The 72,089-nt window shown below is 36.7% G+C and overlaps 6 protein-coding genes across 7 annotated transcripts; 4 read left to right on the plus strand and 2 right to left on the minus strand.

Moving 5' to 3' along the window:
* The first annotated feature begins 3,558 nt into the window (after positions 1-3,558).
* On the plus strand, positions 3,559-9,148 carry LOC104902207 (proline-rich receptor-like protein kinase PERK1). The gene is made up of 8 exons (XM_048635139.2): positions 3,559-4,312; positions 4,783-5,340; positions 5,472-5,558; positions 5,641-5,711; positions 5,944-6,020; positions 6,194-6,341; positions 6,483-6,644; positions 8,501-9,148. Exons 1-8 carry the CDS (start codon positions 3,634-3,636, stop codon positions 8,870-8,872), a joined length of 2,154 nt encoding a protein of 717 aa, XP_048491096.1. The 5' UTR covers positions 3,559-3,633; the 3' UTR covers positions 8,873-9,148.
* A 4,925-nt stretch (positions 9,149-14,073) lies between these two features.
* On the plus strand, positions 14,074-22,384 carry LOC104902208 (proline-rich receptor-like protein kinase PERK1). The gene is made up of 8 exons (XM_010689906.4): positions 14,074-15,909; positions 17,127-17,669; positions 18,088-18,174; positions 18,255-18,325; positions 18,805-18,881; positions 19,178-19,328; positions 19,469-19,630; positions 21,819-22,384. The coding sequence occupies exons 1-8, from the start codon at positions 15,039-15,041 to the stop codon at positions 22,056-22,058; spliced, it is 2,202 nt and encodes a 733-aa protein (XP_010688208.1). The 5' UTR covers positions 14,074-15,038; the 3' UTR covers positions 22,059-22,384.
* A 1,453-nt stretch (positions 22,385-23,837) lies between these two features.
* Positions 23,838-27,419, minus strand: LOC104902209 (protein FAR1-RELATED SEQUENCE 6). Its single transcript, XM_010689908.4, has 2 exons — positions 26,086-27,419; positions 23,838-24,973 (listed from the first exon to the last, which is right to left on the minus strand). The coding sequence occupies exons 1-2, from the start codon at positions 27,417-27,419 to the stop codon at positions 23,962-23,964; spliced, it is 2,346 nt and encodes a 781-aa protein (XP_010688210.1). The 3' UTR covers positions 23,838-23,961.
* An 829-nt stretch (positions 27,420-28,248) lies between these two features.
* On the plus strand, positions 28,249-34,112 carry LOC104902210 (proline-rich receptor-like protein kinase PERK1). The gene is given in 9 exon segments (XM_010689909.4): positions 28,249-30,045; positions 30,625-30,710; positions 30,712-31,216; positions 31,476-31,562; positions 31,645-31,715; positions 31,845-31,921; positions 32,084-32,225; positions 32,825-32,986; positions 33,499-34,112. Coding segments are annotated over 9 exon segments (1,689 nt in total). The 5' UTR covers positions 28,249-29,852; the 3' UTR covers positions 33,865-34,112.
* A 1,514-nt stretch (positions 34,113-35,626) lies between these two features.
* On the plus strand, positions 35,627-39,701 carry LOC104902211 (ras-related protein Rab7A). Its single transcript, XM_010689910.4, has 7 exons — positions 35,627-35,950; positions 36,051-36,077; positions 36,320-36,419; positions 38,186-38,332; positions 38,424-38,504; positions 38,730-38,875; positions 39,340-39,701. The coding sequence occupies exons 1-7, from the start codon at positions 35,898-35,900 to the stop codon at positions 39,407-39,409; spliced, it is 624 nt and encodes a 207-aa protein (XP_010688212.1). The 5' UTR covers positions 35,627-35,897; the 3' UTR covers positions 39,410-39,701.
* A 128-nt stretch (positions 39,702-39,829) lies between these two features.
* LOC104902212 (subtilisin-like protease SBT6.1) lies at positions 39,830-47,690 on the minus strand. 2 transcript variants are annotated; one of them, XM_010689911.4, is made up of 10 exons: positions 46,984-47,690; positions 45,950-46,078; positions 45,670-45,822; positions 44,650-44,766; positions 43,074-43,258; positions 42,635-42,898; positions 41,445-42,513; positions 40,559-41,056; positions 40,412-40,472; positions 39,830-40,131 (listed from the first exon to the last, which is right to left on the minus strand). In XM_010689911.4, exons 1-10 carry the CDS (start codon positions 47,536-47,538, stop codon positions 40,040-40,042), a joined length of 3,123 nt encoding a protein of 1,040 aa, XP_010688213.1. In that variant the 5' UTR covers positions 47,539-47,690; the 3' UTR covers positions 39,830-40,039. The 2 variants fall into 2 exon arrangements, with proteins under 2 accessions (XP_010688213.1, XP_019106996.1); XM_019251451.2 differs by lacking the exon at positions 46,984-47,690 and having other exon boundaries at positions 44,650-44,776.
* Positions 47,691-72,089: the final 24,399 nt, after the last annotated feature.

Consider the following 72,089-nt stretch of genomic DNA (forward strand, 5'->3'; position numbering starts at 1 on the left):
ACTACAACTTTTGACACCAACTTCTTTGGTAGCTAAAAGTTAGAATTTCCACTACTAATAAAAGTAAATGCATGTTCATCATCCATATCAATTATGAGGTACTACCATATTTGGAATCTTTCTTTTAAGGCTGTGCATTGTTGAATACTACTCTGTTATACACTTTTTAGTTTTTAGACCAGTGATTACCAGCCTGTTTTAAGTCATGCTACATGTTTAGTAGTATCAATTACCATGGCATTACAGTGAGGCCTCGTAAACACCTTTGTCCAGGGAAAAACATAATCAAAGTATCAAACCAAGGTTTGCTCTACATGGCAATAATATATATATTTAAACCTTTATAGTGGCCGTGGATGAGAGTATGGTATAGTAGCCTAGTAGGACTGTAGGAGTAATGTCATCGGGACGTTTAAACAAAGGATGGTAAGACTAAGGGCATGGTTGGCGCAAGCTTTTGAGGTAGCTTTTACGGCCCGTTTGGTAGAAGATGTTAATAAATTGCGGTAACGGGAATAAATTTTAAGTGTAATTTTATTAGGGAATCACCCTTAAAATCTCCATGGGGAGACATTTTTTCTCCATGAGCAAGCAATCTCACTCCTTAACTTGTATTTTTGTCTCCAAGGGGAAGCAATTTTCATTACCACTCATTACCACCTTACAAGGTGGTATTGGATGGGAATGAAAATTCAAGAAGGAAAGTGGACACTTTGAGATAAATTAGCATTACCATGGGAATGGACAATGATATTTTTCACAAATTTACACACAAATTCATTCCCATTACCACCATTTATGACCAACAACCAAACGGGCCGTTAGTGTTTTGATTCCGTCAAAACACTAATTAAGAAAAATAAAAGTGTTTGGTTAAGTAGTGGTAGAACCGTAGAGATAATGTTTTGGTAGTGTTTGTCAACAGCTATAATTTGTAGCTTCTGGAGTAGTGTTTAGTGGTCTATGAATTTTATATTAAAGTTTTATTTGAGTTTTTGACTAGTTATTTGTAAACAACTACTTTGACAACTTGTTTTACCGAATATCAACAAGTTATACCGCTACTTTGACATCTAACAGCTAAACATCAACCACTAACCACTAGCTACCATCACAACTAACATCTACTCTCACAACTAAAAGCTACCACCACAACTACCGTTGTCGAACACGCCCTAAGTATTTGTTTGATACTGTTATAATATAAAAGCAGGTTTATGTAAGAAGTTTTTTAAAAAAAATACATATAGTTTTATTTTGTTGATCATAGAAAGAATGGATCCATAAGAATTTTACGTACATTCCTTCACTTTAGAAATAATCAACTTTTTAACAAGTCTAAATTCCCATCCAACCAAACAACACCACTTTTTATTGACTCATGTATATTGAAGTTGAATCATACTTACTGATTTTAGATTTTGATTCATATTTTGGATCCATTTTAAATTTTATCATAATAATTTTGTGTCTTTAATATATATTATTATTCTTTATTATATTGCATTTAATTTATGTCATATTACAAGTCGTAGCGTGTTAATTAACTTAAATATTTTCCTGAATCGAGTTAATCAGTAATATATAACTTTTATTAACTCTTCGAACTCTTGCACGATTTTTTTATCAGGGTAGATAATTGATACGACTTACGAGGACCAATAGTAGCCTAGCAGGGCACACCAATTCGAAGGTTGGGTACAAGGCTAAACAGCCAGAAGTAAATTCCCCAATATATTACTGGAATGAGAATTCAAACCCTAGACAATGTCCTATAATTCGAAATGATACTACACTGAACTAACATCTCTCCCTTACTCTTGCATGGTTTATGAGCACACTTGCATCCCACCTAAGAAGAAACAGCAATAAAATTCTATGAAATTGTATCACTAAACGTAGCATTTGCTACACGTCAATTAGCTAGGGTTCACTACTCACTATGATTATTTACTACTATAAACTACAACTACACTAATTATTAATACATAATTGAATTCGTAATTTTTGTTAGGTGATTATTATATGCATTAAGGCTAAATTTTTTTATTAATTGTGACATGCAGGCTTTTTCTTATTAGATTAGAAGGACCAGATTCTAAACTCTCCTAAATGTAAAAATGAGCTGTTTATAATATATCCAGCTGTGTTGAATGTTCTTTGCTTTGCTTAACTTAATCTCTACTACTAAGCTAGCTAACAAGAAGCCAGCCATAGGCCAACGGAAATATGAAAATACCAATATTTTATGCACCATTTTTGTAACATATAACATGGAATTTTTTGTCTTTCTCACCTAACTTTTGACCTTAATTACTACAATATATAAAAAATAATGCTGCTAGACGTTAGCTAATCATTTATTGTACTCGTAGTTATAGAGCAATATCTTTCTTGTGTCATCATTTTTCGTTTTTTAGTGGAAGAAAGATCAATATCCAATTATCCATGTTGGATGAATGCAAAGTATTAATGGTGTTGATAATATGATGCTTAGAGAAAGGTATAAACTCTAAACAAGTGTTTTTACATTGTTGCTCATTTGGAGAAGTAATAAGAGTTTTTAAAATTTTTTAAAAGTAAGATGAATTACCTTGTAAGGAGTGGGGGAAGCTGGAGATCCTTTCTTACAAGGGATGAGACTTCATCCCAATATTTCTGTGATCGGATGTGATACCAACACCACTAGGCTATCACCTACTGCTCAACAAGAGTTTCTAATTGGTTTATGGCTTATAAGTATCACCGCTTCAAGTATTTATACGATTTTATGATACATGATACTGAAATTCGTATCATAATCAACACCACTAGCTTGGTCTAGTGGTAAGAAAATAACCTTCAAACCTCAAGGTTGGGGGTTCAATTCGCATTAGGGGCACTTTAGAAGAGGGTTTCCCCTTACCATTTCCTCAATCCTAAAGTGTCTGCTCGCAATTCGCAAACCCATGCCGAGTTAACATGCGAGAGGTGCCGGTCTGGCAGGGCCCGTAATCTTACCCTTGAGTTCCCAATGAGGGTGCAAAAAAAATAAAAAAATAAAAAAAATCACCCCTAATACTTCCTCCGTTCCCTAATAAGTAAAACACTTCTTTCTTTTATGTGAGAGCTTTTCTAGGGAAGTATTTCACTTATTATGGAACAGAGGAAGTATAAGTTTTTTACTATTTGGAAAACCTTATTTACAAGGGCAAAGATAAACGTTGATTTAGGTAACTAACAATTCATCTGCTAAAAGATTAGAGAATCTCGTTCCTAAAATATAGAGCAATATACTAAAATACTATAAGATAAGGGCAATAAATCAATTTCTTTTGGATAGAAAATCATTTAGTAGAAGAATTTCTAATTTTCTACTTTACCGCGTCGTTCAATTACCACCAGCAAGAAAAACACCACCACCTACACATAGACCCTAGCATAAAAATATCAAACCAATTTATTTAGCTAGAGTGTAATCTGGAGAAATGCGCGGGCCATTCGTGTAGGTCCCACTCATGTGCCATCACAAAAATTCTCTCTCCTCATATTCTCCAAAATAAAGCAACTTCATCACTCCGCATACAATCTCTCTCTCTCTCTCTCCTCTAAACAAAAAAAAAACTCCACACTTTTTCTCTCTCCTCATCAACAATGTCGTCGCCGGCGCCGGCGACATCTCCTCCGACGACCACCACTCCTCCACCTTCATCCACCGCTGCTCCTCCTCCTACTTCCTCTCCTTCTCCCCCTGCTCCACCACCTTCTACTCCGGCAACTTCTCCTCCTCCGACATCAACTCCGGCGACTTCTCCACCTCCGACAACTACTCCACCTCCTACAACAACTCCGGCGACTTCTCCTCCTCCGACAACAACTCCGGCGTCATCTCCACCTCCGACGACAACTCCGGCGACTTCTCCGCCTTCGACGACATCTCCACCTTCAACTCCGGCGATATCTCCGCCTGCACCTTCCGGTAGTTCTCCACCGTCAACTCCTCTCTCTCCTCCTTCACGACCTTCCGGCGATTCTCCTCCTTCTTCTTCCGGCGGCGGGAGGAGTACTCCTTCTCCTTCTCCTCCAACGCGAGGTTCAGATTCAGGTTCGGGTTCGGGTTCAGGATCGGGTCAAAGTCCGGATACAGGAAGTAATAATGGAGTATCGACGGGGATGGTGGTAGGAATAGCAATAGCAGGAGTAGCGGTGTTGGTGATATTCAGTATAATTTGTGTTTGTTGTTTTCGTAAGAAGAAGAAACGAAGAAATGAGTATGGCGGTGAAGGTTACTATGTTCCTCCTCCACCTCCTCATGCTCCTGTTGGACCTAAAGGTAATTTTAATTTGCATCAATTTTTTCTGTATTTTCTTTGATTTCTTGATCTTAATGTTAGGCATGTATTGAGGGATTGATTCTTGAAAATTTTGGATTTGGATTGTTGAATTAGTAAAGGTGTTTTTTCTTGATCTTTGAAGTATATCTATGTGACACTTTTTTTTTTTAATCTTTTGGTATTTTTTTGTGTATATAGATCTGTGTTTTACAGTATTTCTTTTTTTGGCGGCGTATTGAAGATTTGAAGGTGTTTTTTTTTTTGCTTCATTGAATGATGGTTGGCCTACTTATAAATTGACTTCTGCATGCACCTGCATTGATTGTGAGATATGTCACTTGGTATTCATGGTTGATGATTGGAAGATTAGATCTGGATGAGATTGTTTGATCTCAAGTGCTTCTGTGTTGATGTGTTTGCTCATTTATATTGATTTATATTGATTATGATGTTGGTTTGTTAATTCTAGATGGGCCATACGGTGTTCAAGCACAGCAGTGGCAGCAGAATTATCCGCCACCTGCGCAGCATTATCAGGTGCCAAAGCCCCCTCCTCCACCAGCAGCACAAACGCGGCCACCTAGATCTCCTTCACCCCAGCCCCAACCTCCGCCACCACCTCCTGGACAGTTTATGAGCAGTGGTGGGGGTTCTGGGTCAAGCTTTGGTTCTGAAAACCCGATTCCACCACCTTCACCAGGACTGTCACTTGGGTTTGTGAAGAGCCCATTCTCTTATGACGAGTTGGCAATGGCAACGGATGGGTTCTCGGAAGCTAACCTCTTGGGTCAAGGTGGTTTTGGGTATGTTCACAAGGGTGTCCTTCCAAATGGTAAAGAAGTTGCTGTTAAGTCCCTTAAAGCAGGTAGTGGACAGGGAGAGCGCGAGTTCCAGGCAGAAGTTGAAATTATCAGCCGTGTCCATCACAAACATCTTGTCTCATTGGTTGGATATTGCATCACTGGGTCACATAGGTTGCTGGTTTACGAGTTTGTTCCAAATGGTACCATGGAGTATCATCTTCATGGTTAGTTTATTGCTTTACTGAATGGTTTCATAGTATGTTTACTGAATTTTACGCCTTTTGCTTCTTGTATTGGCAGTTTCCATTGAGTATTTGCATGCATCTGATTAATTTTTGAAAATGCCACTCTGCAGCCAAAGAACAGCCTACAATGGATTGGCCTACACGACTGAGGATTGCTCTTGGAACTGCAAAAGGATTGGCATATCTGCATGAGGACTGTAGGTGTTCTATCAATGTCATTTCCTTACACACCAGTGTTTAAAGTCAACTATATTGATTCTCTACTGCCTATTTCTGTAGGTCATCCGAAGATTATTCATCGAGATATTAAATCTGCCAATATTCTTCTGGATTACAAGTTTGAGGCAAAGGTGAGATTGCATTTTTAAGAGTCAGATACTCAGATTTTCCCATCGGCTTGATTTTCCTCTTGATCAATACTATAATCTGTGGGCATTAGTTTTTTAGTAGTAACAGCTGTTGAGCTAGCTCAATTGTGCCCTTCATGGACACGAGCTTCTGCAATTTAATCACTCTTCAAGCTGATTCATCGAAACTTTTTTCATGACTTGTATAATTATGTTGTTGGTTTCATTTGTTCAGGTTGCAGATTTTGGACTGGCAAAGTTTTCCTCGGAAGTTCAGACTCATATATCCACTCGTGTCATGGGTACTTTTGGGTAAGTGTTCTCTTCTACACGTGCTTCTCATAGAATACTGTTACTTTTTATCAAAAAGAAATTCTTTGAGGAAGGATCTTTGCCTGTATAATTCCAATGTGTTAAGTTAACCTGTTGCTTACTTGAAATTGAAATAATTGCTAAGGGAGTTTCCTTGTGTATGTCATTACCAGTTACCTGGCTCCTGAGTATGCTTCAAGTGGGAAGCTTACAGATAAATCTGATGTTTTCTCCTTTGGAGTCATGCTTCTGGAACTGATTACTGGGCGAAGGCCAGTTGATGCAACACAGGCTTACACGGATGACAGTCTAGTTGATTGGGTAAGCATTTAGTCCATTTGTAGAGCTTCGTTCTAGACTTGTCTCGTTCTTTAAATCATATTGACTGTTACCTTTAATTATCTGGGAAGAAAAATGTTTTGGATCAGAGAAGTAAAAATGCTTTATTTTTGGTCTCTGCAGGCAAGACCTTTGCTGACAAGAGCTCTGGAAGAAAACAACTTTGAGACTCTCGTTGATCAGCATCTGCAAAATAATTTCAACCCCAGTGAAATGGCCCGCATGGTCGCTTGTGCTGCTGCTTGTGTCCGTCATTCAGCACGCCGCCGCCCTAGAATGAGCCAGGTAATAAATTGTTACTCTATATTGCATTGGACTCTAAACTGTTATTCTTCTCTTATTGGGATACTGGCTTTGGAAGATACACCAAAAAGTTGATATGTGAAGTCACATGGTTCTGGAAAAAGCTGTTCACATATTTGTGAATCAAAGCCTGATTTTTTCTAAACAAAAAGCCTTGTTGACTTTGATAAATCTGCTGACTTGGTGGCCTTAAAGGCGAACAACGAATAACAATCCGTAGTGCTTAGGCTTACTGAGTGGCATATTTTATGTAGTAATATAGCATGTCCAACTATAAGATGCACCTGTAAGTGGATTAAAGAGTTGGGATTGTGAAGATTTTAGAAGCCAGGCAAACAAAAGATGACTTGGATGGAGGGAATCAGGAATATATGAAGAAATTGGGTTTGTAGGAGTATACAACAGTAGATAGAAATGGATGGAGGAAGAAAACTTTTGTGGACGTCCACTGGAGATAATTTTTCGGTTAATGTACCAAACTATAACTTTCAAAACATAAAAAATTTCTAGGGGTTGCAAATGCAATGGAAATTAGCGCTGAGCTAAGGAAGGTGATGCAAATTTGGCATATGTGGGTGAGTGTAGGATCACTAATTAGGTGGAGCTGATATATATGTTGCATTTCAGAGAAACCTTTTAGGAAGAAGTATATTTCTCAGTAGAAGGTAAATTGTTGGATCCAGTGTGTCTTCACTTGAATTTCACTTACTGGAACATCTTGGACTTTTTTAGCCCTTATCTGAACTTGTTGAAATGTATTAGTTCTTATCAACCCTTATCTGGACTTATCGGCTGTTATGTAATTTGAACTTGCCCGAACTTATTTTTCAAGAATTAAGTGAAATTTAGTTGAAGAGAACAGAGCCTAATCTAAGCTTACTATACGCAACTACTCTCACACAACATGACTACATGACTACATGACCAACATCTCTTATCAAGCTTCCGGTTTTCCTTTTCCAATGCTTTTTAGCAGTCACTGATATTTATTTAAATTTTCATGTCAATATTACAATATTGACAGAGTTTATAATCTGGTATCACTGGAGAATTAGTAAAGAATAACCTCATGTGTCAATAAAATTTAGCATCAATTGTTTTGGTTATTTTGAAGTGTTTCCAACATCACCAGCTTATCACATGGTAATGTGGTATGTATGGCCTTCACATGCAACTTACTTCTTTGGGTTGGTTGGGTTAATGATTAATTCTTAAAAGAAATGGTTGAGTTGAAATGTCTGTGAATTTAACATGAGTAAGTTTCGAATTAATTTAGACAGCTGCCCTCCACCTTACCAAAAGGGGACAACAACACTTGATTGGTCTCAAGGACAGAAACTTCCTAGTGTATATGTTGATTTGGTGGACTTTGAACATTACGTACTCTCTCTGTATTTAGAGTAAAATTGTTTTATGAAAACTTATTAGAGTAGATGATTATATGGGTTTGAAAGGGAAAGGTTTAAGCAAGTGGGAAACAGAAGTTGACATTATCAGTCTGACTATTCATTCTTGGTCTCTTCATATTGAGTTTCTTGTTGATGCAAGTAATTGGCTTTTTAAACACATAAATACATAATCTCACCTAGATAATATGTACATTTTCAAGGTTTCTTACTCTTAGTTTGCAAAGACTAGAGTGGCAAATAGTTCTCCCCTGGAAAATGTCTTGTTCATGGAAAATCACATTTCATTAAAAATATTTTCCGTCCAACCATATAGAGCGTAAATACACTATCATAAAGATGCAAAAGGAATAACTTCATCTCATGCTTTGCTGCTCTCATAGAAGTGGGGTTTGGTTCTGATTATGAATCTTTACCTGACATACCAAGCAGGTTGTTAGAGCCTTGGAAGGAGAAGTGTCTCTTTCTGACCTAAATGAAGGAATAAGACCAGGACAGAGTTCAATTTACAGCTCCTATGGAAGCTCAGATTATGATACCTCCCAATACAAGGACGACATGAAGAAATTCAGGCAGATGGCCCTTGCGAGCACAGAGTACGGTAGCAGCGAGTATGGTGGAACGACCAGCGAGTATGGTATGTACCCATCTGGTTCGAGTAGTGAAGCCCAAAGTCGTCAAACTACTCGAGAGATGAAAGGAGATAGTAGAGGATTCAGTGAAGGTCAAAGTCGTCAAACAACCCGAGAGACGGAGATGGGAAAGATGAAAGGAGATATTAGAGGTTTCAGTGGAACTTCTTGATTATCAGTGGAAGCTTAGACATTTCTTCATGTAAAGAAGTCCCTGAATCCAGATTGTGAAAAGGGAAATTAATTGTTTCATATATATTAGATTGTGAGTGTCACTATTCTAACACAATTTTTTCTTTCTTTTTTGTTTTTTTGGGCATATTCTTTTTCCTTGCAGTGGAATCATTGTTTCCCACTCCAATGTATTTACTATTGCTTATATAGAGAGGTAACATACTGCAAATTGGGTAATTCTTTTGTATAATAATATTGATTTTGCTGAGGTTTATTATGGATGTGTTTTTTTGCACAAAAGAAAGAGGTTGTTGAGTGTTGGAAATTTACTTCTCATTTGCCAAAGACTTCTATCAGCATGAATTTCTTTCAATTTCTACAACAATTCTTTACTTGGGCCGGAATAAAAGGTTATAATGTAAGTTTGTTGGGCTAATTCTATTTCGAGTAGTTCCTTAGTGGCTCGATATCTACAATACAATGATACAATGTCACAAATATAAAAGATGATTGGTTGAGAAATAGAGAAAAAATTATAGGATACCATAACAAATGTCAGTGATGTTGGTTGATTTATATTCTTTCCCATAGAAATTGATATGACATAATTTCTCAAAAAATAATTAAAAAGTTGAAATGACATAATCTCTCAAAAAATAGTTAAAAAGTTGAGATGACATAAAAACTCAGCTTAAACTCGATTGTGCTTAAATTAAACAAGTTGATTTAAATTTATAATATATTTTCCCAACTGATGCACTGATATTAGATGTCTCGATATGACATGATTACTCATAAGCCATAGCAGCCACACGACTCTTAATTGTGGATGTTGTTTAACTTAGTTGACAAAATCTTGTGGGGTGGTATCAGAGACTTGGGATCGAATCTCGTCTATATTACTGCGCTTAGTCGCTCATTTCCACACACAAAAATACGACTCTAGGTTTCTATTTTTTTTTAAAAAATTGAAACAAACTATTAGATAATATTATATGTAAAGGGATAATATGGTGCAATCATAGAATAAAGATCACCATCACTATTATTTGTTTGATCATCGGAGGAACAATTATTCAACGTCATTCTTTCTTCAATTTCTTCTTTATTTTATTCTTTACTTGGGCCGGAATAAAAGGTTATAACGTAAGTTTGTTGGGCTAATACTATTTCGAGTAGTTCTTTAGTGACTCGATATCTACAATACAATGATACAATGCCACAAATATAAAAGATGATTGGTTGAGAAATAGAGAAAAAATTATAGGATACCATAACAAATGTCAGTGATGTTGGTTGATTTACATTCTTTCCCATAGAAATTGATATGACATAATTTCTCAAAAAATAATTAAAAAGTTGAAATGACATAATCTCTCAAAAAATAGTTAAAAATTGAGATGACATAAAAACTCAGCTTAAACTCGATTGTGCTTAAATTAAACAAGTTGATTTAAATTTATAATATATTTTTCCAACTGATGCACTGATATTAGATGTCTCGATATGACATGATTACTCATAGGCCATAGCAGCCACACGACTCTTAATTGTGGATGTTGTTTAACTTAGTTGACAAAATCTTGTGGGGTGGTATTAGAGACTTGGGATCGAATCTCGTCTATATTACTGCGCTTAGTCGCTCATTTCCACACACAATAATACGACTCTAGGTTTCTATTTTTTAAAAAAAATTTGAAACAAACTATTAGATAATATTATATGTAAAGGGATAATATGGTGCAATCATAGAATAAAGATCACCATCACTATTATTTGTTTGATCATCGGAGGAACAATTATTCAACGTCATTCTTTCTTCAATTTCTTCTTTATTTTATTTTCCACTCGGGTTTTTGTACAAGTAATTTGCAGAATCCATTATCTCAGTAATAGCTTGACTAAAGAGATTCCATGAGTTTATACATATATATATATATATATATATATATATATATATATATATATATATATATATATGGGAAATTTCCACCGATAACCCTGTATTATAGAACAATTGCAATGGTAAACCGTATTTCTTTTGAGTTTCAAAATACCCTATACTTAAACACATTTACTAGCCTAACCCAAGTTAACCCCAAACCACTACCTAATCCACTAAATCCCCACCCCACCACCATCCTTCCACCGGAAACACTATACCCCGTCAGTCCGTCACTCTCTCCCTTCCAATGACTTTTTCTCTCTCCTTGTTACTCTCTCCCTCCCTGTGACTTCTCTTCTCATTGGTGGAGAGGTGGGACAGTACTGGAGAAGTGGGACATTGGTGGTGGAGTGGGATTCATGTAGAGCGGTGGGACAATCGTGGACGGGTGGAACTGTGGTGGGTGGATGGGATGTTAATGGGCTGGGTGTAGTTGGGGTTAACCTGGGTTAGGTAAGACAATAATACTAATGGTTGAATGAAAGTTTAAACCTTCATTACTGTCACGGTTGTATAATATTACTAAGTATAGGATTATTTTTGAAACTCAAAAGAAAACGGTTTACCATTGCAATTATTCCATAATACAGGGTTACCAGTGGGAATTTCCATATATATATATATATACATATGTTATTTTTCTCTTAAATTTATCAGCGATTTTGATATAAAGAGTCAATCTTTGCTGACTCAAATAGAGTTTTGCATAGATATAAATTCATGGAAGAAGTTTTAGATAAGTGAAGATTAGAGTTTGATTTTGAATGAACAACCTAAATTATTGTATTATGTAAATTGAATATAAATTTGCTATGAAGGATTTAGGGGATCTTCATTATTTCTTAGGTGTGCAGGTTGTGCGTACTCCATCTGGTTTATTTTTGTCCCAACATACGTATGTTTCTGCTTTACTTCGTAAATTCCATCTTCATACTGTTAAACCAGTTACCACTCCTGTTGTCTCTAGAGTAACATTATCTCTGCTTGATGGAGAACTTCTTGCTGATCCCATAGATTATCGTAGTATGGTTGGTGCATTGCAGTACTTAACTATGACTCGTCCTGATATTGCTTATGCTGTTAATATGGTGTCTCAGTTTATGCATGCTCCTCGTACTACTCACCTTCATGCTGTGAAAAGAATTTTCAGATATCTACAGGGCACTCTGGATTATGGTCTTTATTTATATAGCAGCAGTTCTCCTACTATTGTTATTGCCTATTCAGATGCAGATTGGGCAGGATGCCCTGACACAAGGCGTTCTACTACTGGCTATGCTATTTTTCTTGGGAAGAATTTAATTTCCTGGCGTTCTAAAAAGCAACCAACTGTCTCCAAATCCTCCACTGAAGCTGAATACAGGGCCGTTGCCTACACAGCTGCGGAAACTATTTGGCTCAAACAACTTCTTGCTGACATTGGCCATTTTCTCCGTCGTCCTGTGATTGTCTATTGCGACAATGTCTCTGCTACTTATCTCACTGCTAATCCAGTTCATGATCGTAGCAAACATATCGATGTTGACTATCACTTTGTTCGAGAAATGGTTGCCAAGGGAGGTCTTATTGTTCGATATATTCCTACCCAGTCTCAGGTTGCAGACATTTTTACTAAGGGCCTATCTACTGACTTGTTTACTAAACATCGTACCAATCTATCCGTAGTTTCACCCCGTAAAGATTGAGGGGTGTATTAGATAATATTATATGTAAAGAGATAATATTATTATGTAAAGGGTAGAATGGTACTTTACTATAGTCATAGGTCTGTAATGTACACTATATATATTGAATGCCATGTTAACACAATTATTTCCCATACTTGCACACAAACAATACATTTATTCCTCTTCACCTTGTATTTATGCATTTTAAGATAACAAGTTGAGATAAGTTCACATGACGCCTCTTATATGAGGCCAATAAGGGTTAACTAAATTCAATTTTCAACTGCAATTAGTTCACATAAGGTAAGTTCAGCAGTTCACAAAGTTATATTGAGGGGGAACATGTTCATATAAATGAATTTCAAGTGAAGAGAACACACACTTAATTGTAAAATGCAATAATATTATCAGTTGATACATTAAACAATTCATTGACAAAGTTAAGTATTAAGTGCCAGTCTGAAGCTTAAAAAGAGTATGACTAAGAGCATGTTTCGTTCATTATTTCTGAGCTCTAAGATACGAAATCAATTACCGATTTACTTTCTTCATGTTTGGTTTAATACTTGTCAATCCATTATCATTACTTGGTGGCAGTGAAGTCTCCCAATTTGTAACCTTTCCCTCCCCCTCAAGTAACAAAAACCATTACTTTGTGGTAATGGTTATCATTTCCTTTCTATTCCATGGCTTCAACCTACCCCCAATAAAAATAATTAATTTATTACCATTTTCTTGCTCTATTTGTTTCCATTCTATATTTTGAACCAAACGACTTCTAAATGCCTAACTTTCCAATATAAAACTATTGTTTTATTATCCTTATGCCCTTACATCCAAACCCTAATAACTTGATTTTCACTAATATATCACAAATTACAATCATAGTAAAACTATTAAAGAGACAAGCTAGATGAATACTTCTTCCCACCACATATGTTAAATTGGATGAACATTAACCAACATGGATGTTAGATGCAAGATGAACATTGTAGATATATCATGAATGTTTTGCAACATTGATGTACAAAATGTAATTATGTACCAGGATAGTCAATTACTAAAATGAATATCAACTACAATATGAAAAATCTATCAAATATTGATGTTCAAATGTTAAAACAATATTAACATTCATTAAAATAGCCAAATAAATATGTAAATACCATCAAAACACAAATGGCGCAATTATAAATAAAAAAACCCAGAGAAAATAGATAGATCAAATGAAAACTTACCGTGAGAATACGAGGGAAGGGATAAACTCTATACTTCCTCTATTTTAAAATAAACGAGACACTTCTCATCCTTACATAAAGAGTTTTTTTTTTTAAGGAAACATCTCATTTATTTCAGAACTGGGAAATACATTAAACATTTATCAACATGCATTTACATACTACAGTTTACAAAAGTACAAACCTTAGCTAAACTGCAAAATTTCTTAGCAAAAATCATCCATTCCGACGGAGCAGGCGAATCGCAATACGAGGAGAGAGATTTTGAATTTGAAGAAGCTGTTTTTATGGACGAATTGAGAAGAGAATTAAACAAGGTAAGCAACTAATGATTTACCTTCAAAGAACTATACAATGCTAGCATATATTCCGCGAATTTTATTTTAAATTTTAATTTATTCCAGCATGATTTAGGGTTTGTATAATCTGAAATTTGTTGAATTTGTCATTTATTTAATTGTATTTTTTCAAAAAAAGTTTTAGGGTTGTATAATCGAACAAGTATTGTATAGTAATGGGAGTCAAGTCGCCATTGATGTATTGGAGTGCACGATTTTAGGATAGGAATTATTTGGAGTGAAATGAAATATAATATAAAATTTGGTAAAGATTCCATAAGATAGAGTAGAAGAATACATATATTATGGAAGTTGAATTGATGATTAAGTTGACCTTTCGGAGTAGCCAGGTTAATTGTTTTAGGAGTTTGACACCCAGATTGATTGTGATATGTCAAATTCATAATCTGAGTTTTGTTTTTAATATATATATGCATGTGTTGGGGTTAATATATGTTGTGTTGATGACTTGGTCATGGTTTGAAACTTTGTATGATTGTGAAAAACAATCTGGATGAAGGTAGGAAGGCATTGCGAGTTGCGAGTTGCGAGTTGCGACAGCTTTCTCTTAGCTAATTCATGACATGCAACTATGGAAGGTTGTTTTTTTTAATGATCAATTAAATGGTCAAGCTCTTTTTTTTTTTAGAAAAATTTTAGGGGTAAGGCTTGTTCAGATATAACATAGTGAGCACGTTTTGGTTCTGGAAGTTGGATTCTTTCAGAACTATATTTGTTGATTAGTTATACAATGGCCAGCCGGAAAAATGAAAAGAAAGAAGCCTGCATAATGATATTGATGTTTGAAAGAACTGTAAGCGAATCGACTTGATTCGTTTATTGTATTGAAGAGGAGGGAAGAGGTGCTCCACTCTCTTCTTTTTCTTCTTCTTCTTCCAAAGGAAGCCAAGGAAAATTTCAGGGAGTGCTTGGTTTGATATTGCTATTACGTTAAAGTTTCGGATTTTCTTTAGAAATGTCGGCGTTAGTTCCATCACCAGATATTGTAGTTTCTCCAGTGTCACCACCAGCTCCTGACTCCACACCTCCACCAACTCCTACAACTACTTCTCCACCTCTTAGCCCACCAACAGAACCTGCAACCCCAGCTCCTTCACCTCCAGCCCCAACTCCATCTCCTCCACCTCCGAGCCCATCACCACCTCCAGTTCTTTCACCTCCACTTCCAAGTCCATCACCACCTCCTTCGCCACCACCTCCTAGTCCGTCTCCTCCACCTCCAGCTCCAGTTCCCGAAACTCCACCTCCTAGTCCGTCTCCTCCACCTCCAGCCCCAGTTCCTGAGACGCCACCTCCTAGTCCGTCTCCTCCACCTCCAGTCCCAGCTCCATCCCCTCCACCTCCAAGCCCATCCCCTCCACCTCCAAGCCCATCTCCTCCACCTCCAGCCCCAACTCCTGAGACTTCACCTTCACCTATAAGTCCGTCACCACCTCCTCCAAGCCCATCCCCTCCTCCTCCTAGCCCATCTTCTCCATCTCCAAGCTCTCCTACTCAGCCTCCACCCCCTGAACCTTCCCCGAGTTTACCACCACCTCCACTTCCAAGCCAGCCGCTGTCACCAGAAACACCCCAAACTCCTCCTCTGTCTCCGCCAAATGTACCTCGCACTCCTCCAAACCCTGGATCAGACTCAACTCCACCATCCTCACTTGAAATTCCTCCTCCACCAGCTTCATCATCTCGTTCATCAACCGGCCTTATTGTGGGCATTGCAATAGGGGGTGTGGCTGTATTGGCTGTGTTTATTTTCCTGTGGTTACTCTTAGCTAGGAGGAAGAAAAAGAAAGAACCATATGGAGGAGAGGGTTATTACGTGCCCAAAGGTTTGAGTCTTAATCATATACTCACTCCGTTCTTTATTAGTTGCAACAATTTGACTTTTGCACTATTTACATACGTCACTTTGACAATCATTGGTGATTTCTGCGTGATGAAAAGAATAGACATGTGAGATCTTGTTGGTTTTGTCTCGACATATATATGAAATTATCAACTTTATAAATTTTTTACTAATAGATGATTAAAGACGTTAATGTTCAGAGTGTTCAATTGGCAAGTATGAAAAACAAATTGTCGCAATGAAGGAGGAAGTACTAAATTTAATAGTTCTTTTTTATATTCTTTTTTCCTTTCTCGATATTTGCTCTATTTCCTTTGTTGATTTTGCATTTGATTTTGATGCTCTGTCATTGTTAATGATGTCCTTATCTAGTTACTTTTATTGGAGTGAAGTTATGAGTTGAGCTTGAGACGTTTATGCGCTTGAATAGAGTTTTAAGAATTTTATTATTTCACCTAGGTTCCATCACGAAAATCTAGAGGTGATTGTCATTATGAACCCACTACATCAATCTGGGAAATGCAGTATCTAGAATATTGTAACATAGTGTCAAAAGTCAGAACTGTCCTTTCAGTGTAATGTTTGTTATGTGTTCTGTCCATTTATATTTCATGATGAAGTTGCTCATCTTGATTGGATATATTTGGCTCAAAAGAAGCTGAAGCTGATCGATCGTGCTGGGGCATAGATTAAAACATCATCCCTAATATGATATAGCCAAGGGCTGTTAACATCCTTGCAAGGCCGATTAACTCCGAATCCTAATATTGTCCCTGGTTCTTTTCACTCCAATTTGGCTGTTTAGTGAAAAAGTTGAGCTTAATCTCAGTGAGCTGAAGAACTTTTTATGCAATCACTCCAGCTTTGAATAGTAGTATACAAAAAAGAAGCTGAAATATTAGAGTGTCAAATCGTAGGTTGTTAAAGAATTCAAGAAGCTACCTTCTTGTTCTAATAGCATATTGCTCTTTATTCACTTCTGCCTATATGCCTTGATGAAATTTACGACTATTTTCCACTTGATGGAATTCTAGAAAGATAATATATGCTCTTCTAGTGGCCATTCCTATCTTTCCCACATGATTGCATTAAAACCTATGTCTTTATTTGATCTTTTAGAAAGAGGAAATAATCTATAAATGGAGACTGAAGAATTTGTTGCGCTACTCTCACTCAATTTTTCATGACTATATTTGCTAGATGGCTTTTATCAAGGGTCAACACAATCTGGGCCACAGAGTGGTGCCCAGTCAGCTGATCAATTTTCAATGCCTAACCCATCTCATCCATCGATGGGAGCTGTACCATCAAGGTCGAATTCTTCAACACCTCCACAACCACTGTCTACAAGTGGCAGTGGAGCTCTCTGGTCAAACAGTTCAGGACCTGAGAATTCAATTCCTCCATCTTCACATGGAATTATATTAGGAAATTCATCGAGCTCCTTTACTTATGAAGAACTTTCAGTTGCAACTGATGGCTTCTCAAGTAACAATCTTCTAGGACAAGGTGGTTTTGGATATGTTCATAAAGGGATCCTTCCAAATGGGAAAACAGTAGCTGTCAAGTCACTAAAAGCCAATAGTGGGCAGGGTGATCGTGAATTTCAAGCAGAGGTGGAGACAATTAGCCGAGTGCACCACAAGCATCTTGTGACATTGGTTGGATACTGCATTACTGGCCCACAGAAATTGCTTGTTTATGAGTTTCTTCCAAACAAAACCATGGAGTTCCATTTGCATGGTTAGTTTGTCACTCTAGTAACGTTTTACCGTCTCTAAAGACCCTATATATGGGATGGGATCATATGTCTGATTGTGATTTTCATTAATGGGATGGGATCATATGTTCCATTGTATGCCCCGTCTTATGTCCCATCTTCCCTTAAGTTTTACACGTCACCACCTCAAAGCTGGCTACTTAATGTTAGTGGTGAATGTGGATTACATGGCTAAGTAAGAGACAATGGGACACAAGATAAGACACAATGAGAGTGAAGATATATACTTCTATGTTATGATCTCAGTCGTTTATATATCATCCTTTATGGGATTTCCTTTTAAACTTATTAAGGCATCATCTGCAATTGAAACTCATGCAACTTTTTGGGTTCTCTTGGGAAGAACTGTACTTTAATCTGATGGAACGCACCTTTTTGCAGGGAATGGACAAACTGTAATGGATTGGTCCACGAGGCTGAAGATTGCTGTTGGTTCTGCGAAAGGATTGGCATATTTGCATGAGGATTGTAAGCCTTTGTTCTAACCATTTCCTGGCTTCATACCCTAATGTACCTGTATTACAATCTGAAGATATTTGCTTTTGCAGGTCATCCAAAAATCATTCATCGCGATATTAAAGCAGCTAATATACTTCTGGATTTCAAGTTTGAGGCCTTGGTAAGTTTATAACACTGGTATTGTTCAGGGTTTGTCTTTGCTAGCCTTTGATATTTTGCCTCGTTGAGAAGGAGAGGTCTGTCTTGCTATGGACTGACATGGCTAATGCAAGATTAAGATAGTGATTAAGGATTGAAAATGGACTTAGTTTAATAAGATGGAATTGCTTAAACTAAGATAAACTTCAAGCATTTGAGAGGCTTGAAACTCTCCCAAGATCTCTCTAAACATTCTTAACTAGACTCTTTCATACTTTTCTTTTCCTAATCTCTCCTGTTTGTAACATTGAGATTCCTCTCTTTCGCTAACTAACTCTCCATCTTCCTTCACAAGCTTCTTGATAAGCAAATTATTTTCTACTTCCTATTGTATCCTTCCCTTCTATATCAATTTTTTTGTAAATCTCCATAAAACTGACAACATCGTGTAGTTATTTTGATTCCTCCTATGGCTATTAATATCTGGATTCTTTAATTCAGGTTGCTGATTTTGGACTGGCAAAGTTCACTTCTGATGCTGACACTCATGTATCCACCCGAGTTATGGGAACTTTTGGGTAATTTTCTGTAAAACTTCTTCCTGTTATATATATCCAGAGAAGTTGATAAGATATGCTCTCTTATATGGTTGAGTTTTGGTAGCTCGATCATATATTTCTGATATTTCCTTTTATTTGTGGTCTTCTGTACATGATTCAACTTTTGGTGAACAGTGTTTGCAAAGAATTTCATGATTATATTTCATTTTCTTGCTCTATCTGGCTTGGCTTTGAGGCAACCCCCCCCCCCCCCTCTCTCTTAAAAAGGAGAGGAGGAGGAAGCTATGTTACTTACTTTTCCCCAACATTGATAGGTACATGGCTCCAGAGTATGCTAATTCCGGAAAGCTCACTGAGAAGAGTGATGTTTTCTCTTTTGGAGTAATGCTTCTGGAATTAATTACAGGGCGTCGTCCAGTTGACTACTCACCAAATTCTGAGATGGAGGATAGCTTGGTGGACTGGGTAAGTTATCCTTTTACAAGACTGCAAATTCATTCACAATGTTACAGTGATTATTTTCCTTTGCTTTGGCCTGTGCGCACCGGGGGGTGGGTGGGTGGGTAGTTTTTTCAGAAAGCTAAACTTATTTTCTTCTACTGCAGGCTAGACCACTACTTTCAAAAGCTGTGCAAGATGGGAATTTTGATCCTTTAGTTGATCCACGATTGGAAAGCAAATTTGACTATGAAGAAATGGGCTGCATGATCACTTGTGCTGCTTCTTGTGTACGTCATTCTGCAAGACGCAGACCACGAATGAGTCAGGTAAATTCTACTTTTAACTCCGGGTTTTGCCCGATTAAAAGTGGCTATGCAAGTTAGTTTTTATCCTGGTGAATTGAAGGTGACTTGTGGCTGTATAACACTATAACTTGTATATCAAGCTTTGTGGAATTTTCCTGAACCTATAATTGACTTAACCGAAAGACAAATAAATTCAACCAAGTACTTAAATTTACTCTTGGATTGCGAAGAAGGTGCTTTGAATCCTCAATTCCCCATTCTTAGTATTATCTATTTTTTAGAAATTGTCACTTTACAGCTTGTTTGGTAGAAGGAATTTGGAAGGAAAAGAAAGGAAGTGGAAGGAAATTTGTTACTTTCCAATGTTTGGTTCTTAAAAAGAAATTAAGTGAAAGGAAATGGGAGGAATTGGAAGGAAAGACTATTTAATAAAATTGCACTTTCTTTCCTCCCAAAAGTGGGGGAATTTGGGAGGAAAAAGAAAATTTATACCAAACATGAGAAGTTAAGGTTTTTTTTCCTTTCTCCTCCCTTCTCTTCTTTTCTCTTCCCTTCTTTTTTCTTCTCTTCCTTTCCTTCACTAAAAATGAACCAAACACACTGTTAGAGTTGAGACGGCCAGACGGGTGCAATATTTCTAGAAATAACATGAAGCAAAATGTGAAAAAACTTTACATAACTCATGATTTCCAATAGGCACACAGCTAAGCAGCTTGGGAGCCCTTGGCTTACCTTGCTTCTTAAATGGTTTAATTAGGGCCGTCTCATACGATCCAGGGGCCCTGTGCTAAATTAAATTATGAGATTTTAAAGAGTAAAAACAGAATTTGATGCAATTAGTAAATTTTTTTTTTCAAACAAAACTCAACATATATTACATATTCATAATTAAATATATAACATAGTACTCCACATATTTTTTTTTTTTTAAAACTAACATGACTCGGTAATTTCTAGAACAAAGCAAATCGCAAAATTTATGATTTAGAAAAGCAAGAAATGAGTTGTCAAAACGTACCCTTTTTAGTAGAAGAAAACAAAGAATGCCAATTAAACCCTTGAGCAATAGAATGATTGAACTCCATAAGAAAACCCTCAATTTCTCTTCTCTGTAGAGAATCTGTATTGTATTACAACCAATCTGAAAGAAAGCGAAGAATGTCGATGGTTCAGCGAAATAAAGTAACGTTGTTTGACCTTGTGAGGGTTTGGTAAAAGAAAATAGATTTTGATTTCTTCTTGAACCTTATTTTAGAGCTGTAATGGAGAATGACTGAATTTTTTTGGAAAACATGAATCGACAGAGCATTCATTAATGGGACGTTGGAAATTGGGGAGACCGCACTGTGTTAGAAGCGTGAACAGTAATTAGATTTAGTTATTTTTTTTTTTACTTTGGCAAAACAACCTATATAATTGGGCCTTTATAATTTGGGGACCCTGTCCAGTTGCTCACCCTGCACAGGGCCTTAGCCGGGCCTGGGTTTAATCAATGTGGCTTGCATGAACATAATTAAGAAATCTAGGAGTTGGGTTCTGAAGAGAACCAAATCTAATTAATTCAGGGCCATGCTCTCTTCACTAGAATTCCTAAACTTACGGAGTAATAATGTGATGAACTTACTTGTATAGCACTTATCAGTGGGATCATGAACTTTTAACACTTCTTTTTTCTATGGTGAGTAATAATAATATGAGAAGAGCGAGACCTATTTCATATGAAGTGAAAAACTCCTCGAATCAATGTGGATTTGGGTACTCCTAAGTCCTAACACCCCGTTTGGTACTCATATATGGTGGTAATAGTTATTTGAGTGTGAATCTGCTAAGGGATTCCTATGTCAATATCCATGGCATTGGTAATGCTACTTCAGCCTTAAACATCTATCTTCTGTCTAAAATTTCATTACTGTTTACCATTTGGGAAGGTGGTAATGAGGGGTAATTGAGATTTACAAAGAAAAACACATGGTTGGGATGAAGTTTCATTACATTGGAGTTTGACACGAGATTTTCTTATAAAATTATGTTAAAATCATTTCCACTTTCCAGTACCAAATGGACCCTTAGTTGTTTAATTGATCACTGCACTCAAGATCCAATCACCTTTATGGAATCACCAATTGGATGGCCTCTGTATGATTGTTCTATTCCTGGTGCTGCTTCATCTACAGATTCTTAAAGTGTTTACTTTGTGGTTATGGGACAGGTAGTTCGGGCCCTAGAAGGAAATCTGTCTTTATCCGATCTTAATGACGGTGTTAAGCCGGGATTTAGCTCATCCCAGGGTTCTGTTGACATGGATAGTAGTGTGGACAAGGAGGATGTGAAGAAATTCAGGAAGCTAGTATATCTAAGTGAAGATTACGCTAGTAGCGAGTTTGATAGGACACGAAGTCAGTTTTCTGATGGTGGACGGCTAAGTAGCGAGATGCGACGGCAAACATGAACACAAACCTGGAGGGTGAGCTGACTATATTTCATCCTGAGAGATCTGCTCACAACTTTTCTCTCGTGTAAAAAAAATCTTGCGGAATGAGGATCGGCCAAAGTGGCATGATTCTGATTCTTTTTGTTTTCACCTAGCACATTGATGTATCAATTCATTTCTTTATTCAATCTGTCATTTGTATTTAACTATCGCCCAACATGAAAATTCTCGGACAAAGCGGGGGTAGTTTTGGTTAGCGATGATTGATAACATGAAATGTAAGATCAAGAATCTGAAACTTCGTTTGTAGATCCTGAAATTGGATATAAAGAACTTGTGATAAACTTATGATATGGTAACTAAATACCCTCCCCAAGATCACACCTGCAATATTTCATCATTCAGTATTCGTTGAAAAGATCATATGTTGGACTTTTTATAGTTAAATGTATCAATTTGATGATATTTGATGAGAAAGAAGGAAAAACGAAAAAAAAGGCAAGTCAGTAAAGTACCCGCTCTCAGTAGAGCGCTCGCTCAGAATTGGCAGGGAAATTGGAATAGTGCCAAGTTAGAGCGATCGCTCAGAGTTGGCAGGGAAATTGGAATAGAACCAATTCCTTGGCAGGATCATGGAGCGCTCGCTTCATGAAAGAGAGCAAGCTCCAAGTTCATCAGTTTGCTTGACGAGGCACTTATTTCGTGAAATGGTGCATATCTTTTCGTGTGAATGGTTGCGTCATTTCAGTCTTTTCTTCTGTAAATCAGTCCTAGTATATATAGGAAGATATCACATATGCAATAGGGTTAGATATGAGAAATAATTCCATGGTACTTGCTTAGAGAATGAAATTCTCTTGTTCTCTAAACAAAATCAAACTACAAACACTTGTTGGATTGTTTCTTGTTAACAATAAAGATTTAATGTTTCTTCTTCGTATTTCATAAGTATTATCGTGATACTCCATTATTCTTAGTGGATTGGTAAATAACTTATAGGAAAGCGTATAACTACGTGTTTGGAAAGATCATTTATTCGATCATTCACTATTATATCCATACACATTTTTAACATCATGCGTGTCTTACATTCAACTTAATACTCTGAAAAATGTAATATTGTTGTCCAACTTTGCTAACTAAGACAAACGAATTGATAACGTTTTGTTACGACCTTTGACCATGACCTAGAATGTTTGATCAAGGATAATTCACTATTTCTTATTTCTTTTGGCATGCATTACATTGTTCTATCTTTATGTAAAAAGAAATTCAAAATAATGTATAATTTTATACAAATGCATAGATGATACTAATAACTAGAATGATTTTTCTTGTAATTAGTTCATGAATACCAAGATAGTCAAATTGTCTAAATATGAGTTAATGATAATGGGATTATTTCATCCGAACTTCTTGAACATAAAGGCATGGAAGATCAATATACTATGCATTAAACATTAAAAATCCAAACTACTTCAAAGTGAGATACAAAACATAACAGAATATTATATAAAAACATATGTTCAAATATATCCTCAACATTTGGGGGCCTGTTCAGTGCAACATTTAAGTAACTTTTAACTTCACAGCTTTTGAGTAACTTTTAGCTTTTGAAAAATTATTTTTTGTGTTCGTCTAAGTAGCTTTTAGTTTGCTTTTAGCTTTTGAGAAGATTTAGCTTTTGTGAAAAACTACATTTTTACGTATTATTTACACATCATAATTTTGTGAACAACTACTACAACCGAACACTTATACTTTAGATAGCTAGTTTCACAACAAAAGGCTATCAACTATCTCCGCAACTAAAAACTCACATCTCATAGATAAAAAGCTGGAAACTTACAACTACTTTTGCCGAACGGATACCAAGACTTCAAATGAGTAAATTTAACTATGGATGGTATGTGACTCAATATTAATGCAACGCTTCTTCGGAATCATGTAATTGACAAGTATTGTCCTCAGTAGAAGTCTCTATTCCACCAACATCACCATTTCTCAACTGCCTACTCCTAAACCAATCATCTACGGAAACTTTAATGGACTTTAACCCTTCTATCACTATTGACATGGTTTCCTCTGCAACACATGCATTATCACATATATCCTCACAACTTACCATCATCTTTTCATACCGCTTTATCTCAACTGTCTTTAATGGATCATGATAGGCCACCTTAACCTTAGAATGTTTGCGAGGTATGTCTTTACGCCATCGCAAAAGTATGTACTTGTCAGGAACTTCACCAAACAAATGTTGATCCAATACCCTTATACAATGCCTGCATAGAATCCCATGTGTTTCGAACATCTTGCAATCACATTCCACTTCTCTGGTCTTACTGTTGTAAGTGACCCGATAGCACCTTCTCCTATCAGTTAGAACTTCCTCAGTACACCCGTTAGGAACTACCCACACACGATCTTCCATCAAATGTTCAACCTTCTCTCCAACAAATTTCTCCCCCCTCGAGTAGCAATATGTTAACCTCTCAAACTCTTTCTGCACCTCCTGAAATTTCTTATCAGTGTACGCCTTTTGAAACACCTTCTCGGCTTTGAAACCGGTCACCAGATTCCTCACATACTTCGTGGATTTTATGTCTTCTTCCTCGTCATCTATAACTCTCTGCTCCATTGCTGCACAATACTTCTCCACAAATTCAAACAACTTTGTATGACGTTTAACATAGTTGTCAAAAAAACTATTAGTACTTTCAACCCTCTGCGTTGTTTTCATTCCTGCCCAAAATGTGTCTTTCATGAATGCAGGGACCCACATGGCTCTCTCATCAAACAACCCTGAAAGCCAATCATTATTTACTACATTAAACTCAGTCAATACATTACCCCAACGAGTCTCAAACTCCTCCACACTAAAGCTTCTATATATCACATCCTTTAGGGTCTCGTTCATTTCATGGTACCTGTTTCAAAATTTTCAATTAATCCACTAGATTTAATAACAATCATGTAAGTTCAACGACCACCAAATTAAATTTTATAATTCAATTACTGTTCTCTTTAGTAAAGAGGGTTTGGGGACATTGTAGTTAAAGGTACAGTCATGCAAAATAGAAAAGTGTAAATGAATGGTGTTTTAAATGAATGTATTCAAGCACTATATTCTTTTATAATTTTGTTTCTTATATACAATTATTATTTTTTGGCGCACTTGGGTTCATCCTAAGCCTCCACATACCGGTTTTTCACTTGCTTGATAAATTGTGAACAAATACTGACTTATTCAGTCTGCTATTAAGTTTCTTTATCATTTATACTGTTCAAATATGGTTTCCATCATCTCTTGATCATGTTAGATTAACAAGCCAACCTTCAACATAAACCTTTGTTCTTTAACAAGATGGGTTATATATTGGTGAGCGCAAACAAGTGTATAATCAACTAGTCTTATAATGCTATTTTTCAAATACACCTAAAAGATTGACAAGAAAAGATGAAAAACAATCATGGAAATGTCTCCGCTGTTAATTGTCTTATCTCAATTCTCAACATAGTCTTACTTTATATTACTTCATATCACTAGCTAGTTGTACACATAATATTAACACAGTAATGGCTCTTTCAATAATATACTTTGAGATGATCATGATTTCTTGCAAAGGGTCATATACATTTGTTTCTCATGTTTGGTGAGGCAGGCTGCATGAACTCATTTGATATCTAGAGAATTTACCCCTGTTAGCATCAGAAACAGATCAAAGATGCATTCGACCACTTCTGACCAATGGAGCATTTTGCTAGTACATTACATTCAAACCTACCTAAGAGTCAATTCTTGTTGGTCAAGATTCTTTTTGTTTTTGTAAGATGATCAAGAGAGTGGAAAGAAGCTAGACATCTCCATCACGACTTCTTAAACATCACATGTGCAGCACGATATTGGCAGCAATTATGCAAGAATCTCTTAAAGCACATGCATGATACATGATATTCACAAGGATAAAAGAAATCCAGTACACATGTAGGAAGTCCAGAATAGCATAAATTTAACTATCTAAAAAATACAAGTACTAACCTTGGATGCGTTCCAAGTTTTTTGGGCAAATTTTGTAGGATACGCCATATGCACCACCTATGCCGAGTGGCAGGCATGACATCAGCAATTCCCTTCCTTATTGCAGCTACCTCATCAGTCAATATGGCATCGGGTGTTTTCCCCCTCATACACAACAACCATTGACGGAAAACCCATGTATATGTTTCCTCATCTTCTCGTGAAACTAATGCGCATCCGAATAACACTGATTGACCATGATGGTTGACACCAACAAAATTAGCAAGCGGCAACTCATACTTATTTGTCAAGTAACTAGTGTCAAAGTAGACAACGTCTCCAAACTCCTCATACGCCACTCTACTCCTAGCATCAGCCCAAATGACATCCTTCATATATCCGTTTTCGTCCAAACGCTTAGCATGAAAGAAATTTTGGTTGTCCCTTTGCATTCTCTCAAAATAATTCATCATCACATTCACATCACCCCCCTCCATCCTAAGTCTCTTATCCTGCTGTGCCAAATGCCGCACATCCTTCTTTGTAATTGGCATGTTCTGAATGCCATCTCTCTCCATGGCTAAACTCCCATGTATTTGGGAGACTTGAAAACCAGAATTGCAGTCATTAAACAATCTACTCTTCACCGGTTTAGCAAAACTCTCCTTTACATACTCTTTCCCTAGCTTTGCCTTCATCGGAGTTGGATTATGATTCAAATGCTTCAACACAACTCTCTTCAATTCCCAGCCACCATCCTTATTAATACTAGCATAAACCATAGCTGAACACTCACACTTCTTAGACTTCCGTTTAGCTCGAGTCTCATGCTCACCTACCTTGCAACCTCCAACCTCCATTCCTTTAGCTCTCTTCTTAGCCTCCCTAATCGCCCTCAAGTCAGGTCTACCATAACACTCACATCGCCATGTAAAAGCCCTCCTAATTTTCATACTATCCTTCCCTTGTCTAAATGCACTTGCCACCCTACTAACGCCAAATCCCTGCTGCTGCCCATATCCCTTATAATAAGATTCCACATCCTCCCAACTCTCGAAAACCATCCCTACACTCGGAGCCTCAATCGACTCATCCGTCGACTCTAAAACAGCACTAGATGGAGCAACACAACCTGTAGTTTTTTCAGACACAATCAAGTTGTTATTACTAGAACACGGTCCTGCACCATCGTCAACTATTTCCTGGTGATTGTTTTTTTCTTCATTCACACAAATCAAACCAACACCTTCAGTGCCACTATCTCCATCAATTACATTGCACAAACTATTTCCAATACACTCACTTTCTATACCTCTTTCACCATTTTCACATCCAGGCACTACAGATACTTCCATTATCTCCACCACTTAAATACAGTCAATAAATTTGTCCCATTTCATAATTAAACTAGGTTTCAATTATAATTCCATAAATTACATGCAATTGCAAATTTAACCCATTACCTTCAACATATCCTCCAACCAAACTACTAAGAAAAAGTTGAAATCTTTGAAAAAAATTTGATCAAATAAAGCTCCTACACAAAATTCTGACTTCGTTAACCACAATTCTTGATTCGTTAACATTGAATATTAATCCTTGTTTGGAGAGAGAAATTTACCTTATTGCAACTGAATTACTTCATCAGTTTAAAACCCATGAAGTAGAAATCTTCGTTGGTTTTTTGGCTTTTTGGGGAATTTTTTGGAGGAAAATGGGAGAAGGTCAAGAAATCAAGCATCCATTGAAGCAAAGATACAGAATTGAAAGGTAATCAGAAATTAGGCTTTAGGGTTTGCAATTTTGACAAATTGGGAGGTTAAAACAGTGTTGTATTAGAACTATTATCAATCTCTTAAATTACAGGATTAGAGCTCACACTAGCATCTATGAAATTATGTGAAAATAGAAATGTGTGAATGTGATTTTGTGGAGGGGGTAAAACCAAACATAGGTGTTTCTCATGCTCATATGTTAATTAGGAAACTAAGATGTTGAGGAAAAATCGTGTTGTGTCGTGTCGTGCTTATGACTCGGCTCATATGTCGTGCAGATTGGACTCTGTTCTTGAAAATTTTACATTTAATCTTTTTTGGTTGCAACTTGCAAATGAGCTGGTTAAGAGGCATGTTAATTTCATTATATTTGTGTCAAAGGCGTATATTGAAGATGTGATATGTGAGTATGTGACCAATCTATCGCTCAACAACGAGCCTCTTGTGCCTAGTCGGGCTAACCCTTGTGTTAGGCAAGCCATGCCCAACTCTTGAACCATCTTAATGTATGTTTAATGTTATTGCTTTCTTTTTTTCTACTTTCACTTTTATCATGAAACTTTGTGTTTTTTTATCATTTACAATTGAGGACGGGTTTTTGGGGTTAGCTTACTCTTACGGGATCGCGACCATTTGTCCCGGCCATTGTAGTACGTGTGTGGCCTAGGGTGTAAGGGGCATGATGAATTGATGTCATCCTCACCTTCCTCCGGCTTATCACCGGCAGTCTGTTCAAAGTTCCAAACTCAACGTTGGCAATTAAATTATTGTTGACCGTTTTATCTAACAAAGTACTTTTATAATTTACTATAACATATGATCAAAGTTCTTTTTGAATACCGTGAGAAAAACATTGGATAAAAAGATCGAAGGGAGTATGGATTATCTAAGATATGCTAGCTCAAGATGAGTGATGAGGATTGAGGAAGAGGAGCACAATGATGTTTGATGCGATCATTTGATAATGATGTTGCAATATATGTAGTATGTAGGATTAGTATATCAGCAAACTTGAACTTTTCATTTTATCTAAGTATTTTACTTCAATCATGGGTATACATAATTGACACTCAGAACAAAAATATGCATTTTTTCATTATGTAGTCAAGTGGGTTACTCAATTGAACACCTACCAGTATTAGGACGCGTACTAGAGTTCGAGTAACATAGAATAAGTAGCTTAATAAAGGCCTCTAAGATATAAACTCTAAACAGCAATATATGGTCAGATTTTCAATGGGTCATTTTCTTGTCATCCTGGTGGTTGTTAAATAATGTTAGTACTCTAATACTGCCTTCTTATTGTTTAATTACAAGTCAAACTGTCCCTCTTGCAAATGCAACCTTTTCTTAATAAGAGCTCTACCAACTTGAAAAAAAAGGGCATGTATAATTTTTGTTAATTAGTTTATCCTTTTGGTAGAGAATCATGTTGCTTTGACAATTAATAGGAGATATGAAAGTAATGCATGTATACATACAGTGTTGGACACCACGAATAAGCAAATACCATATAGTTGAACAATCTGATTTAATTAGACTGATTAAAATCTCCAGGTCATTAACAGCAAATTTTACTGAAGAAATCATCAACTTGTTCTTATGTCTAGGCTGAGGATATCCTTCTAACTTCTAACAAGTTCGGATTAGTAAATTTGCCCTTCTGTTCGTTAGTTGGTACTTCGGATTAAGCTGAATTTCTGATGACTATGTCAAGATTAAGATTGACTTGTTCATCTTTTGAATACATGATGACAGTATTATAGAATGTCAACTACTTGGCCTTGGTTTTACAGTTATGATTTTGCACTATATTAGAGCCAAGTAGGCCTTTACAACACCTTTTAACCATTCAAGAAAACTCTGAGTTGAAGCAGTTAGACATTCTGATCATCCTCCTCTTCATTTTGTGTTCCGCGGTTTTTTGATTATTGCTTTTCACATTAGGATTGGAGACAATCAGACTTTAGTTTTTCGATAAGTCAGGAGATTGTTTTGTCTATAGATGTCATTATGAATGGCATCAACATTCAGGGATTTTTTATATCTACTACAGTTTTAGCATCTGTAGCTGCAGGAATTGGAGTTATACTGATACTTTTGATATTGTTGTGCTGCTGGTTATGTCGTCGAGGAAAACATAAAGGAAGCACAACGAGAACTACTCACAGCATTGCAGCAGAAAATCCTTCTGGAGCTAGTAAAGGTTTGATCTCACCCGGCCTTCCTTTAATTGAAGCTACAATTATAAAATCGGTTTTATGTGATTAATGGATTAGATGTTATATGCTTCTAAATTCATACGTGCTAAATTTCTTAGGACTTGTATGGTATCTGAACATTTTCATTCCTCATCTAGGTTTAAAGATTCAAGATTATTGTAATCAAGATTTTATGATCAAGTTTATAACACCTATAGAGGCTAGGACAAGTTCTACTAGGAATTTTGAACTAGTGTGAAACAAATTTGGGTTTAGCACCAATGCAAGAGTTTGACTTTTTGAGTAAATGCATATATATATACTTCTGCAATCTGCATTCATGATCAACCTGCATTGTTCATTACATCTTTGTCCCACGGAGTTTGGATTGAAGAAAAGAAGATTAAACATCTTCATGTTGATCATGTATAATAAGCAATGGAAAAGAAAATAATTATATGAATCCTTGATCCTTTGAACATCAGTCTTTGATATTGGTTTCAACTTTCAAGACTCAAACATCAAAGAATAATCTTCATGTCATTAGTTAGTAACAGCCTAAATATGGTTGAAATGCTGATCAGGTAACCAGCATAATGAACCAGCTCAACAACAGCAGCAGCAGAACACTCCTCCAAGAACGGGTCATCCTCGAGCTAAATCATCACCTTATACGTTCTCCAACCCATTTGCCTTCACAATCCTCTACAGGCAGCACGAGCAGCGGTCCATCACCTCCGCCACCAGCATTCAAACGTTCACCAACACCTCAGCTTCCCTCAGATTACCCGAGTTCAGGGAAGTCAACTTCATCAGGGAGAGAAAGCTCAATCCCACCTCCATCTCCAGCTCTTTCGTATGCTTCTTCACAGACTATGTTTACTTACAATGAACTGGCAATGGCAACGAATGGCTTCTTAGAGGCTAATCTCCTTGGACAAGGTGGTTTTGGGTTTGTTCACAAAGGAGTTCTTCCTAATGGGAAAGAAATTGCAGTTAAGTCTTTGAGAGCTAATAGTGGGCAAGGAGAGCGTGAATTTGAAGCAGAAGTTGAGATTATTAGCCGAGTACATCATAGGCATCTTGTTTCATTGGTGGGGTACTGCATTTGTGGCTCGCAGAGACTGCTTGTCTACGAGTTTGTACCCAACAAGACTTTGGAGTTCCATCTTCATGGTCAGAATCATGCTTACTACTACTGCTAATCATTGATTTTAGTTTTTTTTTACTCTTTTAGACTGATTGTGCACATGTACCCCTGAGGTTTGAAAGATTGCATAAGGTATCCTGGTGTTTAAAAACGCACATGGTACCCCTAAGGTTTGCGAAAAAATCCACCAGATACACCTAAAACCTCAAGGGTACACCTTGTAAATTCTGTTTTTCAGCATATGTGTCATTTGTGCTTTCATCTAATGGAAGTAACATGTTGCAGGTAGAGGGAAATCTCCGATGGATTGGCCCACGAGACTGAAGGTAGCCTTGGGTGCTGCAAAAGGATTAGCATATCTGCATGAGGATTGTAAGTGCTCTTATGAGCACATTTTGGTAACTATTTGTTTTTCTGATATACATGAATCTAATGCACCTTCACTCTGATGTAGGTCAACCAAGAATCATTCATCGTGACATAAAAGTTGCTAATATACTCTTGGATAATAGTTTTCAAGCAAAGGTGACTTCTCACATCTTTAGAAAAATGTCTGATCATGTTTGCTTAGTTTTGCTTTTGATTTTGATGTCTATTTTTGTTTTGTGAAACATAATTTTTTGACCTTGAGAATTGCAATTCTGCATAATGCAGGTTGCAGATTTTGGACTTGCAAAGCTTACCCCTGAAGCAGATACACATGTATCCACACGAATAATGGGGACCCTGGGGTATGAATATGAGATTATGATCTGATCTCTTCACTTCATGTTATGTTGCACTTTACTCTTTCTATGTCATATAAAGATAATCTCATGTGTAAAATTAGTTAGCACTCTATACTCTATACTCAATACGTTGATGTTTCACACTTTCACTACTCTTGCTTGCAGATACTTGGCTCCAGAGTATGCTTCATCTGGCAGGCTCACAGAGAAGTCTGATGTATATTCATTCGGTGTCATGCTTTTGGAACTGATTACAGGACGCAGACCAGTTGACAGAACACAGCAGGAGTATAATCTAGTAGAATGGGTAGGTTCTTTCTTTCGCCTCATCTGTTTACATTCCCTTCATTCACATATAAACGTCCTATTAGGTTTGTGTACGCATAGTAATTTGTAAATGAGTTTATGGTAGACAGTAGACGCTGAGTACATAAATGATTGAAAGGAGAGAGTTATAACTTTTCACCTTAACTATTTCATTTGAACATATTATACCTTATCGGACCTTATCAACCCTCGATTTCACCTTATGGTTACTGAACTGCCTTGATTAGGCCTAACCAGCCTTAAAAATTGTCTCATTAGGGTGAAGAGAACACACATTCATTAGGGTGAAGAGAACACACTTACTGGGAGCCTATATTACATGTGTGAAGTGTGTTTGAGAGAGATAGTCAGTGGAATGACCCACATCGCATGAGTAAAGGGGGGTTGGGTTGTGGTAATATTTCCATGTAAAAGATACCTAGATGTTTATTTGTGGACTAACCAAGATAATATGCAAAATGTGCAATTGTGGACATAAGGAACATTGTATTGACTATTATCAATAAATATAGAGATATAAACCAACTTGTAAGATGCTAAAAGAAAGTTAACAGACTAGTAATCTTGCTGCTTTTGCAGGCAAAACCTTTACTCACAAATGCTATGGAGGATGAGAACTTCAATCACCTTGTTGATCCACAATTGCAATTTAGTTACAAGCACAGTGAGATGGCTCGTATGGTGGCTTGTGCTGCTACATGTGTTCGTAAGTCAGCACGACGTAGACCATTGATGAGTCAGGTACTCAATTTTAAACCTGCATTCCTGAAAAATGAAATTCCATACTCTGCTTAAGAAGTACATCTTCTGTACTAACACATTGCATCTGTCTGTTTTGCTGTGTAAATATCTGATTCCTATTGTTTAGATCATACCTGTCAAGTTCTATCATTTCATAAGCTTCATCTAGGTTCTGCTTTAATAGTCTCTTTTGTTCTCTTCATGTCAAAGTTATTTGTTCCACAAAGAATCTGATACATCAAATGAATCACCACATTCATTAGCATCAACTTGAACATCAATAGTTTAGAGATTATGACAATAACATCAATTTTTACGGAATATTAACAAGAACAATATGTTAAGCTCATAATACTACATCACATTGCTTTGTTAAATAATTCACCCTAGGCAATGTAAACATCAGCATATGAATATTGTGTTACGATGGGCATCTAAATGACCCTTTTCATCTCTCTCAATTTAGCCTTATATTTGATCTGATTTCGTCGTTGAACTTGGGATATAAACAGGTAGTTAGAGCTCTTGAAGGGAATATGTCCCTTACTGATTTAAATGAAGGCATAACACCTGGACGTAGTTTGCTCCAAAGATATGATACTGCTTCAGAACATAGTGGCAGTCAATACAAGAGAGGTTCAAAAGGATATAATACTAATTCAGAATATAGTGGTAGCCAATACAAGGGGGACTCAACAGGATTTGACAATAAAAACATGGCACCTTCAACAAGAGAATATGTAAGCAGTGAGTATGATGGAACTACAAGCGAGTATGGACTGTACGCGTCTAGTTCAAGTAGCGAAGGCCAGACTACGCGTGAATTGAACACTGATGAGGTGCACAGAGAGAGGAGACGCTTCCAGCAACACTTTTGACAACCGAATTTTTGCCTAATACTTCCTGTGCCTTTTAAATACTGCAATACGTTCACTTTCACATTTGTCAATGTACAACTTTGATCATTAAATCTTTAACTATCGACAAAGTGGAGTATTATGTGAATAATGAAAGAGACAGTTGTAATCTTCAAAAAACGGGGATGTACGATGACTAAAATGAAGTCATTTTTGCAAATGCATAACAATGTCCCTTAATGATATGGCCATCTTTTGTTCTATGTTCATAGACTTGTAGAAATGAAATCTTGTCCTAGGTGTAACTATATATAATTGTTTGTAGAGAAATTTACAGTGGGAGATAGTTTTTCTTTCCCCCTTTTGATTTGTTAGATTATTGAACATGAGAATACATGTCGTACTTGTTTCATTTGTATCATTGTTCCTTATATGTATAGATTATGAGCCTGATTTTTGAACTTCCTATGATGTTTAGAGGAAAGATTTGCATGTACTTGTTGGAATGCAAACCTTAATTTGCATGTAGACTGGACCACCAAATGTTTGACCAAATTATGTTTTGAGTAATAATTAATAGAGAAGCTTCCAAAAGTTTTTTTCTACTATTATAGATTTGCTCAGTCTTAATGTTGGTTAAGGATTTTCTTGACACAATCATTCCTACAATCATCGATTTAGATTTTAACAACAATGCTATGAGGTGTATGAAATTATGCTATTATTATTGGAGGTAATAAACAATGTATATACGATATAATTCGCTTGAAAACCAAGAACATATAGGATCACTAACCTTAATATATCTTTGTTATTTTAATGGAAATCTAATATATCATTATCCACATAATACAATTTGAAAATACTCCCTCTTTTTATTTATTGTTCTTCTCATTATTGGAAATGTTTTTTACGAGAGGAAATGGGTTAAAATATGAAAATCTATTTAAAACAGAGAAAATATACATTTCTATAATATCTTCGATACTCCCTCCCACCCCTCCCAGTTATAAAGAAAGTAACATGAACAACATGATTGGAAGGAGATATGATCAAGGCCGATCTATCTATAAGATAAACTTCAATCTATTAAGAGTAAAAAACAAATAATCAAAGACGATCATGATCTTGGTGCAACTCATGAAAAGTAATTTATTTGGTAACATAAGTTGCTTAATTAGTACCGGAAAATTTTACATTATAACTTCTGTAACACCAAAAAATATAATAATCTATGTACCAATTCCTAATTATTTTTGAAGTAATTCTAAAAAGTGTTTTCTTAGTACTAAAGATTGTTTAGTTGGTGGTACTAGTAATTGGTTGAGCTCTCTAGAAGAGTTCAAATGATACCAAGTCTCAAACTCCATTATTTCCCTCACACACAAAGACCATTTTACCCTCTATTCTATCGTTCAAAATAGATTCCAACGACTAGTTGACTAGTACTTAACACTAAACACAAGCTCCAAGATAGATCCGAATAATCAAATACTAATTACGATTTTGAAACTTCAACTTAACCTTAAAACATTTCTCATCTAAACTTATATTGATAACGAGAAGTCAAGAATCTTATTAAAAGACTTTTCAAGGATGTCTTGACCTAATAGTTAAGATTAAGGTACTGTGAACAATAGGTCACATATTCGAATTTCCCCTTCCTTTTTGTACTGTCTTCGTAACTCATATGGATAAAAAAAAAAAACCATGATTAAAAGACTTGGAAGATTTCGTCTTATCCTATTAGAGAAAGACTAAACATTTCCTAACAATCAACACCAAAAAAGAAGTGTGTAAAAAGACTGGTCGCTAAAAGATCAAAACTTACAGCTGCAATTGTGAAACCCATTATCCCTGTACAAGACAAATTGATCCCTTTAGCTTAGCTTGCATATTCCTTTACCTTGTCTTCTTTCTTCTTCTTCTTCCTCTTCAAACCCCCCCAAAAAAAAACCTCTCTTTTTTCATCTCTTTTTTCTCTCTCCTCTTTTTTAGCAAGAATTTGGTAAAAAAAAAAGAAGTGTTTCAAGAATTGCACTACATTAAGGTCAATGGCATCACGTCGTCGAAAGCTTCTCAAAATCATCATCCTTGGTGATAGTGGGTAATTCTCTTTCTCTCTCTTCTTTGTTGGTTTTTAATTTTGGAATTTGATGTTTTGGTTGATTTTCTAATTTTCTGTTGTTTGATCATGATTTTCACAGGGTTGGTAAAACTTCACTTATGAATCAGTATCCTCTGAATTTTAATTTTCTTGTTTTTTATGTGCCATTTTTGTTAATTTTAGTGACACCCTTTTTTCTTTTTCTTTTTTTGGTATGTTTTCTTTGCTAAATTAGAAATTTTGCCCTCTTTTAGTTATGACTCAGTTTTTTTTTTTGTTTTCTGATTTTGTGGAATATGTGTGTTTATTGGAGTATATGGTGGTTGGAATAAGAAAATTGGGTTTTGCCTTAATCTTGATGAAATATAGATTTGTTAATAAGAAGTTTAGCAATCAGTATAAAGCAACAATTGGAGCTGATTTCTTGACCAAAGAACTCCAATTTGAAGATAGGCTTTTCACATTGCAGGTATGATCATATATCCGATTCCGCCGGTTTGATTCCTGTGTTTACTTCACATTTTGCCAGTGAATTTGCTTTAGTTGCTGTAATTATGCAAATATTGAATAAATGGGGAATTTGTTATACTTTAATTTGAGGATAGTGTATATGAAACTTTTTGATCTGGTCTTTGTGTACGTATTGAACGGGCGAGCAAAGCGGATCAAATCCCCCCTGTAACCCCCCTAGCTTCCCCCTTGACCCCCTAAGGGGGAACCGAAGGAACAATTATTGACTGCCCCTTTGCCCTCTTTCTCTGCCTTTTTTAGTACGAGAAAGGGGCGGGTATACTTGACTTCAGTTTAGAGTGCAAAGATGATAACTTATGCAGCTTGTTATTGGTGTATGAGCATACATCTGCCTTCGTTGGTATGGAAAAGTTAGGTCTTCGGATTTCCTAAAACTCTGTTAGTATCTGATTCTATGAAGCTCCTAAAGGATGTGAGCAATGAAAACTGATGGCTTAAATACTAGTGTGTACAACCAATTGCATCTGTGGTCTTCGATCAGTCATTAGTTCCCATCTGCAGCTAATGTTTTCTGTAGCCAGAAGGGTTCTAATTCATATATGTTTTAGGAACCTAGAGTAGACATGTGTTTCATCTCACCATTTTTATTGTCAGCAATAAGTTGCTGAATTTTTCATTACAGTTGTGGGTTTTCATGAAAGATGTACGATTTGTTGTAGGAGCTCTGCTGTTCCAACATTCTTTTCTTTCCTTCCTCTGTATCTGTCCTTTGTGTCTACTATTATTAGCGTACCAAATTTTGGCTCATTTTGATGAATACTAAAAAAGTAGATTCAAGAATATCTCCTAATCATTAGCTTACCTCATTTTCATATTTTGAGTAGTCATTGAAATAATTGATAGACTCTTTAATCATTGCATTTGGTAGTTGCTTATTATTTGGCATTGTGCAAGGATGACTTCAACTATGCTACACTTTGAACTTGTCTCCCTGATTTGCTTGTGCTAGAGCATAGAGGTTCTCTATGAAGTAAATAAGTGCATGTTTTTCTAACATAAACAAGTGGGGGAAGTGAAAATTTCTAGTAAGTTCTACTATAAATGAAAACTGCATAATTTTTTGGTTCACAAAAACATAGGGAGTGTCATTCCCTGGGAACTTCTACTTCCAAAATTGGAGGAAGGCACTTACGTAGCCCCTTGGTAAGCGGAAGTTCCCATGGAAATTTCTACTTCCCGAACCTAACCAAGCAACATTTCTTTCTTCCTAGGAAGTAAAACTCCTTGTTATTGGGATTTTCTTGGAAGTTATATTTGCTACATTTAACTAACCAACCACTATATGATTAATGATGCAGCTTTTGACTATATTAGATAAAAGGGACAACTTTAACTTGGCAAACAGCATCTTAAAGGAAGCAGAAGACTTTCTTGTTGATAAATTTGTCATAATGGTAGCTAAACTATCAGGGTTCTCAGGATCCGACCCTTTATAAAACAAAAATAATCTGGAAACTGGATGGAAAATGGTCAAAACTGCTTTAAATCATGTATTCCTATGTTTCCATCCCTTCGTGCTGATTGCTTGTAAATACTTATTGACCACAACATATCTACAGGCTACAGATGCCCCTTACATGATTAGCTTCTGTATCAATCTGCTATCAGTCGTCATCTGCTTATTCATGTTTGTTCGTGTGCATGTGTATCTTCTTGATGCTGAAAAGATGCTCCTTACATGAACGTTGCTTGACCTAATTGCAGATTTGGGACACAGCTGGACAGGAGAGATTTCAGAGTCTAGGTGTTGCATTTTATCGTGGTGCAGATTGTTGTGTTCTTACATATGATGTAAATGTCACGAAATCTTTTGAGAACCTGAATAGGTGGAGGGAGGAGTTTTTATTACAGGTGAAATTAAAGTTGTTGCTTTCAACTTTTATTTAAATACGTGAACTCTTAAGGGGGAAGAGAACACTGAGAAATACTCTTGTAAATATAGGCAAGCCCCGCTGATCCAGACAACTTCCCGTTTATTTTGCTGGGGAACAAGGTAGATATTGATGGTGGTAGCAGCAGAGTGGTAAAAATTCTTTCATCTTTTCTATATATATGGCATTTTCTCCAACTTTAAGCTTTTAGACATCAGTATGAATCTCGTATTGTGATGATATATGTCAAAAGTGTTACGGTCTCTGGGTCAATGTAGTACTTGTTTCTTGCATACCTTTCCTTCTAATTTTGATAATCGTAATCGTTATTTCCTTTGGTAGTGATGCTGTATGCATGTGTTATGTCTAACAATCAGGTCTCAGAAAAGAAGGCAAAAGCTTGGTGCATGAGCAAGGGGGATATTCCTTACTTTGAAACTTCAGCCAAAGATGGTACAAATGTTGAGGAGGCTTTCCTGTGTATTGCTAAAAATGCTATAAAGAATGAACCTGAAGAAGAAATGTGAGTATATATCAAGCTATTTTTCCATGTGCTTACAAATCCCCTTTATATATGGTCTTATATTGTTTGAGTCAATTCACTTTGACTTTTCATTTAAATTTTTTTTCATTTTTAGATGAACTGTAATTTTTTTTGGAAGAAAAATTGTTTTCTAAAGCCAGTGTTTCACTATATAGCACGGAAAACGGCTAGAAATTTAGAAACGGAAACGTCCGGGAAACAGGGAAAGCTCATTTTACAACCGTTTTCAGGCTTGATTAGCACAAATAAGTTTGAAAACGACAAAACGTATAGGGGAAGAAGATTCCTTAGTTCCAAGAAGTTTCCGTGCTTCATATACTTCATGTTTGTTTTTGTCGCTTTTGGGCGATATTCCGCCTACATGTTACTTCAAAATCCATTCGTACTCCTGCATGTTATTTCAAAGAAATTCTAACTGTGTTTATCTATTAACCATGTTGTAGGTATGTTCCTGACACCATTGATATGACGAACCAAGCACAATCACAAAGGTCTTCAGGTTGTGAATGTTAAAATCTGTTGATTCAGAGGACTGCAGTTATAATTGTTCCATTGTCCTGTAATATGAAGTTTATTTGTGAATGTTGTACACTTCATATAGAAGCAAGGAGAGGGAGCTGGGCTATTTGCTTTCCTTTTGCCAATTTGTTTTCTCATCACTCTAAATAAATTTTTTGAAGTCTGATACTGATTCTGGAGAGTTCTGGTGCAGTAGGATATTGACATATTGTTGCAGCTATTCCAATTGAGAACAATGCCATTTCATCTATACCATATTGAGATAGCATGTTTTACTTGTTGCTTACCCATAGTTCATGCAAGTGGCGTGAAGGGTTCTTTTCAAAGACATTGCATTGTCTTCGAAGCATATACACCATAGATCACGAGTATTAAAACAGACGTAAATTTACCAGAGAAACTTCGATCACAAGCTTGATAACTGTCCAACAGATTTTTTACTTGTGTGATTTTCGATAGGCTTACAATGTACCATAATGTTGGTTCGATCTGAGATCTCAAAAGCTACCAAACTATGAAAAAGACTAATCTACATTTCCGTTTCAAATACAGATCCTAACAGCTAGCTGTACTTCAATCTCAGGTACTATACCTTTGCTACAAAACTTTTTCCACCAACTATTATTACACATTAGGATATCTACCAGAGCCTGATCCTTTCCTCCGCCGCCGTCGCTTTTGCCTGATTCGCCAAAAACTGAAGAAAAGCAAGAAACCTACCAAACACATAGCGAGATACGTGAGCATTATATAATGAAGTCATCTTTTACGTGAATTGGGTGCTGAAGTCTGTAGTGTACAGTACACTATCGTATGATATACATTTGACAAATTTGTTGGGTACAAAGCTAGGGGTGGTGCAAGATTCAATAAGATGGAAAAGCCTTAAAAATGATGCAAGTAAGAAATGAATGGACAATGTTCAATGAAATGGAAGAATGTATCAAACGATATAACATGTCGTAAACTAGACTCCAGTTCAAGAGCGACACTAACCAGAAGCAGCAATTATGGCAGGTACAAGCCAATGACTAGCAACCAGCACAGGCATGTCAAGCTGCACAAATTTTCAAAAATTCATATACTGGGTAACAAATTTTTTGAAAAAATTCATAAGTGGGCCTCAGCTCCATAGTTCCATACCTCATCTGTATAAAAGAGACCAAAATACTTGTTACTGAATGAATCGCCTATTTTCTGGGGAAATGTACTGTAAACTTTCAACTCTGAGGCATCAAAGCTGGAATTTGAGCTTCTCCCCATATCAATAGCATGATAGCCAGGCAGTTTTCTGTTTCTTCCCCTAACCTGTATATTATAACCTTTAGTTCCCACTACTTCAAACCTAGAATCAGCCCTGCATAATAATTCCTTCCCCATGACAGCTGAATAAGCTGAGAAATTCACATCGGTCCTACGAGATGGTAATTGTTTATCATCAATATACAAGGATGCAACTTGTCTAGCAGATCCCGAGAAAAGCACTGGATCCTTGATATTCCCACTTGTGAAATCCAACATTTTTTTCAGCAGCCAAAAGCAATTAGTAACCATATGACTACTGTCAAGACAATTTGAATCTCCATAAACTGAAATCCGGCCTTCACCAGCCTCCAGAAAACCGAGAATAGGTGAGCTTTCCTGCAGGAAGAAAGATAGGAAGTTAGGTACCAAGGTAATTTGTGGACATGTAGAGGGGACATCAACCTTACAGCAACTGACATCAGTCAACCAGCCACCAAAATGGGAAAATTAATATATATATATATCCTATTTCCCTGCAAAAGAGGTAAGAAAACAAATACAGCTCTCTTTAGAAATACTCATCACTCTCGTCTCTCACAGAAGGAAACTAAAATAGACAAAGCCTAACACTTGAATGGTCCAGAATCAAGACAAATCTTCCCCATGAATATTAAATCCAAGTAATCAAAACATGTAGGCATATTCACAAAATTTTGCCACGATAATTTCAATTTGATCAAGTTTGCATGCATATGGAAACATATAGGAAATCATAAAAACTCACCTTCATCAAATTAGATGTTAGTACATTCTGAGCGGTTCCGCCATCTGACCTATCTAGAAGAGGAAAACTGTGAGTGTATCCACCAGCTGGAAACCTTAGTATGTTCGTTCCTGAAGCATACCGACTTTGCTCACCATTAATTGTAAAATCACCATTAAGGATCTTATCACCAAATGCAATTCCAAATGGGGCCAAAAGGTCATTCAATGCAGGAACATTTGCACCACCAGTAACTGGGGTCCACCAGCTCCGCGTATTATCATCAAAAAATCTCATCTTAACCATTGTTTCAACATTATACCACTCTGCAAATACAGCCAAACCCAAACCAGTGTTCAAAATATCCTCCCTCAATTTATTTATCTCTTCTTCAAAATATTCTTCTTCAAGATCAACAAGCAAGAGTGTTCCATACTGGCGAGCATCAAAGCATGTAAGTGGAGAACCAAGGATCTCAACATAGTATCCAGCATCACTTAACATATTGAACATAGTATGAAAATTTGTGTGCGGGTGATCCCCATGCCAATCCAGGATATCATTGCGGACATCCAAAGAATCTCTAGGTATATAGCCAGGTGGGTATTTAATGTTGTGAAACTGATCCCACAGGATCCTTTTGGATCTTACAGGAGTTGGAACAACTTTCAATCTCAATCGAAGAACACATGTGCTAGTTCTTACTGCTTTCTCACCTTGAGCAGGTGGACTATAGACCTTAACAGTCACATTTCCTTCAATCACTCCATGGAACTGTGCACCTTCCTCCTTAATTTGCATGCGGAGTGCCAAGTATCCAGTCCATGGCCAAATAACCTCTGAATAAGCAAAATGGACGCTAAGAAGATTTCCTTCCTCAGTCAAGGGATGCCAGGTTGGTGATTCATTAACATAGCCAATCACACCCATACCATTCAAAATAGTAGCATTGAAGATGACAGGCATAGCACCAGCATAGAGTGGTTGACGACAGAAAGGCCATGCATAAGGGAAATCCATGAAGTCAAGCATGCTAGGAAAGATGCTTGCCCGTGGTTTATAATTCTTTAAGATTTCATAAGATTCTAACCTGACAACAAAATTAGCAATTAATGCCAGCAGCAGACCAACAGGAGTTAAACTCTGAAGAAAAAATTAGCTTATTTGTAAGACAACAAATTGAAAAGCATGCAGAGTTTCAAGTAACTCACAGGTCAACCCTCCCAGCACCTTGTTCATACATATTCGGACCAGAAAGCCTGGCAGCTCCTTCAACCAGTGCTTGCTTCATGCTAGCCGGATTCAGGATGTGCTTTCTGTTGCTCTCCGGAATGACACTGACTAGCAAGCACACCACTCCAGCAACAACAGGACTTGCAACGCTAGTGCCTGACAAAGTTTTACAGCCTGTACTGATTTTTGATCCCATAATATCACGTCCATAAGCTACAACATCTGGCTTCACACGCCCATATCTGGTCAATTTACATACATAATTCATAATTCAACACATGGTATGATATCAAATTTAAGATACACACAGGAATCTCTCTTCCCTTGCATTTCAACTATTTAGTTATTTTATCTTTCTCTTATCAAGATGATCTTATATAACGAGAAAACTAATTGAAAGACCATCAAAATTATTACCCATGTGGAATCTCCCAGGTGCTCATGCCACGTGAAGAAAATGATGCAATGTGATCTGTATAGTCTATACCACCAACTCCAATGACATCACTTTGATCAGCAGGATTGTTCAATGTACCATAAAGTGGTCCATCATTACCAATTGCAGACACCATAATTATGTTGTTTGCTGTTAATTCCCAAACCTAAACAATATGTACAGTTTCCAAGGCATCAATTATCTTACAATGGTATTTCAGAACCAATTAAATCAACATCAAAACATGCAAAAGCTCAGTTTTGCAAGAAACATCTGTTCATAACCCTGAGAAATTTTACATTCCCCCCCCCCCCCCAACCTTTACTGATGACTGTAAGGAATGGAGCCTTCTTCCTTCAATGATTTACACAAAGCAAAGGAATTGTGGTCACATTCATGGTAACAGATTGCGGTCAACACAGTGAATTTTATTTCTAAAAGCTCACATAAGTCACATTAATGAGTTTTAACCTCATCTGTGGTTTCCTAGTTCAAGAAGTATTGTTTCAGCAGAATATGACCAAACCTACCATAAGATGAATGGGTAATATATTTGGTGAATGAGTGCTAAGTATGCTAACTTAAAATAATTATGATCAACTAGAGAATTGCTTTCTTTTAAGGGTTATGCTATATGCAGCCCTTAGGTCTTTATATAAGACATAAATACACTACCATAAATGGAAATAAGTTGTGAATTTATGGAAAAATTATGCATCAACCGAAGTAATAAATGATCAATTAATGCATATTTTTTCCATTTTTAACTTCTTATATGCAATCCTAAGGGCTGCATATAGCTTTTCCATTCTTTTAATAACAAGAAAACAAGACAATTATTTAGTAGAATACGCTTGGCCAATTGTGACAAAAGTATGGATGTAATGGAGAAAGAAAAAAATCCAACACGGTGGATCATCGATACATACTGAATGACGTGGTGGAAAGGACATGATTTTGTCGCGGTGATCGAACAAAGTTTAGCAGAGTGATAGCTCCAAAATCCATTAAAACTCGGGTCATTCTATAAATAAAACGGCCGAGTTTTAATTTTATGCTCTACATTATGCAATTTATACGCTGATTAAATCAATTAACATTCATTCGCCGAGTCTGGCAGCTTAAATCATCAAGAAAGAAGACCATGATAGATAGATAAAACTCGATATGAATCATCAATAACACAATCAACCAATGTCATGCACACTAAGTTAGGTTCTGGTGCATAACATGTAGACAGATTACGTCCATCATACAATAGACAGTTGCCTCAAGGGGAAGTCATCAGAAAACATAAACTACTTCCGAAATAAGTACGAGACAGCGAATTGCTTCAACTGGGGACATTGTTAACGGTTCTTGTGCATGGCTAAGACTTAAGAGGTGGCACCGAAAAAGCGACTACTACCCCTTGTAAGTTGCAGCAAAAAGAGAAGGGTGATACTCTAAAGCATCATACCACCCCCTGCATTCTCAAGAGGAATATGCACTTCAAGAGAAGCATGGTATACTGCAACAAGATGCCATAGTTAACAGAGAAACATTAAATGAACATACCTTCTCCACAAATGGAAGATCCAAGTGATCAGGCCCACCAATACTCAGATTAAGCACATCCATATTAGTTGCAATAGCATAGTTGAAAGCATCAAGGAACCATGATGTGTATGACACCTGCAATAAGCTGAATAAAAGATTATCATAATATTGCTGACAGCATGCAACTTGAAGGGCATGATTAAGAGAGAAGGAAAGCCATGGAACTTGTAAGATTTGTACAGAGGCTTCACCTTTTCCTGTTAACTAATTCATTATGACTCAATGATCAAAACGTCAAAAAAAGAACACTTCCATCTCATCCACAAAATTTTTTTATGTCTGGCTCAAACAACCACCATAAATATAAATATTATGCGTTTATTCTGGATCCAAGGTAACTCATAGGGCTCCCAAATTTCTTCTTTACAAGGCAGAGGATTGAAAGAGTCAAATAATGCACAAAGTACAAAATAAACTACAGTCAACCGCCCACTATATTTCTGCAAGGGTGAAATGTGAACAAAGAAAACTCCAGACTCGCCAATGCACCAAATAAAGTTGACATAAAGAAAGAGACCAACTTGTTATTGCTTCTCTTCCTTCCCTATATAAAAAAACGAATACGAATTCTACTTTTTCTAAACTTCATCGATTAAAGCAGCCATGCACAGTGGAATTCAGTCCTCTAAATAAGATGCTAAAGGATTTTTCGAACCAAAAGGCAAACATGTGCACCATAACACCTTTTACCACTAAAAGAACAAGAAAGCGTTTGGTTCATATGATTCTGGTAAGAGGTATGGGTTTAGAATGACAAAATCCATACCTAGTGTTTGTTTAATGAATTGATAGATTAAAAACTCATACCTCAAACCCATAAGGTATGGGGTTTAGAAACCCAAGGAGCTCATACCAATACCTCTATTTTAATACACTCACAAAAAAAAAAATGTTGCATAAAAAACAGAGGAAGACTCGTAAGTCATCTTTTGTAGCAAAAATTATTATCTTTTTATTTAGCAGCAAATCATAAATTACCTGTGCATCAGTAAATACACGGAATGCATAAATTTCAGTATCTGGAGCAAATCCAAGGCATTCTGATTCTTGGCCAGCAATAACTCCAGCAACAAATGTCCCATGTCCAAGATTGTCGTTTAGCGTTTTTTCATTTGTCCAGTTAGTTCGCTCCTGCAATCCGCCCAAAGCATTGATTTGAATTAAATTTCAATTCTTTAGACGATGAGGATCAGTCGATCACCATCATCAGTAAGGTAACATATTATGGTAAAAGGTCATCGAATTAAGAGTACACTACCTTTATGTTGCGAAAATGTGGGTGATTTGCCCTAATACCTGTATCAAATATGGCCATTTTTACTTTAGCACCAGTGTATCCCTTGGCCCACAGAACATCAGAGCCAAATAAAGATGTAACTTGAGACCCCTGCATCAGCAATGGAACACAAATAAATTTTCAAACCAGATCGCAATTTCCTTTGCACACAATTTCCATGTACTAAATATAATCAAGGAGAGCTTCAGTTCAGTCAGACACAACAAACGAAATTAAGACCTTCGCATAAGAATATTAATTAAAAAAAAAAGTAGAAACTGTTGTTCAACCAAAGTAGAACTCCGTCGATATCTGAATACATATGTCCGTCTTCGCATTCTAATCTAACGACAGTAATCATTTGCCTATCATATCAATGTGAAATACTCCATTGATATTTCCATAGGTCACAAAACATCAAGAGCGTTTATTGGAGTTCGTTCAATATATGCCAGCCTGGCACATTCCCTTGCATCATGTGCAAACATAGATGGAGAATATAAGAAAGTGTACATATACACCCGGGTGTATGAGGCAAAGTGTACATTTGTTAAAACACATATCCATGAATTAAGTAAATTTCATAATCCAACAATTTTTGTTCAATGTTCACCATGTTCTCTAATTTAACTATTTTCAGTAGAACTACAGTACTACACTCACAAGCTCAGACACATTCCAATAAGTTCAAAAAAGTTCAAATTGGCTCAACAATACTCACAACTTTCATATGAAGAGAGCAACGAATTACACATTGTCAGATCAAAGTAAGATACTAATATATACATTTTAAGTTGATACTTACATCATTATCGGTACAAAATTCCGCCAACATTACTATAATTAAGAAATTCAACCTCGGTATCTATTAAGTTATACAACATTCCTCCATTTTCAGACAAATTCATCATCATATGCACAAAATTCAAATCAAACAAATCAACTTTCTTTATTTTAATTTAGCAATCAATAAATTTCTTCATATTAATTCAAACTGATCATCGTCATCAGCTTACCTTTCCCATTAGATGTCGCCTCCAACTAATCGTCTGATTGCTAATCGAGCTCCAGTGACCTCCAATCCCTTGCTCCTCCTCCTCCTCAAAGGACATTTTGGTAAATATCTTTCCAGGTCGCTTCTTCACATCGCACAATCCACTTTCTCTCTCCAATTTATCCTCCTCAAGCAAGCTCCTAGTGTAGCTCAAATCCACTGATACATCCTTCACCTTATTCAATCTCTCAATTTCTCCAATCACATCCATTTCCACAGATTCCTCGATCGAAACGACGCCAAAATCAGTCGGAAACTTCGACGCAGGATTTCGCCGCTCGATCCAATCCCAGCCATCGAATTTGATGCTATGTCGGAGATAATCTCGGTGAAATTCGGCATCCTTGTAATCGGAGAATCGAACGATGTAGTTTCTCCGTGAATTTGACGATTCCGGAATTAATCGGTTAGTTAGGGTTAGGGTTCCGTCATCGAGAAAGGGAGGGTGGAGAGAGGAGATAGAAAAGAAGATGAGGAGAGTGAAATAGAAAGATGCATAACTTTGAGGTTTGATCATGGCGAAATCGGAGAAGGTGATGATGGAGCTGCTATGGAGGATTTCCCTTGGCGGGAAAATTCCACCATTGGAGAGAGAGAAGCGAAGTAGTAAGAAAGAGAGCTAAAGTTACTACTACAAAGTAGGAACTACGAAGCGCAGTGAAATTGAGAAGTTTGTGTTAAGAGTGCGAAACCAGAAATTTTCTTAACCCGGTTTAATTAATTGGAAAAAACTTAATCTATTTAATGCATAGTGAAATAATAATCGTTTTTTCACCATATACCCCTGACAAATTTTTTTTTACACCGTATACCCTTTCGACTTTCCAAATTCATCATATACCCCTCACATTTCGAAAAATACATCAACTTATCCTTTTGACTAACGGTGTTAGACTTCCGTTAGTCATTAACCCCTAATCCCCTCTAACCCTAATTAACTAACCTAAATTAAACCCTAATCTAATACACTTTAACTAACCCACTGCCACATCACCCCCCACTGCCACATCACCCCACCCCTTACACTCACTGCCACATCACCCCACCCATTACCCCCACTGCCACATCACCCCACCCCTTACACCCACGGCCACATCACCCCCACCCCTTACCCACTGCCACATCACCCCCTCCACCCCCACCCCACCCCCTTCCCCACCCCCACCCCACCCCCTTCCCCACCCCCACCACTACAATCCCCCTCCCCACCACACCACCAGCCCCGAGACCCCCTCCTCCACCGTTCCGCCACCTACAGCGCCGCACCCCCCTCCTCTTCCGCCACCCGCAGCACCACACCCGCGCACAAACTCGCGCAAAACCTTGAATCCCCGAAACCACCCTCCACCCTTCTGCCACCTGCAGCAGCAATTTAAACTTGCACAGCAGCACTCAAACGACGAGGATGAGGCAGGCGGCGACGGCCGAGAAAAGTCGACGGCGATTAGAACGACGAGCGACGAGGAGGAGAAAGTCGCCACTTGTGGTTTGCGACGGCCGAGCAAAGTCGAAATGGCTGGGCTTCACGTCCTCGTCGCTCGTCGTTCTAGTTCTACTCGCCGTCGACTTTTCTCGGCCGTCGCCGCCTGCCTCCTCCTCGTCGTTCTAGTGCTACGGGTGGCGGAAGAGGAGGGGGGCGGCAGTGCAGGTGGCAGAAGGGTGGAGGGGGGTTTCGGGGGTGGTGGGGAGGGGACTGCAGTGGTGGGGGTTGGGGTTGGGGTTGGGGTTGGGGTTGGGGTGGGGGTGGGGGTGGAGGTTAGGGTTAGGGTTAGGGTTAGGGTTAGGGTTAGGGTATTAGGATTAGGATTAGGATTAGGGTTAGGGTTAGGGTATTAGGGTTAGATTTAGGTTAATTAATTAGAGTTAGAGGGTGATTAGAGGTTAATGACTAACGGAGTTTAACGCCGTTAGTCATTAAGGGTAACTTGATGTATTTTTCGAAAAGTGAGGGGTATATGATGAATTTCAAAAGTTGAAAGGGTATACGGTGCAAAAAAAAATTGTCAGGGGTATATGGTGAAAAAACCGAATGATAATTTAATTAACGGTTTTTTTTATCAAATATCCCAAGCATATCACGAAATTCACCATATACTCTTAATGTTTCAGATATTCACCACATACTCTTGAGTTTCCGAAAATGTACATCAAATGCCTTTTTTCTAACAGACGTCAACTTGTCATTAGTGTTATTTACAATTTTGTCATTATTAACCCCTAAACCCTAATCCTAAACCCTAATCCTAACACACGCCCCCTCCCTCCCCCCTGTCAGCCCAACCCTCCACCCCTTCCCCCTCCCTCCCGTGTTCTGCTCTCAAGATCCACCCATCACAATCGCTCCCCTCAAAAATTGACATCTCCGGCTTTCTATAACGCCAACTTCCTCCACTTTTATTGTACCATCCTCCACCGGAACCCTGTCCTCCATCAGACACTCCAGATCCCCCGTCGACAAAGATATAGTCACCAATTCCCCCGTTTCCTCCATTTACTCCACCCACTCGTTGCCCACTGCTACTTCCTCCCTTGGATCCCTCACAAAACTCCGTGCTTTGTTCGGGCTTCCTTCTGCTGGATCCTCTGGCTACACCACATGGCCACGCTGGAGATCCGCCGCCAAGAGTAACTCAACTTGAAACTTCTCTTGGCTTTGTTTCAACAGCTTGATAGACATCTCCTGATCATCTCTAGGTCAGTGATTCTCCCTTTTGACCTCTCTCCCATCCCCTGAATTTCCACTCCATTTTGCTTGGAGGCCTCAACCTGACTAACCACAATCTGTTCCACTATGGACTGTTTCATAGTTGCTTTCGCATGCTCCATTGCCTGATTCACCATTTCATAAACAGAGCTTTCAAGTTCAGAGAATTTTTCTTCCACACAATCCAATCTTTGCAAGGTGTTCGCCGCCGCCACAATCCAATATGATCGTTGCTATGATACCAAGTGAAATGATCATGCTCAAACAATCAACCACAATAACAAACACAAGCAAGCCAAATTAGCTAGCAGGATAAGTTGTATTTAAAATGGTCACCACCGAGCTTTCGATAGGCTCAGACTCCCCAAGAACAAAACAACTAAACGACAATCATATTTCTGTATATCCTTCTTACTGTCACCCTTTCCATTTATATACAATTGCTAAATCTCCCACTACCCAAAATTTCCTTTTCTGCAACAACTTATGACACTACCTGCCAAATAAATATTATATTAACTGAGTATCTGTTAAGCAATATTGATTTACTGATTTACCCTTGTCATCCTTGCATCTGGACTGATTTGCCCTTAGGATAGGCGGAGAGTTCGAATTCATTACAATATATCTTGTCTGATTGTAAACTTAACTTCGGGTTTTTGCTGTTATCTTAAAAAGATGACCTCCGAGTTTTTTTTTGGGTGACGTAGGCTTGACTTGTGTTGAAAGGGGTGGTAGCAGGGGTTGCAAGGGGGGGCAGGGGGGAAGCTGGAGGGGGATTTGCAGGGTGGGGGGATTAACAGTAGCAGGAGGGATGTGAAGGGCGTTGTCTGAGGTGGGTTGTGAAGGGGGGACTGGGCAAAGGGGTAGGCTGGCAGAGGGCTTTGCAAGGTGGAGAGGGATGTGAACGGTGGCATGGGATGCAGGGGTGTTGCAAAAGGGGCGCTGCAATGGGGGGTCTGCATGGGAGAGGTTGGGACGGGGGATTTTTTGGGGCTAGCAGGGGGCTGTGACGGGGGGATATTTATATATACTTTATCTGTTCCTGGACACGCTTGCCAACACATAATTTTAACTATTAATATCTTTGATTTCGAATAGGTAAAAATTATAAAAAGTTGATATTATAAAAGTATATATCGAGCAGAATCTAACAAGATCTCAAATGACTATATTTTTTCTTATGTAAAAATGACAAAACACGGTTAAAGGAGAATGCTTTAGATGTCAAAAATGCGTTTCTTCATGGTTTTCTCAATGAAGAAGTTTATATGCGTCAACCTCCGGGTTTTGTTCATCCATCTAAACCTACTCATATTTGTCGTCTTCGTAAGTCCATTTATGGTTTGAAACAAGCTCCTAGAGCTTGGTTTTCTCGGTTTAGCAACTTTCTTTTATCTATTGATTTCAAGCGCAGCAGTTGTGACACTTCTATGTTTACTCTGAAATATCGTGGTCATCTCATTATTCTTCTCTTATATGTTGATGACATTGTCCTTACTGGTATTAGTCCTCCTCTTGTTGCCAAATTCATTTCTGTCCTTTCTTCTCAATTTGCTATGAAGGATTTTGGGGATCTTCATTACTTCTTAGGCGTGCAGGTTGTGCGTACTCCATCTGGTTTATTTTTGTCTCAACATAAGTATGTTTCTGATTTACTTCGTAAATTCCATCTTCATACTGTTAAACCAGTTACCACTCCTGTTGTCTCTAGAGTAACATTGTCTCTGCTTGATGGAGAACGTCTTGCTGATCCCACATATTATCATAGTATGGTTGGTGCATTGCAGTACTTAACTATGACCCGTCCTGATATTGCTTATGATGTTAATATGGTGTCTCAGTTTATGCATGCTCCTCGTACTACTCACCTTCATGATGTGAAAAGAATTTTAAGATATCTGCAGAGCACTCTGGATTATGGACTTTATTTATATAGCAGCAGTTCTCTTATTGTTGTTATTGCCTATTCTGATGCAGATTGGGCAGGATGTCCTGACACACAACGATCTACTATTGGATATGCTGTTTTTCTTGGGAAGAATTTAATTTCCTGGCGTTCGAAAAAGGAACCTATTGTCTCCAAGTTCTCTACTGAAGCTGAATACAGGGCTATTGCCTACACAGCTGCAGAAACCATTTGGCTCAAGCAACTTCTTGCTGACATTGGCCATTTTCTCCATCGTCCTGTGATTGTCTATTGCGACAATGTCTCTGCTACTTATCTCACTGCTAATCCAGTTCATCATGATCGTAGAAAACATATCGATGTTGACTATCACTTTGTTCGAGAAATGGTTGCCAAGGGAGGTCTTATTGTTCGACATGTTCCTACTTAGTCTCAGGTTGCAGACATCTTTACTAAACATCGTACCAATCTATCCGTAGTTTCAACCCGTAAAGATTGAGGGGTGTACCAATCTATACGGCTCCCAACGAGCGCTGGGATGGCAACGCGCTCAGTAGACGACGCGACTCGACACGAGTTGGGCGGGTAGGGAGCGCGAGAGACAACGCGGACGGGAGGGGATGCTCGTCCAAAGTACGAGACCTCGACACAAACCGACGAGAGACTAGGCTCAGGCTGCGACGAGGCAGCCAAATGACGTGAGGGAGTAGGGGCCAACACGGGATTAGGCACACTGACCAAAGGAGACACACTAGCAACGTTAGTGGAATGCCAGTCCGCAGATAGGGTCATATATAGGTGAGGTATGGGACTCGTGAGACATAGGACTAACAAGAGCACGATACGAAAATTTATGGTCATGAAAAATAACATGACGACTAGTGTAGACTTTCTTGGTAGTAGGATCAAAATACCGATATCCTTTATATTCTAATGCATATCCAATAAAAACACAAGTTTTTAGATTTAGGTTGCAATTTGTGATTTTTAGAGTTCAGAAACAAAGTAAAGCATTCACATCCAAACGTTTTCAAAAAATGATAGGAAGGGGGACGATGCAATAATTTTTCAAAAGGAGAAAACCCCCTAAAACCGAGCTGGGTAATCTATTGATAGTGTAAGTGGCAGTATATGATGCATCAACCCAAAATTCCGCAGGAAAGTCAGAATAGATAATCATAATACGGACCATTTCAATGATATGACGATGTTTGCGTTCGGCAACACCGTTTTGAGCTGGAGTATGGGGACAAGATTTTTGAAAAATAATACCATTGTCAGAAAAATGTTGAAGAAGAGGAGAATTGTCAAATTCTCTTCCTCCATCACTTTGAAATATTTTAATTTTGCAATTAAAAAGGTTTTCAACCATCTTTTGAAACATAAGGAATTTAGAATAACTTCCGATTTCCGACGTAAAGGATAAATCCAGGAATAGCGGAAAAATCATCAACAAACACAACATAATAGCGATATAATTGATTTGACAAAACAGGAGATTGCCAAAGATCACTATGAATTTTATATAATGGATATGTAGAAATATGTTCAACTGAATCAAAAGGTAAACGATGAATTTTTCCTAGCTTACATCCAACACAATCATCATGAAACTTAGAGGTACATATGATGTATTTATTTGAACATAAATTTCCCAAAATGCTAGAAGGTGTATGACCCAGACGAGCATGCCAAACGTCACCCGACTCCTTAATGGCTAGGAAAGCAGGAACTGAAGGCTCAAGAGGGACAATGCTGGGCTGAAGAGGGTAGACATCTTGCTTACTGGTTCCCTGAAGCAAAACTTCCCCCGTTATCTGATCCTTAACATAAACAAATTTTTTATCAAAACTCACAACACAATCATTTTCATGACACAAGCAACTTGTTAACTGATAATAAATTATGTTTTAAAGGGCCTCTCTGATTTCAGATGGGTGGGAATGCTAGCACAATAAAAGAGATGGTCATTGTTGGGTCTTTGCGACATCGAAAGGTACTCTGAGTAAGTTTTTTCGGAGGTGAAGAGATTTTGGAAAAAAAGTTAAGATATGGCTTTCAATTTCTTGGGGATCTTAAAGTTCCCTACCACAATCCGTTTTTATAAATTCAATCTTATTACGCTTACGACGTATAATGGTGGAGGTATGAAAGAATTTTGTGTTCTTATCCCCCTCCATGATCCAATTTGATCTTGCTCTAAGGTTCCAGAATTCCTCTTCCTGATCAAGGATTTGGTCCAGTTTTTTCCTTAGGTTATCCTCTAAGTCTAAGAGATGAACTTTGTGAGAGTCATCGTCGATAACTTTTTGGATTCCTTTGATTCTAGCGAGTAGATTTCTTTTCTTTTTGAAAACATTTCCAAAAGTTTCATGTGCCCAAGTTTTCATGAAAAAAGACAGATTTGAATTTTTTTTCATGGAAATCCGAGTTGTCCAGAGCCCAATTTTGATTTATCAAAGACTCGAAGTCGGGTTCAAGTAACCGCATAGTTTCAAATTTGAAGGGTTTTTTGAGGTTTTTGTTTTTTGTGATGTTTGGTTTTGTGTTTAACAAGATTGGGTTGTGGTCTGAGCTCAATCTTTGTAGGTGGTGTATTGTGGATTCCGGAAAAGCAATGATCCACAGGTTATTAACCCAGGCTCTGTCGAGGCGTTCAAAAATAGGATTTTTCTTTCTCTTGTTAAACCAAGTGAATCTTGGTCCTTTGAAACCTAGATCTATCAGGTTGCATCTCTCCATTGATTCACTAAAAGCGGTCATTCTATATAATTTTGGATCTTTACCTCCCCATTTTTCATTTTGTGCGATAATTTCATTAAAGTCACTAATACATAACCAAGGAACATTCACAGTTGCAGCAATTGATTCAATACAATTCCAAAGTTCAAGCCTACTTTTGTGGTTAGTTGGCGCATAAATAGCAGTTTAAGCAAAACTCAAGTTTAAAGATATTACCTGGACAATGCCGTGGAGAGCCCTGAATTCTTTTCTTATGGTTGTAAAGGAGATCACTCCTGTGTTCCATAAAATTAGAATTCCTCTAGTGAGACCCACAACTTCAACCAGTTCAACCGCATTAAAAGGCAGATTTTCACAGATTTTGAGCGTGTTTTCTTTTCCGATTCTCGTCTCCGAGATGATAACAAGGTATGGGTCATGGTCAATGGTTAATTGGCTGAGGTTCCTTTGAAACGCAGGCCTTGCAATGCCTCTAGCATTCCAAGCGAGAATTTTCATATTCTTTTTAATAGGGCTTAGCTTCCTCAACTCCGGTTGGAGTTCTTCGGTGTTCATATTTTTTTTCTCTTTCCATTCTTGCAATTTCAGGCAGAAGAATGAGTTTATGTTCGCCCTTATCTTCGTTACACACAACCTCCCTGTGCTCTTTGCTCTTTTCCCCCATTTCAGCGATATCGAGAGCTGGTTTTCTGCCTTTGTTATTGTTGCTATCTTGAGGGTGTTTGTTGCGCTTTCGGAGATTATTTCCAGCCAACTTGGAGTAATATTGAGAAGTTTTCTTAGCCGCGGAATCACGGGGACTGGATCTACGAAGCTTTGAAGCTCCCATGGAATTGTTACCATCCTCTGTAGCTTCTGAAGTTTCTCTATGTACCAAGTCATCATCACGAACGAAACCGGGCTCATATCTTCGATGTCCGAGACCATTGGGATGTGAGCTGACGTTAAGACCCCTGGAATTAATGGCATTGCCATCATCATATTGACAAAAGGTTATGTCACTTCCTCCGGACGTAACAAAGCCTCTCTAATTGTGTTGTTCGATATCATTGCCCAACCCGGCCTCAAGTTCAAGGGTTTGTAAAAGTCCGACATATTGATCCAGATGTCTGAGAGGGTAGGAGATGGTGGAGTTATAGATAGAAGTGAGGATCTTTGTAATGGTATAATTAAGAAGAAGATTCGATGGTAATGGAATTGGAGGAACTGAGAAAGTTTGTGTTGTGGTCGGGTCTTGAAGGAACCGGTTGAGCTTCGCGATTTTTTGGCGATTGTGGCCCATTGATGCGAAGGAGCTCGCCCAGTTCATTTTTTTGATCTGGATTTTTGTGGTTTTTTTGTTGTTGGATTTTTGGGTGAAGGTTTGAAATGTGTCTGAGATTTGGGGTGCATAACGGCTGGTTAGAGGGATTAGGTTTTATAAATTTATTTGTGTGGTTGAGATCTTGCACCACCAAATCCAAGGGTTGGGGATTACTGTGGGGTTTTCCAATGGTAACTTTCCAGGTGTCATATTCTTGTTCGTTGCTTTCTATAAGAGCATTGAATCTGTTGGCATTATTCCCAAAAGGTGGGGTAAAAGTTTTCTTGGCGGGAACTTATCATTTTGGGTTGGCCAACTTTTTTCCTCTTTTGAACTTTACGCCACTCACTGTCTTCTTCCTCATGCACATATCGGGTTTTTTCTCCGGCGAGTTGGTCCTCTTTGTCCGTTGACTCATCTTCTTTTAACAGTCTGCAGTTTTTTTCCAAATGGCCAAGACCCTTACACCCTTTACACCTCAGCGGCCAATCCGAATACGAAATTTTTTGTTTCACATTGCCTATCCAGATGTATTCTTTTTGGTGTGAGTTTATGTCAATCAAGACTTGTAATTTTCTAAAACGCATTTTTTCTTCTTTTAGTGCATGGAGGTCAGCTTTGATGAAGGTACCCGGGTGATTTCCTATTTTTTCCAGGAATTTGGCTTATGAAATTCCACGGGTAGTTCAGATAGGGTAACCCATACCGGATATTCATCCGTTTTTGCTAGGGATGGCTTAAATCCAGGTGACCATTTTTGAATGTGGATAAAATAATTTGCAAGAAACCATGGCCCATTCTTAAAGATTCTAGACACATCCTCTGCTAGACCAAACTTAAAGATAAAGAAACCCTTTTCTATGGGAAATCGTGAGAAAGGACCCTTTGGTTTCCAGATTTTCTTCATGGAATTTATAAGGAACTCAGATGAGAAGGATTTTCCAACCGGCTTTGCAATAATTGTGTCATTCCAGTTTTCACACAATTCTTGGTATTCATCACAAGAGATTGGGATAAAGATTTCGGATTTTGGGTTGAAGCTAGGTGGTGGCTCTGTGGCTGAAGGGGTTTCCAAAGGTTGGTTTTTTTCCTGAAGGTTTTGACTGGTTTTTGTGGGATTTGAAAACAACGCTGCGAAACTGCTTACTTGCCTAGAAGTGGAGGAACTGGGAACGTTCCGAGTCTCACCTGCGCTCTCCGAACATTTATCCGGCGGTTCTGTGAGTGAGAGTTGTGTTTGTGGGGTTAGGGGAGGGGGCATTCTCTCTCTCTTGGTTTTCTTTTCTATCTTAATTTTGTTAATAACCACTTGAGCTTTGGAGTCACTCCTTTTATCACCGATTGGTTTAGGATGTAACCTACTTAGGTTTGTAAGTGGGTTAAACTCTCCTCCAAAGATTAGTTTTATATTCTATCAATTTTACTATTTTTCACGATAATAGACTTGCAAAATATTAAGAAAATGTAGAGAAAAGGATACTTACTTTGTAGGAACAGGATACTTAGGGAAGAATTTGGCCAAAATCTCACAGACATCCCCTCAATGGAGCACACTCTCAGCACAAAGGAAGCGTCCAGAAGCAGAGGGATTCTCATACACTAAAATATGGGCCAATGCCACATCCCTAACATGCACATAAGCTTGAACTGAATTCACATGTTAAGGGAAGTTGTTGAATATTCTATGAGCATCAATGTGTTTCAAACTTCTTTGTTTTTGAGATATTACTATACAATCAAGATTCTAGACTCTTTGCCGTGTGCATCCCCCTTTATCCTCTTACTCTCACACCTTCCTTAATGGGCGCCCATTTAACCTCCAAAAACTTGCATCGTTGCATGTCGTACTCAGTTCACTCAAAATTCAAAAAGTACTTGAATATTTTATGCTTAGCATCACCTATTTCCTTTCCTTTAACTTGATTTTGCCTATAAAATGTAGACCCTTTTCTCTTTGATTTTTCTACCTCAGTTTCATAAACCTATTTGAATAGTCCCAAAACAATCCCAAAAAATGCCTACGGATGAGCGTATTCAATATCAAGCTTATGATGCTTACTTCATTGATCTAAATTGGTTTCTTCTAATACTCATCAACATGTTGAGACCTGATTTATTTTTCTTCTTCTCTTGCTACTCTTCACTTCCACCACAAAACATTAGCAGCCTCCTCAAACTCGCCTTGCTTGTCGCCGTCGCCGCCGCCTTCCTTACAGTGTCATTTAACATCTATATACATCGATCTGATGGGTCTCTCATTTCCATCTGTAGATTAAAGTGTAAACATAAAATTTCCTACCTTCTTTGTGGTGCCCTTCTTTTCTCTCTTCTTTGTCCTTCCTCTGTCTTTCACTACTCCTATATTTTTATCCTACTCCTTTCTATTTGGCCAACTTCCAAAATTGAAGTACTATTTAATTATGTTCTCTTTTCCATTGTCATGTTCATAATCAACATCACAGATCAACCACTTCAACCCGAGCCTGAACCTGAACCTGAACCTGAACCCGAATGGAATCAGCTTGATCACACCTTGCAAACCTTATACTACTATGAATTAAGGTGGATACTATCAATTTTAGTTAACAAATTTCTGAGACCTTATTTCTCACTCTTTTTCTCATATATCATTATAACATCACCATATAATTTTCTCAAAGATTTCCTTGTCATCTCCATAATCTCCATATCATACCTCTTCATGTCAATCAAAATATGTCTAACTGAAGATGATAATGGACTCTTTTTCATCGTAATAAGAGTTGATTATCGAAACGGATGGTCCCCTTTAATCGCCATTGTATTTATTTTTTCGATCCTCTGTCCGGCCCCAATTTTCTTCTACACTCTCCCTTGGATTCCATTCCTGGGGCTCTGGCCTTCTGTCTCTCTTCATATTCTTCGCGGTCTTCTTCTACGAGCTAAAGCAGCTGTTACTGCCTTTCTCGCTTGCGATGCGCCTGTTATACCCACCCCATCCGAGCCATATCACAATGGTGAAGATGACCCTGCTGCATTGGTCTAGGTGCTAACTGCTACCATTCCAAGGCCTTTTTCTTGTACCAGTGTAACGTTTATATATTATTTCTTTTTCGAATTTCCACTTTAAGTTTGTATTATAGATGTATTGTGTGATTCTGTAAATAATTCTCAATCATAGATGTAATATCTATATCTCCCTTTTTGGATCTTGTAAAGCAATCACCACTTCCCTACCATCACTTCAGTTAGTACTATGTGTGGCAATATTCAAGTCAAACTAGAAACTATTAAATGCATAATATATATAACAACTACTTGTCAAAAAGAAAATAATAATAATAATATAACTAATAATAATATAACTACTTCCTCCGTTTAATATTACTCGTTACATTTTTCAATTCACGGATTTCTAGGCAATTTTTGGGGAAAAAAGACGTACAAAGTAAAAAGTAAAAAGAAAAGGGATTCATGTGAGAGGAGAGAAATAAATAGAGTTTATTGACCAAAAAAGAAGCATAGTAAGTAACGTAAAACTTCTTACAATGAAAAATGTAGCGAGTATTATGTAACTGGAGGAATTAATTTGTTTTCTTTTAGTCAGACATGATGAAACCCATAATTGTTTGTTTCTTTAGTGAAGTGCAAGACCAACAATTTTGGAATCATTGACCTTTCAGTTTTCACACTAGATTTTAGGGAGCTCAGCTGACCCTTCAGGTGGACACCATCAAGCTGTACAACCGATTTAAGCGTAGAAGGAAGAATTTTAGTTTCTATCTTTGGCATTATTAAACTACACATTTTAGATGTTGTTTTTAAGTTTTCACGAGTTTTATTAGAGTTATGGTAGTATATTATATTAGAGTCCTAAACTAATAAGGAAACGAGTATGGTTTTCTTATGATATTAGGTAAGTATAATTATACTTACCATACTTACCTAATATCATAAGGAAACTATACTCGTTTCCTGATTAGTCTAGGACTCTAATATCTCTATTATATAAGGGAAGAGGGAGCAATGGTGTCCTCTTTTGAAATGCTTATTTTGCCATCCTTCCCTTTCTAAATTACAAAAGGAATGTCACATCAAAATTTACACTCAAATAAAACTTCCAAAAATTAATTTATAACACTCACTCACAATTCAAAATCACTAAAAAGAAAAATCTTTACAAATCACTCATACAATTGAGAAAATCACGTTATAAAATCATGCAAATCACTCAAATAATCATGAAACTCTTTTAAAACTTAAAATTAACATACAAACTAAAACTAATAACCTAGAACGTCAATACATACAAAAACATTTACAAAAATTTACTTACAATTTATAAATCACTATTCTCAAGAACCATTCACAATTAATGGTGGGGCATGATAAAAAATAGAGGTGTATTTATAGTGAAATTAGAATTTTGAAGTTAGACAAGGAAAAAATTATTTACTTTTTTTTATAGTGTTTCCTATATATAATAAAACTTTTACATATATATGGACATATCTTTTTCTATTATATGATAGCGATTAGTTGTCAAGGTAAAAAGGTTTATGTAAAATATCATTCAAGAATTAAAGTACAACATATCTCTATTATATAAGGGAAGGGGGGATCTATGGTGTCTCCGAATGAAGAGACTATGATACCCCCTTCCCATTCTAAATTAAAAATTCACTTACAAATCAAAGGGGGCTTCAAACAAAAATACCAAAAATATAATTATAACAACCACTCACAAACTACAACCTCTGAAAAAATTGATTTGAAATCAAAGTGTCCACTTTCTTTGCAATTTATGAAGTACTGTACTTGATTCAAAAATCAACTAAAAAAATTATAATATTAGAAATCATAAATAAATTCAATAAATTTTCTATTTTGTTCATAGAATTTAACTTTGAAAAGTTAAAAAAAAAAAATGGTGAGAGACTTAAGTGACAGAAACTAAATCAATTAAATTTTGCAACTAAAACAAGTATACTTTGTATGTCTAATGTTCAAATTTTGACTCTTATGCCCAAAAAAATCGAATTTTTATCTTGAAAAAAAATTCAAGCACACATCGCGTGCAAAAAATTCTAGTAATATACTTATCATAACTCTGAATAAGTTCACCATCCGATTAGTGTTAAAACTTTCAATCTGATACGAAAACTTCTTGCCCATTTTACTTAAAGTAGTAATTTTTTTTTTTTTTTTGTGGAGAAAACCATTCAAGACAAAGTTTAGCATAATGAAAAGGTATTATCCTTTGTTCACCAAAAAAAAAAAGGTATTAGTTATCAAATTAATTTTTTGAAAAGTTATTATATTTTGGCAAATTAATGGTTATTTTAGCATGAATTGATAGAATGGGACAACAAGAGCATAACAAGTAACTAGGTGGACATGGGCCGGGCCAGCACGCGGCCCGGCACAAGCCCGGTCCGGCCCATTGTCCGCTACGTTGGCCGCGAGCTTGTCACGGTCAAGAAATTTTATTTCAAGCTTGCACGAGCCCGCGGGCCAAACGCTCATTTCCTTTGTTTTTTTAGCCTAAAACGGTCAACAATACCAAAAAAAAAAAACATAAAACATGGGTCAGGCTTGCGGGAGGCACGAGCCCGGTCCGTGGACAAAGTTTGAAAATTTCAAGCCCGGCCCACCATTTTCGCATGCCCAGATCTACAAGTAAGTTTTATTTTTTTTTTGGTAAAATGCAAGTTGTATTAATGGAGCCCAAAACCCTGAATAATGTCGACGTATGAGGCTGTAATCTAGATAGATAGTCTTAGTCAAATTGTTTACTTCAACAACCTAATAAGGAAATCAAAACAACTAATTACAAATTTACCGACCAATCTTTATCATTTACGAGTCAACAATCCACGAATTCTATCTGCAATTCTTTTTTTTTTTTAACCATATTCGGTTTCCAAAATTCATTTTGCATCCGACTAATCTGGATTCAAGTCGGGTCAGGCCCCAATTGGGGGAAAGCTCTCCCAACACACACTACTGGCTACTGCGTTCCCAAAGCTCGAACCCGAGACCTCTGGTTAAGCTAGAACAACTCCCTCATGTGTTAGTGCTATTTGCAATTCTCGATAAGCTTCATTTTTATCTTCCACACATGATAAAGGCATGTTGTCTCAGCAACATACATAACCTTCAGGAAACGGTGAGTAATACACTTCTAAAATGCATTTAAAAGAATTATTATTGGTGAGTGTTTGCCTCAGGAAACGAGACCATAACAACTTAACAAGTAATGGTTGTTCAATGTTAATTTAACTTATATAAGTTAGGTGGGTTAACACGGCTAACTATTTAACTTAACGTATTTGGTTGGTTTCAAGTCTTTTTGTCTTGTTTAATTATATGGGTTGGATTAGTCCCAAGGATATAGAATCACGAACTTCACATGATCAATACAACCCATTATTTTCTATATACTTATTCTTCCTAATGTAAGTATATGTCTCCATTACATTTGATTCTCTATAACAACAACAAAAATTTCTAGTGGCAACGATAAACACAGATGCATAACGGAAATTGTAATTCGCGGAAAGTGTCTTAACGTCGTCACCTTCATGCTTATAACTTGAGGGATTTGGCTCATACAAGTACTTCACAAAATTTCGACTGAATTCGGTTAAGCGGCAGCAAAATCATTAATTAGAAACGTAAAAGGTACTTAAACTTAGAGGTGATCATTTTGGCCCGACCCGGCCCGTTTTTGGGCCGGGTTTTGGGCATATTTTTTCGGCCCGTCCGTATTTTTTTTGGCTTTGGGCAAGCCGAAATTGACTTTTAGTCTATTTTTTGGCCCGGCCCGTTTTCGCCCGCAAAAGTCCGCAAATTCGGCCCGAATTTAGGCCTGTCCTGGCCCGACCAATGGGCAAAATTTTTTGACCGCGGCCCGGCCCATGATCACCTCTACTTAAACTGCACTAGAGAACATTTCTAAAGTGATTATTTCAAAAAGGTGATATAAGAAAGGTATTTAAACGAAATAATACTCCCTCCGTTTTTTTTTTATCATTCTCACTTTCTTGTGCGCGTCTCCCAAATCCCAATGCACGTTTTAAAACTTAAACTAGTTATTAGGCCCGGGCTATGCCCCGGGTAAGAAAAATTTTATTTATTAGTATTGTATCTTGATATGATATCACTAAATACAACTTGGTCTAGTGGTTAAAACTTTAGTACATGAACTTGAGGTCACGGGATCAAAACCTACACCATGCAATTTCTAATTTTTTTTATTGTACATGAATTACATGAACTAAAACTCCCTAGGGTATTGTATCTTGATATGATATCACTAAATACAACTTGGTCTAGTGGTTAAAACTTTAGTACATGAACTTGAGGTCACGGGATCAAAACCTACACCATGCAATTTCTAATTTTTTTTATTGTACATGAATTACATGAACTAAAACTCTCTAGGGAGAGCGCCACGTGGCACCGTTCCTGGTTTACGCACGCCTTTTAATATATTAGTATAGATATCTTTCATTATATATTAGTAAAAATTATAACGATTGAATATTAATAAAGTACTAATTGAGACGAATCAAACAAGACCCCACATGATTATTGTTTTTCTTATAAATTGAGAACATTTGAGAAGATTTTCTCTATGCATGAATAGTGTCAAGATTTCAAGTGAGAAAGATAAAAAAAAAACAGAAGGAGTGTTATTGAACTAATTTAGAGTATGGTTTAAATTCTAATTTCTAAACATCCCTACCCCAATATACTTTGGAGGAAATAGCTAGGTTGGAAAGGTAACTGCCACTTTTAATTAAAGGTGCGTATTAGTGAAATTATGGTGATTGTGGATTGGTAGTATTGTAGTAAGAAAGTGGATTAGTAGTAATAATAACATTTAATTGTGGATGGAGATTTGTTAGGTAACTTTAAGCTTTTTGTGGTTTTGTTGTATTTGAATGACACATGATCCGGATGTATGAACACGATAATATTCCCTAAAATAAAGGCAATCCTAATTCCTAGCTAGCTTCGAGCAATAGATCAGTAAATCTCTATTATATAAGGGAAGGGGGAGCAATGGTATCCTCTTTTGAAACGCCTATTTTGCCCCCTTCTCTTTCTAAATTACAAAAGGAGTGTCAAAATCAAAATACCGCAATAAATTTACAACACTCACTCATAAATCACTTAAAAGAAGAAACTTTACAAATCACCCATACAATTGAAAAAATCACGTTATAAAAATCACGCAAATCACTCAAATAATCAGGAAACTTTATTAAAACTTAAAATTAATATACAAACTAAAACTAATAACCTAGAACGTCAATACATACAAAAACATTTACAAAAATTTACTTACAAATCACTATTCTCAAGAACCATTCACAATTAATGGTGGGTCATGATAAAAAAAAATAGAGGTGCGTGTATTTGTAGTGAAATCAGAATTTAGAAATTAGACAAGGAAAAAAATTATTTATTTTTTTATAGTGTTTCCTTTATATAATGAAACTTTTACATATATTTGGATGTATTTTTTTCTATTATATAATAGCGATAAATTATCAAGGTAAAAAGGTTTATATAAAATATCATTCAAGAATTAAAGTATAACATATCTCTATTATATAAGGGAAGGGGGGAGTTATGGTGTCCCCGAATGAAGAGACTATCTTACCACCTTCCCATTCTAAATTACAAATTCACTTACAAATCAAAGAGGGCTTCAAACAAAAATATAAAAATATAATTATAATAATCACTCACAAGTCAACTAATAAAATCATAAAATTGCATAATTTACGTTATGGAAATCACTAAAATGAGAAAACTTTACAAAAACTTAAAAATTCACTTACAAACTACAACCTATGAAAAAATTGACTTGAAATCAAAGTGTCTACTTTCTTTACAATTTATGAAGTACTGTACTTAATTCAAAAATCAACTAAAATATTATAATATTAGAAATCATAAATAAATTCAAAAAAAATTCTATTTTATTCATAGAATTTAACTTTTAAAAGTAAAAAAAAAACAAAAAAATGGTGAGAGACTTAAGTGACAGAAACTAAACCAATCAAATTTTGCAATTAAAAACAATTATAATTCTTATGTATAATGTTCAAATTTTGATTCTTACGTCAAAGAAAATTGAGTTTCTGTTCGAAAAAAATTCAAGCACGTATCGCGTGCAAAAAATTCTAGTATTTCTTATAGCACGTACTCCCTCGTTTTTTTTTTACTTGTTTGATAAGTAATTCATACTCCCTCTGTCCCAATTTAGTTGCTACATTTGCTTTATCATAGTTTACGAGATGCAACTTCGAACACTAATATCTTGATTTACATATATGAAAAAATTATTAAAATTATATATTTGGAAAATACAAATTGGGACGAATTAAACAAGATCCAATATGACTATGTTTTTTCTTATATATATGATGTAAAAGATAGTCAAAGTTATGACGTGAATATTGCCTACAGTCAAAATGTAGCAACTAAATTGGGACAGAGGGAGTAATAATTAAGGCAATGTCATTTCAAGCTTTTTGAAGGGTACTTTTTAAGTCATTTAATGTAAAATAATGGAGAAAGGTGAGAAAATAGTACTTTTGGGTAGAAAAAGAGAAAAACAAATATAATAATATTTTATAGTGGGTCAAGTATTCCAAATAAGAAAATATAGCAAGTAAAAAAGAAACACCCATATATAAAAAATATAGTAACAAGTAAAAAAAACTGAAAAAATATTTTTTAGTAGAAATGTTTTTGCGATGTCATCATTTCATTACTAGGTTAAGTAAGAAGACTGCCAAAAAGTATAAGAAGACGGTTAAAAAAAACAAGGAAAAGATAGCCAAAACTAAGAATCTTTGGATTCAATAGTGTCGCTTCTTATCTCTCACATGGAAGATCAAAGTTCAAATCATGGTCGAAGCAAAAATTTCAATATTGTTAGGGATATGAGGTTTGGGGATTGTTGGACATATGGTGAGTGACCTTGTACGAAAACAGCATAGAGAAAATTCATCTTACCACGAATTTTCGAAAGGGATAAAACAAGATAGTCAAATTGCACGAGATAGAGTTGTAAGAGTAAGACCCTACCACTGTCCATTACTAATAACCCTACCAGATATCAATGACAGTGAGATGGCAATAGGCATTCGAGGAGATTACACCTAAAAGCTAAATCTTTCATTTTTTATTCCGTCATTTAAGAATTTGTCCAATATGAGCGTATATGATTGACATTATTGTTTTCTTTGTACCTTACAAGATGATTATGTTTAATGCCATATTAATATCATTATTGACACTATTTGTGGTAATTGGTGGTGCCTGAGTAGTGCGAATGAATTAAAGGCTATCAACATTATATTTGTTAATATCATTATAATTTATATGACAGTGCATTGAGATGAAATCTATGCAACATTATATATATTTGTTAGTAGTGTGTTTAAAATGTCATAAATCTGATGATATCATATCAGAGTCATACTCATATATGTGCATAATACGAGAATGGTGAGTTTGGTTTGGTTGTAACGCCATGTAATTTATATAATTCTAATAAAAGAACATTAAATGCCAGTACCAAGATCGAACCAAATATTACATCTTTATTTATTATAGGATATAAAGAGTTTACAGGACATTACTGCCGTATTCCTAATAATAGAAATACAAGGCGAAAACAACCTAAAACATGATACTAATATTTTTAAAACATAAGTTAACAACATATAGTATATTAATCCTTAGTTTTTTTTTTCCCTCACTCTTGCCCATTTCCAATACTGGTACCTGAAAACAAAACATTTTATAACAGTCAACCCAAAAGGGTCCAGTACATTCTCAATACCATGTAAAAACACCTTGCAGATAATTATATAAAATAATCAGTTATAATTGTATAACATTATCTGGTTTAGTTTCTCCGACAAATCTCGTGTGCACACCCCTTCAATGACGTATCAGTTCCGGATAATATTTTCAGGCCTTTAGCCTCTCCTGATACTTCCGTGTGCACACCCCTACAATGACGTACGTCACTCCGTATATAATTCATTTCTCCAACACAAACCACGAACCTCCATTTTAACATCTTTCCTCCCCCACGAACCTCCATTTTATTTTAACATCTTTCCTCCACCACGAACCTCCATTTTATTTTATCATAGTAACATCTTTACATAACCTCATTATTACCACATATGATAATCTTTTTAGAATCACCTTTGTATATAAATCATAATGTGACAAATATCATTTGCATTATAACCACATTATTTGCAAATCACAATGTACCTTTATTATTAAATAAAATATTTTCTACTAAAAAGATTAATATAACAACACATTATAGCAAAACAATATTAAAAAGAGGTATTCAAGAATGTACCTGATAATATTGATGGTACGTACACAATTTTCAACTTACTATTTTTACACTCTCTTTCTATTTCTTTTCTTTTTTGGTTCTTACAGTACTCAACTCATGTTATTTCTGAAAAATTACCGAATAGCTTCATGCTATTTATAGTGTACGAAACTACACATTGCGGCTTACATAAAGAATTTTACTAGTGTTTACTTTTGTTTTGTTTTCGCTGGATCACTACAGGTAATACAATTCAGCAACCCTATCTAATCTATGTAGGCTTAGGTATATTTGCTGCCAAGCAGATTGACACTTTACGTAAAGAATTTTCATGTTGAACCCATTAGTAAAGTACAAGTGTCACAAAGTTGCTAAATCCGAAACATACGAATATTGTATTTTACGTATTGTCTAAAAATGGGTAGCGATTGTTAGTCCTTAGGTAAACTTATTAGTGACGATTCTAAAGACTAAATAACGTTAGCCATTAGGTTAACCATTTATAAGTTTGGGGCATTCTAGGTTTATGTGGTACTTACTAAAAATCTTACTAGATATATTTATAAGCTCATAAACTAGTAATTGATAATTTTATTAATCTTTGACCCTTAAAGTACTTTATAAACTATAATGTTAATATAAATGATATATGTATGCACATATAACTTTCCCTGAGCAAATGTACAAAGCCAAGGAAACACATAACTTCACCTAAAATAATCATATAAACGACAAAATAACGTATATAAGATATTAGGGACTAGTTTAACTTATAATAATACTTTAACCTTTGATCCCTTACTATATTTTTTTTTCTGGTTATTACATTATCCCCTCTTTAAAAGAAGTTTCGTCCCCGAAACTTAAAGTTAAATTACCTTAAAATAAGTGTGGGTACTTGTCTCGCATATCCTGTTCGACTTCCCATGTAGCTTCTGTTTCGATGTGATTAGACCATAACACTTTTACCAACGGAATTACTTTGTTGCGTAGTACTTTATCTTTATGATCTAAAATTTGAACAGGTTGCTCTTCATAAGTCAAATCTTCTCCAACTCGAACAGGGGGTATAGTTATGATATGGGATGGGTCTGGTATATATCGGCGTAAAAGTGAAACGTGGAAACATCATGAATTCGAGAAAATTCACTAGGGAGTGCTAATCGATAAGCTACGCTTCCAATTTTCTCGATAATCTCAAATGGCCCAATGTATCTAGGACGAAGTTTTCTTGCTTTGCCAAACCTCACTACTCCTCTGTAGGAGAAACTTTTAGAAATACTGACTCACCTACTGAAAATTCTACATGTCTTCTTTTAAGGTCAGCATAATTTTTCTGAACACTCTGTGCAGTCTCTATTTCTCCTGAATGATTCGAACCTTGTCAGATGTTTCTTGTATCATTTCAGGTCCGATTATCTTTGATTCATCTATATCGCTCCAACATAAAGGGGTTTACATTTTCGTCCATATAGAGCTTCATAAGGTGCCATATCAATGCTAGCATGGTAAACTATTTTATAAAAATTCTATTAATGGCAAATGCTTTTCCCATGAACCTTTGAATTCTAAAACACAAGCTCGTATCAAGTCTTCTAAAGTTTGAATTGTTCTCTCAGTCTGGCCATCTGTAGCTGGGTGAAAGGTTGTGCTAATGTTTAGTTGTGTACCCAATGCTTTTTGTAACTTTTGCCAAAACTTAGACACATATCGAGAATCTCGATCAGACACAATAGAGCTAGGTACTCCATGAAGTCTAATGATCTCTTCAACATACTTTCTTGCTAATCGCTCTAGATCCCAAGTATTATGAATTGCTAAGAAATGAGCACTTTTTGTAAGCCTATCCACTATAACCCATATAGAATTCATCCCTTGAGGAGTTGTTGGTAACCCATAACAAAATCCATGGCGATTGACTCCCATTTCCAAGTGGGTATATCCAAAGGCTGTAAAAGTCCTGAAGGGCGCTGATGTTCTATTTTTACTTGTTGACAAGTCAGACATTTAGCAACGAACTCTGCAATTTCTTGTTTCATGTTACTCCACCAAAACATACCACAAAGATCTTTATACATCTTATTTCCACCTGGATGTACAGAGTAAAGGGTATTATGTGCTTCATTCATAATTTTCTTTTTCAAATCTGCCCTATTCGGTACACACAATCGTCCTTTAAAACGAAGTGACCCATCATCTTGTATCACAAAACCAGTCTCTTTCCCAATCAACACTTTTTCATGAATCTTCTCTAATTGCGGATCTGTTTTCTGCAACTCCTTAATCTCTTCACTCAAGGTTGGTTTGATTTCTAAGGCTGCTAAATATCCTTCCAGTTCACCTACAATCAACTCAATTTCTAATTTTCGAAGTTCTCTTTGGGTAACGGGTTGAATTGTAAGTAAGTTAAGGGTAGTGTAGTTTTTCCGACTAAGAGCATCAGCTACCACATTGGCCTTTCCAGGGTGATATTGAATATCCAATTCATAATCCTTTATAAATTCTAACCATCTTCGTTGTCTCATGTTTATATCTTTCTGAGTGAAGATGTATTTAAGCTTTTATGATCTGTGTAAATTTTACACTTAACCCCATATAGATAATGTCTCCAAATTTTCAATGCAAAAATAATGGCAGCAAGTTCAAGGTCATGGGTAAGGTAATTCTGCTCGTGAGGTTTTAACTGACGAGATGCATAAGCTATCACTTTCCCATGTTGCATCAACACACATCCCAACCCTTGTCTGGAGGCATCACTATATATTTCTAAACCTTCAGTACCACTAGGAAGAGTAAGAATTGGAGCTGTGGTAAGACGAAATTTCAGTTCTTGGAATGCTACTTCACACTTGTCACTCCACTCAAACTTCGTTGTTTTTCTTATTAGGTTTGTGATAGGTTGAGCAATTCGGGAAAAGTTTTCCACAAATCGACGGTAGTATCCTGCTAACCCTAGGAAACTTCCACTTCTGACACATTATGGGTCGAGGCCAATTAGTGATTGCTTCTACTTTCTGGGAATCTACTTGCACACCTTCTCTAGACACAACATGTCCTAGAAATGCTATTTTATCTAACCAAAATTCACACTTTTTAAACTTTGCAAATAATTGGTTCTTTCTTAAAGTTTCTAGAACTATTCCCAAGTGTTCCTCGTGCTTCCTCTTATCTTTGGAATATATTAAAATATCATCAATAAACACAATAACAAAATGATCTAGATAAGGTCTGAAAATTCCTATTCATAAGATCCATAAATACAGCTGGGGCATTGGTAAGACCAAAAGGCATAACAAGAAACTCATAATGCCCGTACCTCGTTCGAAAAGCAGTTTTTGGAATATCTAAAGGTCTATTCTTAATTGATGATATCCAGATCGTAAGTCTATCTTTGAGAATATGACGCACCTTGTAATTGGTCAAAAAGGTCATCAATACGAGGCAAAGGATATTTATTTTTAATGGTTATCTTGTTAAGTTCTCTATAGTCTATACATAACCTTAGGGTTCCATCTTTTTTCTTTACAAATAAAACAGGTGCTCCCCACGATGACGTACTTGGTCTAATATATCCTTTTTCCAATAACTCATCAAGTTGTATCTTCAGTTCCTTTAATTCTGCAGGTGCCATCTATATGGTGCTTTTGAGATAGGTGCTACCCCAGGTACTAACTCAATAGTGAAATCAATTTCTCTTTGCGGAGGCATATTTACAATTTCTTCAGGAAAGACATCTTGGAATTTTCTAACAACAGGGATGTCAGAAACTTCAAGTTCAGATTTTTCAGTACTAATAACATCACAAAGGTATCCTTCACAACCTTGTCTCAACATCTTTTGTGCTTGAAGAAAAGAGATGATTCTAGATTCTAGTTTTGTCGTATTATTCTGAAATGTAACTATCTTTTCTTCAGAATTTACTAAGGTTACTGATTGTTTTTGACAGTCTACTATGGCACGGTGTTTATTCATCCAATCCATTCCTAAAATAACATCAAATCCCTTAAGGTCAAATTGAATTAGGTCAGCATGAAATATATTTCCCTCTATGCTTAAAGGACAATTTTTATATATTGTTTGACATGGGATGATATTTCCTGTAGGAGGCTAATGCAAAATTCTAAATTTGGCTCACTAGGATCCAAATGTAGGTTTTTAGACATGGTAATGGATATAAATGAATGGGATGCCCCGGTATCAAATAAAACATGTATCGGGAAAGAGTGTATAAAAATGTTACCCGTAACTACTTCACTTGAGTTTTTGACCTCTTGTGGATTTATCATAAACACACGACCAGAAGTTGGATTTTGACGTTGGATAGCTCCACCTTGATATCTAGAGGTAGGTTTTGAGGTGTAGGGATTAGGTGTAGTTACTTTTGCATTTGGCATTCTACCTTTCTCTAACGGGCAATTCTTTCTTATGTGACTTGTACTCCCACAAGTATAGCAACGATTATTTGCAAACCTACACTTTTCAGTTGAATGGTTGAAATAACCACATTTGGCACAAGGGGGTTTTGGATAGTGGATTGGAGGTACAAAGGGTTTTGCATTCCCGATATTAGGCCTTTTCTGAAAATTTCTATTTGTAGTACGTGTTCCTTCCCACTTCCTTTTATACACTATATCTTCTGCCTCTCTTTCTCTAATTATTCTCTCAGCATTTGATGCCTTATCATACATCTCTTGGTAGCTATGACAATTATGGGTGGAAAGTCGGTCACGGAGTTCCCAATTAAGACCTCTCTCAAATTTATTCATTCTTAACTCTTCAGTTGCTACCAGGTGTGGTGCAAATCGGGACAATTCCATAAACTTTGCTGCATAATCCATAACAGACCTATTGCCTTGCTCTAATTGATTAAATTCTTCCTCTTTTTGTCTTTTAGGGCTGATGGGTAAAATTTTGCTCTCATAAGATCCTTCAACTGAGTCCATCCGAAATCTTCATTATTTATTCCTTTCCTTCACAGTTTCCCACCATAGATCTGCTGCCCAACTAGATAATAAACAGCAAATCCTACTTTCCATTTTTCA

Source organism: Beta vulgaris, chromosome 8 (assembly GCF_026745355.1).
Source record: "Beta vulgaris subsp. vulgaris cultivar EL10 chromosome 8, EL10.2, whole genome shotgun sequence".
Lineage (NCBI taxonomy): Eukaryota > Viridiplantae > Streptophyta > Magnoliopsida > Caryophyllales > Amaranthaceae > Beta > Beta vulgaris.

Coding starts and splice junctions, on each gene's coding strand:
- LOC104902207 (XM_048635139.2), top strand. CDS start 3,634: ATGTCGTCGCCGGCGCCGGCGACATCTCCTCCGACGACCACCACTCCT. Junction 6,021..6,193: donor CGTGTCATGGGTACTTTTGG/GTAAGTGTTCTC, acceptor TGTCATTACCAG/TTACCTGGCTCCTGAGTATG. Junction 6,645..8,500: donor GCCGCCCTAGAATGAGCCAG/GTAATAAATTGT, acceptor CATACCAAGCAG/GTTGTTAGAGCCTTGGAAGG.
- LOC104902208 (XM_010689906.4), top strand. CDS start 15,039: ATGTCGGCGTTAGTTCCATCACCAGATATTGTAGTTTCTCCAGTGTCA. Junction 15,910..17,126: donor GGGTTATTACGTGCCCAAAG/GTTTGAGTCTTA, acceptor TATATTTGCTAG/ATGGCTTTTATCAAGGGTCA. Junction 18,882..19,177: donor CGAGTTATGGGAACTTTTGG/GTAATTTTCTGT, acceptor CAACATTGATAG/GTACATGGCTCCAGAGTATG.
- LOC104902209 (XM_010689908.4), bottom strand. CDS start 27,419: ATGGAAGTATCTGTAGTGCCTGGATGTGAAAATGGTGAAAGAGGTATA. Junction 24,974..26,085: donor AAACTTGGAACGCATCCAAG/GTTAGTACTTGT, acceptor ATTTTGAAACAG/GTACCATGAAATGAACGAGA.
- LOC104902211 (XM_010689910.4), top strand. CDS start 35,898: ATGGCATCACGTCGTCGAAAGCTTCTCAAAATCATCATCCTTGGTGAT. Junction 38,505..38,729: donor ATGGTGGTAGCAGCAGAGTG/GTAAAAATTCTT, acceptor TCTAACAATCAG/GTCTCAGAAAAGAAGGCAAA. Junction 38,876..39,339: donor AATGAACCTGAAGAAGAAAT/GTGAGTATATAT, acceptor ACCATGTTGTAG/GTATGTTCCTGACACCATTG.
- LOC104902212 (XM_010689911.4), bottom strand. CDS start 47,538: ATGATCAAACCTCAAAGTTATGCATCTTTCTATTTCACTCTCCTCATC. Junction 45,823..45,949: donor CACATTTTCGCAACATAAAG/GTAGTGTACTCT, acceptor GGCGGATTGCAG/GAGCGAACTAACTGGACAAA. Junction 43,259..44,649: donor ATCTTCCATTTGTGGAGAAG/GTATGTTCATTT, acceptor CATATTGTTTAG/GTTTGGGAATTAACAGCAAA.